Below are 66,896 nucleotides of genomic sequence, written 5' to 3' on the forward strand. Positions count from 1 at the left end.
CTCTCTGATACAATATTGGGTAGCATTACTGTAGTAGATCTCTTGTAATTCTTACGATTACATAAAATCACATCAAGCAAGGCCATGTATGTAATAGTCTCCAGTAGTATTGTAGTTATATCACCTTTTCTTGTTTTCCAGGTAATTACAAGTTTCATATCGTCGTGTAAAAAGAGCTGTGATAAACAAACGTATAAGGAAATAGTTACTAAAATGTAATTGATGACAGTTAGTTGTTGGTGTTTACATTGTTGTTCTGTGTAGAAATGTCCCTATATTTATATTTATATATAATAAAGTTAATTAATTAAAAAAAAAAGGTTGCTTTCATTTCAATAAAAATGCTTTTACCCTGTGATTTCTTTTTATTGAAAAGATTTCACATACGAAAATATGTAAAAATATACATTTCATCGTCGTTTTTTTTTTCCTACAGAATTTTCACACGGATACATTTGAATTAGGTACTAGATAGTATTATTTAAGACACATTATAAATGACCTTACTAGCTATTTATTATTATTATTTTACCTTGCATAGCTATTATTTCTGTAGACAATTTTGGTATTTAAGGAACAAAAAATCAATAATACACATTATGCTTTCGATTGCATTTTCGAATTTATACATATCACATAAAACATCGAAGTTATATTTTCGGAAATAAGACATCAAGTTAATCGAAAACCGATAAAATATTATAAAAAAAACAGTAAGTTTTAAAACTGACATGGTCACTAACAATATCATTAGAACTTGGGACGGGATATTTACCATGTTTATAGAGTTCATCCGTAATCATGGCGCTAGCAACAGTGCCGAAATATCGGAAACTCATAGACATTAATAAACATGGTAAATATCCAGTCTGAAGTTCTAATGACATTATTTTTTCTGAATAAAAATTTGGTATTTCGATCGATCGTTTGAAGGTATAATATTAAAAATGGCACAAAAGTCAAAACCATCAGATATGTTCGTTAAATACAAAAGTACTTTATTGTAAAAGTTTTCTAAAACCTATTTAAAGGTGACTGTGCCATAGCGTTTTAGGAAATTAAGTAATTTAGTTCCATAATCTCACTTTATATCTTTTTAAGGAACTAAAATGAAGGCTTTTTGACTGTTATAATGATAATTATGAAGTACATAACACATAATATGGCATAAAAGACTAACAAACAGACAATATTGTGTGACAAATAAATATATGTGTGGTGCTTGTTATTTTATAATGTATCTGATGTTAAGAGACAAACTTTTCTAATAGAAATAAATATTACATCAGGTATTTCTAAAAGTCCATGACATAAAAGCGGATGTATATACAATAAAATTACTATCAGTAGCACAATAATATAATACACATAATAGCATATATTATTTTATTTTATATGTAATGTAATTGCTGTACAAAAGTCAGCTCGTTGTTGTATGTTTCCGGCTAATTAATGTCATGTTTTTTTAATAATACATGATATATTTATATAGAGTTGTAACTCATATATAGTATGTGTGTTATAATGATGTCGATTTATATGTGGCAATGGCTGAATTGGTAAGTACAACTGCAGAACAGAATTTAACGGCTGAGATGGGTAAAGTATCGCCTTCACGCTATGAAATCTTCCCAAATATGGTGGCTGAGATTACTATGGGATTTTAACTATATGCAGCTTTATATCAGTACATATTTTATATGGAACGTGTGTTCTTTTCTACATAGGCATTAATAGGACCACTTCATTCACTAGGACAACCAATAGTGCCATTGTGATGTCCGTAAGCTACCTAACTAGACACCAGAGACCCTATACCACACTGCATCAGTACCAAGATGGATCTTTAAGTACTGGCGTTCGAATTGGTCACGTCGCCATATTGGTTGCTCAACCAAGGGGACACCAGATGAGTAACTTTCTATAGAACTGTATACATTTTGTTGGTTACGGCGACCAGTCGCGCCACCTTGGTCTAACGGTAAAATAGATGATATACTATGAATTGTTAGGGCTATATTTTATCGATTTCTATTATATGCTAAATGCATTAACAATATTTGTCTGTTTGTTAAATAACAACAAAGGAATATGACAAGCACTATAAAAATGTATAGGGCACTAAAAATATTAAGTTATACTAAATTATAATAAGTTTAAGGGCATTTCTGTTGATCATTAGAAGAGTAAATTGCCTAGGAATAAGCAGTTTAGATTTTGTTCGATATTTTTTGATATCATTAGTAATTTACAATGGCAGTAGCAACAAAAATCATAAGATTTAATATAGATGAGTGGCAAACGGTTTGGTTTCTAATTCGATTTTAGTTACATTATTTCAATTCGTTTGAAACAGATGATTTTTATTTATCTATGTTTGCAATAATTAATTTATAAGAACTTTTACAATACAGCGATAAAAGAGAACTTAAGAAACTTAACTTATGATTTTAGCGTTATACTCAAACACAATTTGTTAATGTTTAAGCTCCCAAAGTATGTTCTAAGTACTTTATACATACTCGTATGATTCTCAAAAACGTTTCATAGTCTCAAATGCTTCCATTTAAATTCATTATCTTCCCTTTAAGTTTTAATATATTCCGTATTACTGTTGTCATAAAGACTAGATTTAAAATACTTCATTTTTGACGTAGAATTGTGATGTAGTTTTAAAAGGTACAAGTCTATAGTAATACAAAGTAATTATGGTGAAAATAGCACTCATTTTAAGCACGTCTTGTAGTATTCATTTAAATGATGGTTGGGTAAATATTGTACAGAATTCCTTACAATTTTTTTGTCTATATTAACCTCTCTTGTCTGTCGGTATATGAGACAGAATAGAAAATACTTTCGTGAGACATTCTAATTTAATTATTATGTTATCGACTTACTGACGTAACTGTTAGACGTGGAACTCGACTAGTTTCAAGCCAAGCTGTACCACTGTACTAGTAACAGCGCGACAATCGCCGCGTCGTGTGTCGCGAAATACTGCTCATGGATAGTGTCTCTAGCATGGCTTGAAACTAGTCGAATTTCTCGTCAATGAGTAAGCCGATAACATAATAATCAATGTCTTGCGTAGATCTACGATACTACTGGTTGACATAACAGTGACGGTTTCTATATTTTATCAAACATTATCGTGATTGACAAATCTATTCAATTTTAACATCTAAATGAATACTCAAAACGCTGCATGACATAGCAACTAAACTAAAATTTTACACACATAATAAACATCAACTGATATCTAATTCAAAAGCATAATACAATTATACACAATAACTATCTAAAACAGTTTAACGCATTTTCAAAATGCGCTCTACTAAAGCTAACTTAAAATCGTATAATTAAAATCCATGTAATATTATGGGTTGCGATTAATATCGAATGGCATGTCAGAAGCGTTAAAATACATTAAAATATTGGATGAAAAGTTAGTCAATTCATATTAGGCAACGAGTAGAAACTTCAGTCTGAAATGTTATAGGAAAATAACCCTTATCTCCACACAGTAAGGTACATATTCATTCTAAAATTAATATATGACGTTGTATTTTCCATCTAGATAAAAACAAGAGACGCTCGACTGAGAAGGAAAATACTCATCTAACGCTAATTTTGATCTCAGAAGGAAAATGTGCCTTATACTGAGGAGATAAGAGTGAATTTCCTATGTCATTTCAGAATGAAACTTAAACTCAGCCCTAATATGAATTGATCTTAATATAACATAAGTTTTATTCCCCAAAGGGATAATTAGGTGCACCTTTATGACATATCACCCACTTTTCAGCCAGTTACAATTATAAAGTAAATTATTAAATTATAGCACAATGAAGGTTATATAGCATCTATTAATTGGCTAGGAAAAAAGGTTTATATTCAAATACTCAAACGCCACTAAATTTTAAAACACTCTCAAAAATAGTTCTGTCGCTACAAATTCTTTATAAAAGACAGATATTTAAGACAACTTAAAATTGAGTAGCGTTTCAGTATTTGGGCGTTAATCTCATTGTGTTATCCTAAATATTTAGCCTTCATGTGCTGTACATAGGTAGTGTTTAAAATTTAATATGGCATACATTTACATATAATAAGAATAATAATGCCATAACTAAACATATTGTTACATAATAGTTTATTAATAACGATAATAGGAGAGTAAATAATACAATATTGAGCTAATACATGTATAGTACTGAGATATTAGACATTTACTTTATAATGGTACTTATTAAGCTAAAGCTGATTATTTAATTGCCACTCTAGTGGTATGAAAATAAAGTTCAAATTGGAACTGAATTTTGATCTGATATAAGTTGATAAAAACTTGGATATATTTACCATTGAATAGATACATCAGTGTCCTAAGTACGAGTTTGTTTTTTGTTGAACAAGATTGAAACGAGACCGCGATCGGCGATCTGATTGGCCATTTCCAATGAATTCGTTTAACGTAAAACAAACTCGTACGAAGCCGAAGAAGGATTTTTTAATTGTAATATAATATTAAAATCTCCTTTTTGAAATGTTCACATATTCTTTATAAAATGCAATACTTTTTTGGACATTTAAAAATCTTTGGTTGCTAAAATACCAATAATGACTAATTGAAATTTAAAAAAATCCTAATTTTCTATTGAATATTGTATTTCGTGACGATTACATTTTTACGCCTACCTATAATATTATTTTTTCTGTTTTTGGCTGAGCAATTTATTCCAATTTATTTTGACACGACTAATTTCATTTTTTTTTATAAATATTAATAAATACTATTACTAATAAATCGTTATTATTATAAAAATATTATTATGAAATTCGAAATGTAGATTATATTTTCATAACTACATATTACATTAGTAGAATATAACAATTTACTCGTATATTTTTTATATCAAACATAATGTAGACGTTTTATCGAAAGTATATATGTATTCTACTACAAAAATAAAATAATACATGTTGCATGCGATCAGTAAAAATTAATGCATATATCAGTACCCTTAGTATGAGTGTGTAATTAAAAGTAATCGAAACGAAAGCGCGTTCGGCGCTCTTATTGGTTGGTTTATTTGAGCCGGCCAATCAAAGCTCTCGTTTCGATTACTTTAAACGTAAAGCAAACTCGTACTAAGGGTACAGTAGAATAAGTAAGTACAATGGGTCTAAAATAATATGGTCCCATTATATCTCGACAAAATGTAATTAGAAATAAGTTAGCGTAGGTTTAAATGGCACCGTAATTTTAATACACATTAATAATAAAAATATTCGAACGTTATCTATAGACAAAATGAGACGAAATTTGGTAACTTCACGTATTTAAATTCATATTTTTTCATAATCTACTTACTAAGAAGATTAATCGAGTATCTTGATGAGTTTTTAACGCGTTTTCTTTGACGAACAACTGTAGGAAAAGAATAATAATTGCAAATTTTATAGATTAGCCGTCGCATTTGGTTACATGGTGTTGTTGTTAGGTAATAAATTACTTTAGGGCGAGAAACTTTCCTTTACAAACTTTGTTTTTTTGGGAAACAGAATTGATTATAACGTGCATTGAATTTATATAACGTTGTTTGTGTAATTTATTACATGTTTGTTTAAGTGATTGTTCTAGAGGTCCTTAGTTATGCAAAGCACATAGAAATGACTTCACTTTTAGACGTTTCAATGACTAGAGAGTAAAAAGGTTTCATTGAGGAACGTAGCCTAAATAAATCTTAACTAAACGTTGGAGCGACTTTAGAATAACTATTAAGGCGCGATATTTGAATCTAAGCGATGCATACAATAAATAATACTGTAGATTATACTATGAAGCGTTTAGACTAAGACGTAGGGTACAATTATTGGTTTTTAAAGGTCGAAGTAAATTATGTAGCGTATGTCGACCTCTTTTTATAAAGGCTAGGTACACATTAGGTTTCTGTTATTAATATTTTATAAAGAACTTATACGTATACCACACGAATGGTTGGAATATGTAAACGATAAGTACTCACGGTGTTCACCTATAATAACATATTTATTTAAATATTCATAGATTTTCCACATACACGCCATTTTATTGTAGAATGGCACAAAATTATAGTTTCATTTAGAATTTTTAAATAGACACGGAAATTAATTAAAATTTTAAAATATTGCACCAAAATTGTTGACAATGATTTCATAAACGCATGCAATGCACAGTATGTTTAATAAAACATTGCATGCTGGTACATCCTACTGCTACGGACAATGAAATTCAATAATGTACATTGTGCGCTTTAATGTAAGGAAGAATTTTCAATAACAAGAAATTTGTCAACACAACACTACGGTAAGTATAACTATTAACTAAACATTAAAAAGCAGTTCACTAGTGGAACATTGTTCAAATACTGAAATGGTAATTGCTTCAGTCAAGTTAATGTGCGATGTTGCTTAACGAGTGATTAAAATTCCACACTGCACTGGTGCAGAAACAAACAGCTACAATGCAAGTGTGATGTGAATACAAAAAAAGGTCATCACTACAAATGATAGTCGCGGCGTGCCGCCTGTCGCAACTAAATCATCTGTAGAGTGCTAATTAACCGGTCTAATTGTTCCTTAACATTCTATAGTAACTACTTGATACATGTCTCCCTCCTAGCCTCGAGTCACCTTTACTGTAAAACATTATGACGCGCCCCGGCTCAGCACTTTATAAGCGTTCCAGCCAAAGTATACATAAGAAATATTGAACTAAATATACATTTTACAAAAATAATACTTCATACAAGTTCTATATAAATAAAATATTAACTACAATAGTGCTGATAGCAATTATGCGACTTGTTACGTTACCTTTTTACATGATATGCACTTTAGCAATATGAAAACAACTGCCAAATTGGACATCAAATAAAAATGTCGGTAATTCGTAAGGTAAAACACAATAGTGTGCCTTAAATATTATAGATTAATTATTAGACAAGTTATATAAATAAATCCCTAGTATAAAATCACAGAAATATCATATTTCTTGCGATTGGAATGCTCACTATAAAGTATAGTACAAACATTTCACGAGCCAACAATACTTGTTGACGTAAAAGCTTAATATTGATTAAATGTAATATTAGGTGGTACCGGTGGTGGCATGTTGCTTCAATCGGTCGCGAGCGGGTAGTTCGGCGGCAGGGAGCTCAGCACCTCCTTGGAGAGTTCTTTGTACGCCGCGTCCATGGAGTTGCGTACTTTGTTTATTAACGCCGGCACGTCCTCCATAGTAAGTCCCTCAGTCGGGACCGGGTCCAGACACTGGATGATCGCATGGCCTGTAACATACAAGCATTATAATTAACACTCTTTCTCCTGGCCTTTCCCCAACTGGGTCGAGGTCGCGTCTCCTTGATTAGACCCGTTGATTGACATCTTTGAATAAATAAATACAAACACCAGACGAAGTTGTCAAATGTCTTTTTAAAAGAATGATGTACGAGTAAATAATAGCTTTAGTTATTTATCTAGTGTTGATGGACGTCGGCCCGTAATGTCGACATTTCGTGACGGCACGAGTACAATGTATTAACTATTACTTCAGACTGTATTATTAGAGCGTGAGTTTTCTTCACCTTGCTTGTTTGCATTTGCTATAATTTATATGTACAAGTATATTATTGATTTATGTTCCGTTGCCATATTTTAACAACTTTACACATACCTTTGTTAAAGATATATTTCTTTCTGTTAATAAAATAATAGGGCGAGAACACAACAGGGATGATTGGCACTTGGGCAGCAACCGCTATGTTGAAGGCGCCCTTTTTGAACGGCAGCAGCTTTGTGAAGTCTTTGTTCCTTGTTCCCTCGGGGAACAGCCAAATCTTTGTCTGCAAGGAGAGAGAGGACAGTTATCAATACACAAATATTTGTCTACTGTTATCATTCATTACATGTACTTCATACTATCAAGCATTATTTGGTACAACAGAGGATTTTATGGCCCTGTACCCTCAGTATGAGTTTGCTTTAAGTTTTAAGTAATCGAAACGAGAGCGCGTTCGGCATTTTGATTGGCCGGCACGAATAATCCCACCAATCAGAGCGTCAAACGCACTCTCGTTTTGATCTCATTAAACATAAAATAAACTCGTACTAAGCCCTCTGTTTGGCCGGCTCGAATAAACCAACCGTTTCGATTACTTTAAACGTATAGCACACTCGTAGGTACTAAGGGTTCTGATTGATGTACACTGCTTTCGAAAGTTTTAAACTCAGTACCCACGTACTACCCATTTACATGGATTCGGAGATTGCAACCCAGATTGTACTCGGCATGTGATCAAAGTTCTGTTGTTACGACAGAGTAGAAAACATTTTGTCACTGATGTCCTACTCTACAAGCGAGTGTTTTAGAGCCAATGAAGGGATAGCAAGGATAGAGGCCGAAGAGCAGCATATTCTAATACACCTGAATCTTTAAAACTACCCAGTTTAGTGATTAGAGGCCCCATCAACGTAGATTCAATGGTGACGGTGGCTGGGCAACTATATGTTACAAGGCCCACTACATGTTACAAGGCAGCCAGTTGGCTGCCTTGTAACATGTAGTGGGTGCGATTCTCGCACGGAACAACTCTTTGTGCGATCCACAAATTGTTGTGTCTGGGTGTCATGTGTAAGTGAACTTGTATGATTGTAAACGAATCCACGAGACAGGAGAAAATCCTAGTGTGGGGCAAAGTTTTTAAACACTAAAGAGACTAGACTAAACACTTGTCCAGGAAAAAGTAATTCTTCTCATTAATAGATGAGGTAAATCCCGCAGTGGAAATATCACGGTATGTTGATGTATGTGAGCAAAGAAGTCTGTTAATCTTCTGACATTATTAACAAGTAGTTATTATGAGTGAAATCTAAAATCGGATTACCAGCATATACAACAAACGTTGCCAAGACGTCAATCAAAATTTTTCATTTGTCTGCCTTTTAAAATATTAATTCATCGAGGCATTAGCACTTTAGTAGTAACATAATGTATGTATTTGCGATTTGGTAACAAAATAAAATAAATTCTTTAACAATAATTTTTTACGCGAATTATTGAAATTCGTATGTATAAATATATATAAAATACCTAATACATAGAACATGAAACATAAAATGGAGTTAAAAGTTAGAATTGACAGTACCATGAAAGTACTTAGTCATGTTAAATAAAATAAATATTATCGAGATCTCGAGGGTCATTCAAACTAGACCGAGAAGTCCACTCCGTAGCAATACTTAGGACCTAATGGTCACTTTTCTAGATGATGGAATAGAACCAAACTGCAACGAGTTAAAAAAAAAACTCCATTTACAATGATACCTTTGCAGCTATACAAATGAATTTTTTAACTAACAACAGAAAACAGTTCAAAGAAAACCACAGATCAACAATAACCAATGCAGTGTTTAACATGTTAACCACTCACCTTATTTTTTATCATGACTTCAGATGTGATTTTCAATTGCTTGTAAGCATCTTTAGAGTTGTTCCTGTCAATGAAGACCACTCCAGCTAAATATGCGGCCAGGCCGAATGGCCACACATAGAATATTTCTTTTCTCGCTATAGCTGCCACTTTGTCAGCTACATGCCAGATATTGAACATACCTGGAATATTAGAAATTGTTTAAAGCTTAAGTTAGTGTTCATCTCTATATTATATAAAAATCAATTGCTGTTTGTTAGTCTCACTAAAAGTCGAGAATGGCTGGACCGATTTGGCAACTTTTGGTCTTGAATTTGTTGTGGAAGTACAAATAGCTTGAGGCGGTGCGAAATTTGCAATGCCTGTGTTTCATTGGGGTAGGCAGAGACAAATGAATGTTAAATAACATGCTTCTGGTATATTATCATTTTTGCTAGCTTTATCCATGATAGAATAAAACTATATACATTATCGTATCCTGTTGAATGCAGATTGCAGTAACTAAAGCCAATGTAAACAAACAGAAATACCTTATAGGTTTTGAATACATTAAGAAAAAATTAATCTTAAAATTTCTCTAGCCATTATTACATTTCTTTCTGTGAGTCATCTACCTTTTCAAGCAAGAATTGTGAGTCATCCACATTAGTTATATGAAAAATATATAGTTATGCTATTATAGAATATTATTAGTCTTTATAGACAATAGATAAATGGGCTCTAGTAGGTACATTATGTCAGTATGTCAGCAAGTTATACAATCAGCTTATCATTTTCTATATTTTTGATTATTGATTGTAACTGTTCCGCACGGAAATTCTTATCTTATTTAAAGTAAGGTGGTACGGAATGTCCTACTTTATTATCAAGGCTATTGAATTCAAACTCAACTGTTGATACAGATGTTTCAGATATTGCTAATAAGATTAAATTTGTCCACACCTCTATCGGAACATTTGCTCTCGGAATTATCTACAGAAAAATATGATAAGATCATTTAAGTGCAACCAGTTCATTTTTAAATGAATTTGCCTTAGAATTTATTATTAAATTTAACAATAGTAATTGTGTGTAATTGATATTTTTATATTGCTTTAAAACAATGCTGTCTACATTTAAACCATAAATTCTTTGAATATAAAAATGTCTACAGTTATTGTTATAATGAAAACAAAATGAATACTGCATTTTAAATTCTTGTACGCTACAATTGTTAATAGTGTATACAAGGCATTATAATATACATACTAGATTTTGTAAGCCCGACAATTGGCAATTGACCCTAAGATCATTAGATGACATCAGAGCAATATTACACGAGGATAGACATTGATAAACAGGTAGAACATACAAATAATAAATGCTACACATTTTTTTTGCAGCCAGTGTTATAGAAGACAGGTTACAACGAGTCTTACATAATAAAATTGTCTTTGGTCTATGTATTGCCACTTCCCACCCACACAGCTCGCCCAAAAATGCAAAGGAATTATTACCTCATTCTTTTTTAAATGGTAATATGTTCTAGACTCTAGACTTTAAGGTCAAAATGGTTTTTAATGAATAAAGGAACAAAGAAATATTGTTAGGTAATGAATAAAGATAAAAATTAAAATTTTTGTTTTACCCAGAATGTCAATAGAAGATTGGTGATTAGAAACAACAACAGCTCCACGGTCTTCAGCTAATACTTTCCCATTTCTTAATAGCCATTTCACTTCAATGACTTTGGTTACATGTTTCACTATTTGTGATCCAAATCTGTAAACAAATTTGAGTTACAGGTGAATACCAAAAGGATTGGGATTCAAATAGTCCTATCTATGTTTACATTAATATAATAGTGTTTGGAAAACCCCATTTAAATGCATCGATGAATCAACGTAACGTACAAAGCTATCAACAGAAGCGGTGACGAATCTTTCAGCATTCAGGGGGTTATTACATACGAAACAAACGATAATTATATGAATACTTACAGCGAATTTTTCACATTTTTCGGATTAAACACAAAAAACGGCAACAATATCACTGCTGTTACAGAAGTCCAGATATAAAACAAAAGGAATTTCGATTTAAATTTCACAAAATTCGGTGTTTCAGAAAACAATTGTTTTAAAATGTACGTAACTATGAGAATCACTATCATGTATATGATTTTGTCCCACATTTTCAATTGAACATGTAACTTATTATCAGTGAACAATAAAAACCGTCAAGCTTCTAAAAACAAAAATAAACACAAAACTGAAATAAATCCTATAGCGCGCAACCAATCATGAGAAACGAAATACTGTTGTTTGGAGAGTGCGTTCCAGTGACTTTAAAAGATTCGTCCAGTATTTGAGCGTAAGTTTGACGTCAAAAAGAAAGCGTTTCGGAACGTTCCAAACATCGACTTGTTGCAAAAAGGAAATAAAGAAAATCAATTTAAAAAACATTTTACTCTTACTTGTATTTACTTGTGATCTTGTAATGAATATACTTTAATTATTACCAATATTCTGTTAATAGGTACTTCATTCCGTTAATACTTGAATAATATAACTTAGTTGTAGATAGATACGTATAGAAACAAAACCTTTTGGCTTTAAATTCAAATGAATTTGAACATTTTGTAATGATTGAATTTAATAAAATCATATTAAGTTCAGTACTTTTCTTCTCATACACAGAAGTTCTGATATTTTATAAGTTCATTTAAACTAATTTAATAAAAGGATATAGATAATATCAATGACGTCAATCATTCGATTTGGATAACAATTAAACCGGTATTAGTCATAAAAGTCTTTATCTCATGTATATCATAAAGTTTAGGTACGTACATTAACAATAAATCTACAAACTAAAAATTATAGTCTCTAGCGCTTAACAACAGTAATAATTTATCACGGTCTTAACTAAGTTTCGCAAGTTTTCCCGTATCACTTGTCTCTTGAGTCAAACAGAACTTCTTTGGACAGTTGTTCGAAAGTCCGAGATATGATCTGGTGCAAGCGGTTGCTGAGGGCCGGCACGTCGTCCAGTGTAAGTCCTACTGTTGGCACTGGCTCTAGACATTGCAGTATGACGTGGCCTGGAATGGATTTTGTTTAGATTTTAGAACTTAGTAGATAGGACTTCTAAACCTATAAATAATAAACTTAGTGACGTTAGTCTAGATTGTAGACGTTATTAGTTCTAGTTATTAGTTCTGGAGTATTTTTTTTTGAGGGGGGAAAATCATCCAATGTCTTCTCCCGCCTTGGGCGAGGCGAAAGGAAGTGTCAGACTCTTACTGACTAAAAACCACCCCGTTCCTTCTCCTGCTTTTCGAGCTGGAGCCGGTAAACCCGCTAGATAGTCCGCAGCTCCGGATCAGGCATCAGCCCTACTGGGCCCTATCTGAGTTCTGGAGTCTAGAACATTGATGACTAATAATTAATAACTCGGCTGCTGTTAGTCAAGTCGCAATCACGAGTGCTGCTCGTCAAAGCCTCGGGTTTGATTCCATCATTGGCTTACTCCATGGGACTAATTTAATCTACTTTCTTTATGAGTTTTCTATTGGTTATAAAGGACTTACCTAATGAAACCTCTAAACCTAATAAAACTGGCCTTACTTAAATGTTGACGTACAAGACATACCTAATTTTTTTGTAGGGAAAAATCAGAAATCAGAAAAACGATTGTACCAACCAACCTTTATTGAAAATGTATTTATCCTTGTCAAAGAAATAGTATGGTGAAAATACAACAGGTATGATCGGCACTTGAGCAGTCACAGCCAAATTGAACGCACCCTTCTTGAATGGTAACAACTTGCCATCCCATTTCGTATTCCTCGTGCCTTCTGGAAATATCCATGTTTTGTACTAAAATGATATAAAAAGAATGAGTTATTAATAAATCGTGCCAGACGGTTTTACAGCAGTCGTGAGGCTTACGTAGTAACTATTAAAAGTGGAAAATTGAGCGAGGATTGAATACTTATCTAGACTTAGGTCATAATAGATAATACTAGTATTACTTATACATATTTCTTCGAAAACTGCGCTCGGTGAGTTTCCGGTGTAGATCGACAGTAGGTAAAGTAAATAAGAATAATCTCAACCGGTTAGTAAGTCATTATTTAATTTAACCTTGTTTAATTAATTAATACCAATTTGGTGATGATAATGTGACGCCGATTACTGTTTTGTAACTCTATGTTAGTCGAAAGTCGTGATGAAAGTCTTGACAGATTAAAGCCATAAATGAGCAAAACTATTAAGCAATAATAACAATAATTTATGTACATATTCTTTTTTTTTTGTATACGAGCACACGTATCACCCTATGGTAAGAAATTGCCGCTGCCCATGGACACCCGAAACGTCAGAGGCGTTACAAGTGTGTTGCTAGCTTTTTGGGGGTTAGGAATTTAAGGGTTAGTGGGGAATCGAGAATTGGGTCTCCGGTAACCTCACTTACACAACGCTAGTGTTGTTTCACGTCGGTTTTCTGTGAGGCTGTGGTAAGTGTGGTATCACTCCGGTCGAGCAGGCCCATTCGTGCTGAAGCGTGGCTCTCCCACACTTATTATGTAGGAACTTATGTTTACTTACATTTTCCTGAATCATGAACTGCTTCGCAATTTCTAATTTTTGATAGGCCTGTTTCTGGTTCTTTCTATCAATGAATATTGCACCACAAAGGTACATCGCCACGCCTAGTGGACCTGTGTGAAGTAGTTCTTTTTTCGCAATTAATAGTACTTTCTTTGCCACAACCCACACATGGTTGATTCCTGAAATTATTATAATTTTAATTACTAATTAAAGCACAAGAGTACTTTTCCACCAGAGATGTGCTATGCTACGATACTGTGGATGCGTTTGTCATAGCTACATAGCACATATCTGATGGAAAAGCACACGAAGACTGATTAATGATTTTATATAGGGATCCTAAAAACTACAGCGTCAAGGTTTATCTTAGGGGTGCCATATTTGCTTGGCAGGTGACTTGTGGATTGCAGTTGCATTTAAGTCATTTTAAAGTATGCTTCTTCGCAGTGCCGGCGTAAGGGTCACTGATACCCCGGGTGAAAATATTGTGGCGACCACTTGAGGGAAACAATATCAAGTGTTAGTTTTTGCTGAAAAATATGCATATGCACAGAGCGTAGAGATCAGTTCTGAGGATTTGCACCAGGAGAGGCAAGAGACACCAACTTGGCGCCCCCAGAATTTGTCGCCCTGGGCCATCGGCCCATCACGCCGGCACTGCAATTCTTCTATAAACTACAGTCCACCCCTTACTGATTGTTTGCATACCCGGGTTGAAAATAGATATCTGATAAGATAGATAACTGGTGAAAATTGGACCAATTGTAAAAGTGCGAAGTACCTACCTATTTAATACGTTTCTTACCAGATGAATCAAAAACAGACAGGTGGTTGCTAATAATGACGGCTCCTCTGTCCTCCATCAATATCTCCTTGTTACGTATATGCCATTTCCAACCGTATACGAAATCGACAAAATCTCTCATATATCTGGAGATAAACCTGCAAAACGTGGTTATTAATGTTTTGGGGATTACAGGGTAGGTATGTTTTAGGAGCAAAACACATACTACAAACAACATAAGACTTTTTTCAAAAGTTACAGAGCAAATCTCCTTTTTTAAGATGCGTATCTACTAAGACTGAAAAATACGAAACTGAAAACTGCATCAAAATCGATTCAATCAAATGCAAGATAATCGCGTACAAACATACACATACATACTTACAGGTCAAACTAAGAACTTTTTTTTTTCAGAGTCGTTTAAAAACAATGTATTATTCTACTGTTATTAAAATAAAGGATAGGTACTTCTACTTATCGGTAACTGGTCATTGTTATAGAAAGAAGAAAGAAAATACATTTATTTGGTACAGCATAAGGCACAAACACAATAGTATTTACACGTAAAAATAATAAAAATAACTATAGAGACACAAAAACAAAACACTTGTAGTCAAATTATTTGGAAAAAATGCAAGAAAAAAAGTTAATTAGGCAGCTACTTACGGTCCATTGGTGTGATGTTTCGGCTTAATCAACAATAGAGGTATAATTACAAAGGATACTGAACTAAGAGCGACGTAGTAGAAATAAAATTTGATATAAAACCGCACTTTTTTAAATTCACTTCTGAATATAACTAGTAGGGTTATCACTGTAAGGGTTATTAATATTGTCGTTAACATTTTTGTGCATTAAATGCAAGATAATCCAGAGTGCACTGTATCGAACGAGCACTGCCACGTCTTTAAAATATGTTTTGCCTTCAAATAAGTTTTTGCGCGGCTAATGAAAATAAAAAATATATAATTATTGTTATGAGGAGGAGAGTGGGGCATGTACTAACACATTTTTATTATAGTTTTTATCTTTAATCTATACTTATAATAAATCTGTAGAGAGGTCAATTCTGTACATGAAATATATTTCCAAAATAACTATCAGCGGGTGATTAGTGATTGATACTGACGCCAAAAATGCAATCAGAAAATTTTTTGTCTGTCTGTCTGTCTGTCTGTCTGTCTGTCTGTCTGTCTGTCTGTCTGTCTGTCTGTATGTTCTTTATAGAAACAAAAACCACTCGACAGATTTCAACGAAACTTGGTACAATTGTTCTTCATACTCCTGGGCAGGTTATAGTATACTTTTCATCACGCTACGATCAATAGGAGCAGAGCAGTGAAAGGAAATGTTGGGAAAACAGGAGAACTTACTCAATTTTTTAAGCTTCCGTCGCGTGTGCAGCCTTAATGGTTAAAGCTACACAAGAATCATGTATAACGGAAATGTTCTCCTTAAAATTGTTTAAAAAATATTCCACGACAGCAAATGTCTATCTCTTATGGTTGACTCTCAATAACACGTATAACTCCCGATAGCTTAGCAGTTTGCAGCTTTCTGATTATATCTATACATATAATAAAATACATATAATAAAATCGTAGAAAAGTGCTGTCTGTACATTGAAAATAAAAATAAAAAAAATAGCAGGGGTTATTGTTATGTCGATGTCGAACCCAAAAATGTAATTAACTTTTTTTTTGTCTGTTTGTCTGTTTGTCTGTTTGTCTGTTTGTCTGTTTGTCTGTTTGTCTGTTCGTCTGTGCGCGCTAATCTCAGAAACGGCTGATCCGAGTTGGATGCGGTTTTCACGAATATATTGTGGGATGCTTAAATTTACATTTAGTGTTTGTTTCATGTCAATCGGTTCATAAATAAAAAAGTTATGTTAAATTAAAGAATCACGTCGAACATTCTATGCTTATACCATTAATCTCCGCAACTATTTGACGGATTTGGTTGAAATTTGGTACAGATATAGTTTAGAACCTTAGAAAGGACATAGATATATTTTTATTTCAAAAATCAAAAAATAAAATAAAAATAAAATAAAAATAAAATAAAAATAAAATAAAAATAAAATAAAAATAAAATAAAAATAAAATAAAAATAAAATAAAAATAAAATAAAAATAAAATTAAAATAAAATAAAAATAAAAATAAAAATAAAAATAAAAATAAAAATAAAATAAAAATAAAATAAAAATAAAATAAAAATAAAATAAAAATAAAAATAAAAATAAAATAAAATAAAAATAAAAATAAAATAAAAATAAAAATAAAAATAAAAATAAAAATAAAAATAAAAATAAAAATAAAAATAAAAATAAAAATAAAATAAAAATAAAATAAAAATAAAATAAAAATAAAATAAAAATAAAATAAAAATAAAATAAAAATAAAATAAAATAAAAATAAAATAAAATAAAAATAAAATAAAATAAAAATAAAAATAAAATAAAATAAAATAAAATAAAATAAAAATAAAATAAAAATAAAAATAAAATAAAAATAAAATAAAAATAAAATAAACTAAAATAAAATAAAATAAAAATAAAATAAAAATAAAATAAAAATAAAATAAAAATAAAATAAAAATAAAATAAAATAAAAATAAAATAAAAATAAAATAAAATAAAAAATAAATTTATTCCGGACATACAGCGCCATCTATTTGTTCTGCTGTTCCTATACTCCGTAGATAGATGGCGTTGATCGCGCAATGGTGTAATTACAATTTGGTCAGTTCATGTTATTGTTTTAATTCATTGGAAATTTGTTTTTACAAAATAGTAAAAAGCAATGAAAAATATAACATAATACAACTTTTAGTACAAAGAAAACGCTCTAACGGAGTATAGATAATTCTATGTCGATCGTTACACGACTTCGGTTCATGTTATTGTTTTAATTCATCGAAAAAAAGTTAACAAATAGTAAAAAGCTATGAAAAAAATTATATCAATATAATTAAACTTTTAGTACAAAGAAAATGCCCGAACGGAGTATAAATAAATAATCCAAGTTGTCTTTATCCTCGATAGATGGCGTTGGGATCGAAATAGATTGCGCTATGGTTTTGTTACAATTATTTGGTTGGGTATCGGCCGAGCGCTTCGGTACTATTGTAGAAAATGTGTATTATCAGTCGTATGATTATTTGTCTGTAGTGGTCCTGCTGTTTCGTATATTCTAAATTGGTTTCGTTGTATTTGTCAATTAATAAGTTTATTTGTTGGGTTTTCCTGGTTTTCTGGTTAAACTTTTTAACGTAGGTTTAGTTTGATATCGATTATTAGTAGTTACTGTAGTTAGTTTTTTTTAATAAAATTGTAAGTCTAATTTATAAATTAATTAGATTAGATTTAAGTCGTTTCTTTTAAATTATTTAGTTTAAGCTTGGTTATTATAGCATAAAGGATAGGTTCTAATATAATTTCTTTTTTAATTGTTATAAATTCGTAATTCGTAGCTTTCTTTAGTTTTAAGTTAGTTTTCATCTTAAGTTCGGAAAGATTATAATATTTCTTTAGTTAAAGTCCGTTTTTAAACTATTTTTTCAATGCCCTAAGTGAGTATACATCTATTAAAATCAAACGCAGAGCTCATTATGTTGATTTTTGAAGAGTTCCCTGGAATATCTTCCACATCTCATTTTTGAAAAGATCCCGCGAGATCGGGAACTCATCATCATCATCATCATCAGCCTATAGCTATGGGAACTATGTGGTTAAAACCAAAAATTTGCCGGAAGTCACTATTCCACGCGAACGAAGTCGCGGGCAAAAGCTAGTTTGTCTACTCTTACATTTATAACACTTTCATTCATTCATTCATTGTTTCATTCGTTCATTCATTAATTCATTCATTCATTCATTTTGTATTTTCATATTATAATAAATCTGTAGAAGGGTCAATTCTGTACATTGAAAATATTGAAAGAATAAATAGCAGGGGGTGTTACTGGATCGAAACCAAACCCAAATATGTTTTTGTCTGTCTGTCTGTCTGTATGTTCAGGCATCACGTGAAAACTAACGGTTCGATATCGATGAAACTTGGTATAATTATACTACTACTTATTATCCTAAACATAAAATAGGATACATTTTATCCTGGAAAAATACGAAGAAAAAAAATCTTTATTTTTCAGTTTTATTCTACAGAACGCGCAACAGCAGTAGCTCAAAAGAGGGATCTCCTTAATTATTATGGGCCTCGCCGTATTTGGGTCCAATAGATATTTATAAGATGTCATTGTCAGAGTTACTCAAAATGGAGAAATAAAACTTCCACGCGAAGACCGACATCCGCGCGGACGGAGTCGCGGGCGAAAGCTAGTTTATAATATTATTATATTTGTTTTAACGTTCAAAAGTGCCTTCCTGGCCTATTTGAAATAAATAATTTTGAAGTGACTTGTGATATTGAAGACTTAACTTGACTTCAAGTCAATATCACAAGTCACTTGACTTGAAACATACTAATCAAAACTAAAAAAGATATTCATTAAAATCTATCTCGTATCTGTGGCAAATATTAACAGAGCTAGGGTAGGTATTAACGTAATTAACAGACTTTAATTCTATAAAATACGTAAATAAAATGTAATTTATACTAATAAAAATGTTTTATTGTACTTAAGCTTAAACAAATTAGTACTTTTTATGATAGGAATTGAAAAAATATAGTATGATGGTGCAAAGTCTCAGTCTTAATATTATCTTCATCCCACGGCCAAATGCCTTGCTTTTTTTAAATGACCATAGATAATGCAGAATATATTAAATAGTCATTGTTTTCCCAGGATGATTAATCATACAATTCGTTTACTGCCGGCTAATGTAATTCTTGAACATTCTATACACACCAATATGTAGCCCATAGTCATATGTACGATGATGGGAACAATATGGAGGGAATGATAAAAGTATGATTTGGTTGTTTTTGCCTTAGTGAGGACGTCCGCATTCAATTATGAGAATGACGATTATCGAACACCAATAAAACTGGATCATGTTCTGTACCCTTAGTACGAGTTTGCTTTATGTTGAACGAAAACGAAAAGAGTCATCTCACCAAACGTTCTCTTTTTATTTTCGTTGTGCAGTTGTGCATGTTTTATAAAGTGGTCAAATACTTGATGTATGTGGATCCCCTTATGCTCTTCCTTTTCTAATTTCTCACTCTGTAAAACACACTTGGTTAATACTTACCCCACTCAATTCGTTAATATTAGCCCCAAGGCTACTTTTCTACTTAATCAATTGTAGAAAATAATCTAGTCAAAATAATTACCAACAAATAATATAGTTTTCCTGTCTTTAAAATACAGTATGATTTACGATAAAAATTTCATATGATTACTTTAAATCAATTTAGGGAACAAACAAGTCTTAAATCAAAATAAATTTCACTAACAACTGCACGGTTAGTGCGGTGGCTGGGCAACCAACTGCCGCGTAACGTGTAGCGGGCTCGATTCCCGCACGGAGCAACTCTGTGTGATCCACAAATTGTTATATTGTTTTGGGCCTGGGTGTCACGTGTAGGTATTTGTCGTTAAAAAAAATTACAAGAGAAGTTTGTTTACCTGTCAATCCGTGGTCACTGCCTACAAAAAAAAAAGCCAGCCAGCATCTGATAAGCTACAGGACATATTCGGCTGCGTATATAAAATTTCTAAACGGAGTCTCACATTATCAACACTTCACGTTTGGCGGGAACAAGCTTGTTAATTCTTACCCCTGTTAATACTAGCCCCGCTCTCCCCTACTAGTCTACGCAAAGTCCAGAAGTTCATCAAATAATGTTTAATCAAGTTTATGGAATTATTGAGATTGATTTGAGTGTCTCATAGGTGTCTTCAAATGTGTACTTATTCATACGCAGTATTCAGGTAGTAATTTAGATACTATATATAAATTATTTTCTATTTATTTATTCATTTATTGCACAATGTACGTACATAGAGGCATTATAATATAAACTAGTACAGTACATGACCTTGTAAGTCCGTAGCAATTACCTGGTAACTAAATAATAATTTAATTTAGGTAATACATATTAAAGTAATTCTTAATTTACTAAATATAAACTTATTAAATATATTCTGCATTAAGTATCTAGATTTACTTAAGAAAAAATATACATATATTATTTTATTACCTCCATATTACAACATTTAAGGCAGATTCCATAGCACGGTTCTAAACCTTAGTGGTTTTTTGGTTGCTATTTGTTATTTATTGTATTATTGTTTTGTGTAAATAATAAATAAAGTAAAAAAAGTATTAATTTTAATGTTTATTACCTAAGTAAATATTACTACCAATAGGTATTGAAAGTTTTTAAAGGATATTTAATAAATATGTTACACATCTATACGAATTTAGCCTTCGACATGAAAGATAGACTTTCAAAGTTCCCAGAAAACACAAAATCAAATGATATATTTCGATATTCTGGAAAATTCGAATGTTCACAGAATCCAGGTGTCAAAGGATCGACAGTTTATTAAATTGAATACTTGGATAATATTGAACGGTATCAGATGAAAACGTTGCCACGCCACAGGCTAGTTGAAACTTATTTCATTTTACGTTTGAAAATATTACCGTGAAATTTTGCTGTGCAATATTTACGAGCAGTTTTTTTTTCGTACGTGACAAAATATATACTGCCTATTTCTGTTTTTTATCTATGTTATTTTATTACCTAGCAACCATGAAATCTAAAAAAATGTGATTAGAAGCATTGACATTTTGAAATAATGACTGCAAAGATTCTACCGAACTTTTAATACCCGCTTTCAAACTTTTTAACTTAATACTTAAGGAAAAATAGGAAATGCCTTGTTCTGGAAATTAAAGGCATTGTTTCTTTTAAAAGGGAATGTCCGAAGTACGGGCTAAGAATATTTAATTACTTATATAAAACACAAGGAAGATGGCTTATAATGAAGTCGGGATCACTTCAAATGCCAGAGGAGTAATAAAATGTTATTAACTGCTGTAATAAGAGCAGCCATGTTTCTATACAGGAATGTGGTAATTAAAACAAAACTATTTATCGTTAACAAATGTACTAGTAATGTTGTTTGCATATAAAACATATTTTTCTTATGTAGTGTAATTAGGGTAAGTACTTTAATCAGCTTTTTTTTTTTTTTTTTAGGGTGGAAAATCATCCAATGACTGACTTCTCCCGCCTTGGGCGAGGCGAGAGGGAGTGTCAGACTCTTACTGACTAAAAACCACCCCGTTCCTATTCCTGCCCGTCGAGCCGGAGCCCCGGTAAACCCGCTAGGTAGTCCGCAGCTCCGGATTAGGCATCAGCCCTACTGGGCCCCATCTGTGGTGGTCTGATGGCTCTTTGAGGCGCGCGCAGAACGCGACGCGCCGCACGCACGGGTCTGGTTCTGGTCGGGCGGCGAGCTACCCTTGCTCACCGTCCGCAGACCCGCACTTACGGTGGCCGGAGATCGTCGCGCGATCCCCGACGCCCGGAGTGTCTCTCGCGACGGCTGGGGCGTGAGGAAGTTCGTTCCCTCACGCGCCCCGCCTCCTCCTTAGCTAGCATGACTGCTTCGCAGAAGGAGGAGACGGCATCCCAGTCCCCCTCGCTCCGCACCATGGCTTGTATCAGTGCCGGACGCGAGAGGGCGCCGTCGCCGACCACATCCCTGAGGACACGGCGGTGCTCAGCCCACGCAGGGCAGACCGCAAGCGTATGTTCCACCGTGTCCTCCGGGCGGTCTTCGCAGTGATGACACCCGGGCGTTTCCTCCCGCCCAATCAGAAACAGGAACCTACCGAAGCTTCCATGTCCGGTAAGCACCTGCGTCAGGCGGTAGGTGAGGACGCCGTGGCGCCTCTCTAGCCACTCCTCAAAGAGGGGACTTACCGCTGCAATGACAGCGAGCCCAGCCCTTGGTTGCGACAGTCGCTGCTGCCATTCCGCCATGAGATCGCGCCGGAGCTCATCCCGCCACGCATTAATCTGGCGCGGCAGTGGAGTTTCGCCCCGGCGACGCGCGTCGGCGCGCAAACTAAAGACGCGCGCGAGCACCTTCGCCTCCAAATCCCACGGCGGGAGTCCGGCAAGGAGGTTGGCCGCCTCTCCGGAGATCGTGCGATATCCGCGGATCACTCGAATGGCCATGACCCTCTGGGACGTGAGCAGCGCCCGAGCTGGCCGCCGCATCAGGTTCGGCGCCCACACAGGGGCTCCGTAGAGGGCCATGGACCGCACGATCCCCACTTTAATCAGCTGGATTTTCTATGCAGACTACAATACAATTAGGAAAAGGCCTGCGAGACTTATAATGTATACATAGGTGCATAACTTACTGGATCGTTAGTACGAGTTTGCATTATGTTGAAGAAATATGAAACGAGAGCGCGTTTAGCGCTCTGATTGGTTGGTTTATTCGAGCCGGCCAATCAGAGCGCCGAACGGGCTCTTGTTTCGATTACTTTAAACGTAAAGAAAACTTATACTAAGGGTACTGGATGAGCTTGTCGTCTCGGAGAGTCATGTTTTTGCAGAAATGGACAGGCACTTTTTTTTTTTGAGGGGAGAAAATCATCCAATGTCTTTTCCCATCGTAGGTGAGGTGAGAGAGAGTGCCAGACTAACAAAAGAGCAGGCATTAGCCCAACTGGGTCCCATCTGTGGTTGTCTGATGGTTCTATGGGGCGCGCGCAGTACGCACGGGAGCGTTGGTCACTTCCCATCAGGTGAACTGTCTGCTTGTTTGTCATCTAAGTATCCAATTAAAAGTAATATCATACGACATAAAATCATACAATTAAAACTACTTATATAAAGAATGTTATACAACAAACGAATGAACTTGGAAACTCGAACTATTAAAAAGTTTCACATGCCACCGAAAATAACATGAATTCTTATTTAATTGCTCAACAAAATATCGATGGTAGCAATAAAGCGCCAAGAAAATATATTTTAAAAGTTTTCCCAAAAGTTTTTGAAGAAAATAAGACTGGGATGAGTTGGGACGGGTTCTAGTAAGTTGTTAGTTATTTATTGTATACGACACCTAAGTTTTGAACGTTTCACCACGGACGCCATTATGAGTCAGTGCCTTTGAAGATTCAAGGAGAACATTTTTGCCCGGGATTTGTAGAAAATGCGTTCGAATTGAAATGAAAATTGAGTAGCAAAGTAAACATTTTCATGTTCCTTTTTTAAATTTGAATGTTGTTCGCAGTTTTATTTTTATACTTTTTAGAAACAATTAAATTATTAACATGTTTTTTTTTTGTTTTAAAATTCTCTGAATTATTTGAATTAGTTATTTTTATCTTCCTTTTTCAATTTGAATTTTGTTATCGTATACAGTGTTATTAACTTTTTTGTAATTACCTAAGCAATTAGATTTTATGCTTTATAAAAACACAATTAAAAGAACATGATTTTTGGTTAAAGTTCTCTGAAATATTTGAATAACAATTAACAAAGAACAAATAAATTTGCAGTTTTACGTAGTTGCTTTCTCAGTGTAGATAATAATGGGCAATATAAATAGTTTGTGAACATTAATTGTTTTATCATTACATCTTACAATATTTTTTTTACTTGTTGGTGTATAAAATTATTACTGTACAACATTGGGACGTCAATGATCTTTAATATTATTTTTAGATGCTTTTAGCTTCTTTATTTATATGTCGGAAATGTCAAGAGTACGGGACATCCAATGACTTTTCCCGCCTTGGGCGAGACGAGAGGCAGTGTAAGACTCTTGCAACAGGTAACTCGCTAGGCAATCCGCAGCTCTGGGTCAGAAATAAGGACTTGTTCGTCAACTGGCGAGTGTCAAACTCGCGAGTGGTTATTATGGTCTAATATAACTGCAAAATTAAAAGAAACCTGCGCTATTGATGAACACGCGAGTTTGACACTCGCCAGTTGACGAAAAAGTCGAAATAAGTACCTACTGCGATGTTATTTATTAAACGGACTTTTTTTTTGTGGGGAGGGGGGAATCATCCAATGACGTCTCCCGCCTTGGGCGAGGCGAGAGGCAGAGTCAGACTCTTACTGAGTAAAAACCACCCTGTTCCTACGGCTACTTTTATTGCTGGAGCTCGGGTAAACCCGCTCGGTAGTCTGTAGCTCCGGATCAGTCCTACTAAGCCCCATCTGTGGTGCTCTGACGGCTTTTTAAGGCGCGCGTGGAACTCGACACGCCGTATGTACGCCGTGTTTGTTTGTTACTCAATCACATAAAAACGGCTGAAGGAACCGGGAAGGGAAGCCGCTGGCAGAAGCTAGTCTTCAATAAGTTTATTTGTTCTACTCAGGAATTGAACTCGAGGATCGACCCGACGAGCCCCTCCGACCTCTTAAACCAACGAAGCGAGGAATTATTAAACACAGTTTATTTAATATCTGTAGATTAATCTCTTAAATACGAGAGTTACATTGTTGAAGTGCAGTTTGCGAAGCACTTGACTGTTCTACTTTCCGCTGAGTTATCGCTTACTTTAATTGCTTGCTTATTGCTGATAAGGGTCTGTAAGGGTTTAGTTATTCATTGTAGAATATTCTAGTTGATAATTGTGTAGTTGATTTTCTTCTTACTTCCCTAGCTAGGTTTAGGCTCGCTGTCATTGCACCGCCAAGTCCCCTTTTGAGGACTAGCTTAAGCTTGAGAGACCACAATATGTTGCTGGCCTTGTCATTTTGGGTCTGACGTCATCGACGTGTCATTAGTTTTTATATTGCAACAGTGTTCTAAAGGCGACAAGGCGACAATTTCGAAAAAAAAACACAGTTTGTTTCTGGCATTGTCTTTTTGGGTCTGATTTCATTGATCTGTCATTTGTTACCCGACTGCGCCAGAAGGAGGGTTATGTTTTTTTATTTTGCTAACCCGGCGAAAAGTTTCATAATTAAATCACATGATTTGATTCATGCCACAACCTAATTTCATTATAATTTCTCAAATAGATAATATTCATTGATTAAAAAGTTAATAAATAGTAGTTTTATTACACTACTGGTGTTGCTGTTGCATTAGATCATATTTTCAGGGTAAAAAAAGAAAAAAGAATATGCTATTTTTATAGAGTCGGGTGAAAACCGAGCTGACGGTGACTACTGTCTAATCACTCGTATAATTGAAGGTTGTACCCAAATATACGACACGATAAAGGCAATGCTCAATAATCATCAGGAAAACAACAAAACATCAAGAGGACGCTCTCTTAAGGAACGCTGAAGGAGTAACTCTCAGTCCGGCTAAATCAGCGGAACTGCTGGCGAAAACTTTTTACCCTGATGATTCTGAAAATACCGATGATTGCCACCATGCTACCCTTCGAAAACTAGCGGATGGGAGGAACCTTGACGAAATAACGGAGCTTTCGGAGAATGATCCTCTCTTTTCTCAGGCTGAGGTGGATTTAGTGCTTAATGCACTAAACTGTAAAAAAGCCCCAGGAGCTGACGGCCTGACGGCTGACATTTGCACAGCGGCTATCCAGTGTGAAAGGGAGCTGTTCCTAGCCATAGCCAACACATGCTTGGAACGAGCACACTTCCCAACACAATGGAAATCTGCGCACGTCATAATACTCCGGAAGCCAGGCAAGGAAGACTACACCCATCCAAAGTCATACAGACCAATAGGACTCCTATCCGTATTTGGCAAAATAGTGGAGAAATTGATGATAGGGAGAATCCAGTGGCACATCTTTCCAACTCTGCATAAAAACCAGTATGGATTCCTTCCTCAACGAGGAACAGAAGATGCTCTCTATGATCTGGTGGAACGAGTTAAAACGGAGATCGATTCCAAAAACATCGTTATATTGGTATCGCTAGACATAGAGGGTGCATTTGATAACGCCTGGTGGCCTTCTTTAAAACAACAATTAATAGCCAGGAAGTGTCCTAGGAACCTGTACGCCCTGGTAGACTCCTACCTCAGTGAACGTAAGATCAAGGTTAATTATGCTGGAGCTAGTAGCGAAAAGGGGACGAACAAAGGTTGCGTCCAAGGGTCGGTAGGGGGACCAACCTTCTGGAATCTTATCCTTGATTCGTTGCTTCACAGACTCACCAGTGAGGGGGTTTATTGCCAAGCGTTCGCGGACGACGTGGTTCTCTTGTTCTCAAGCCATAAGGTAAGTGTCTTGGAGCAGTCTGTAAACAGTACCTTGGAAATAGTAACGACCTGGGGGCTAGTAACAAGCTTAAATTCGGGGCAAGCAAAACCAACGCGATGCTGCTGACAAGAAAGCTCGCTTTTAGCCCTCCAGACCTTTACATGTCGGGCACCAGGCTAAACTTAGTGGACCAGATAAAGCTCTTGGGCCTTACCATAGATAGAAAACTAACTTTTAAACCCCATATATCCGAAACGTGTAAAAAAGCTGCAGATATTTACAAACAGCTAGCACGCGCGGCAAAAGTGACATGGGGACTAAATGGCGAGATAACGAGAACAATCTACGTCGCGGTCATTGAGCCGATTGTGCTTTACGCTGCGAATGTATGGGCCCCAGTAACCGAGCTGGAGTTGATTAAAAAACAACTAAATGCTCTCCAGAGGGGATTCGCACAAAAGATCTGTAGAGCTTATCGCACAGTGTCGCTCACGTCAGCAACGGTATTGTCAGGTACAATCCCACTCGACTTAAGAGTTCAGGAGAGTGCTAGTTTGTATCGAACAAAAAGAGGTTTCTCTCATGACTACCTACCACCCGGGAAGGAGCTCGAGAGGGATGTCCCTTACCTGGACCAGCCACATCCCTCAAAACTAATCTCAATAAATTATGAGCTCCTGGAGAATGATGGCTCGGGATCCTCTCTCATCGGTGAAATTGCCGGCCCTCATATTTACACAGATGGCAGCAAAATTGATGGGGGTGTCGGGTCCGCCCTGACTTGGTGGGAGGGGGGGCGCGAGTCAGCGTTTTCCAAATTTAGTCTAGACTCTTCCTGCACAGTCTTTCAATCCGAACTGTATGCGCTGAATAGAGCCACCAAAATGGCAGAAGACAATAGAGAGAGTAGAGTAAATATTATGAGTGACTCTAGATCCTCACTCGATGTCTTAAAAAATCCCAAGGTGACCCATCAGTTGGCCAAAGGCATAAAACAGTGTATTGAAAACATCAGGGAGCAGGGGAGAGAGGTTCGATTTTACTGGTTAAGAGCCCATGTTGGAACGGCTGGAAACGAGAGAGCAGACGAACTAGCCAAAGCCGCTGCTAAAACAAAAGATAACACCACGGCAGACTACTGTAAAGTACCCATGTCCTATGTCAAAAAGAAAATAAGAGATGAGACCATCCGAAAGTGGCAGGACAGGTATACCACCTCCACTACTGGGCAGGTCACGAAGTCGTTTCTCCCGAATGTCAATGAGGCATATCGTTTAGTGAGATCGACAAAATTGACACCTGCCCAAGTACAAGCGTTGACTGGACATGGAGGGATCGCTGAGTACCTGCATCGGTTCAAATTGAAAGAAAGTGCAGGTTGCGAATGCGATTCAACTATCAGTGAGTCTGTATGGCACATTATTCTCGACTGTCCTCGTTTTCTGGCCGCCAGAACCAACCTAGAACATCAGATCGATACAAACCTGGATGCCTCTAAACTGAGCTTTATCCTAACTGACGACACTAAAAGACCGCACTTCCTGGAATACATAGATATCATCTTTCGCAGGGCGGCTGAAAGAAACAGCACGCTAAAAAACAGGAACCCAACAGTGACCAACTTGGACAGTCAAACAAGTTCCACTACAGCAGTATCCGGGATTCCCCGTACAACGATAACCGATCTGCCTACAATTGGTGAACGGCAAATTCTCCTTCATGGGGAACACGGTGCTAAGGGTATGCGGATTCGGGGAGTTGCCCTGTTTATGAGCACTGGTAGTGAAAGACTGGGGATCGCCTTCTGCAATACCACACATCAGAAATGGCTAACTATCTCGCCAGGCCTTGCCTCCCTACTGAACGGTAGCACTTCTAAAACAAGCATGAGACGCAGAGTTTTCGAAGCACTACCAGAAATAAAACTGGTGGGTCAAAGCTGTCGACTGTTGCGAATGCGAAACAAAACAATCGCAATGTTTTCCGGCGTTGACGCGATGACCTGCTTCGAACAGGCATGTAAGGTGTTGTCCGGTATAGGCAAGTGGGGTCAAGTAGAGGGCGTACAGTCAAGGGTTATCAGCGTGGATGCTGCAGTGGTGGCTTCCGAGAAGGGAAAGATAGCGGATCTCATGGGCTGTGTTCAGGCTTCCGAACATCATAAAGTCATCGTTTATGAGGACAGGGGTGAAGACCTTAGCTTCCTCAGAAAAACGGTCCAGGATCCGCCAAGCGTTGATTCCTTAAGTGGTTCGGAGCGTTTGCAGCAAAGGTATTTGGAGCAGAGCGCTCTGCAGCAACAGCAACGAAACGCTGAGGGGCAACGCAAGGAACGAACCTCGCGAAGTAACCTGTGGGCAATAACATCAGCCATTTGCACGGCTGCGGGTATTATTTCATCACCCTTCAGAAGGGGAGCGTCCGGATCCGCTCGCGGGGGAAGTAGCGTCGCTCAAGCACATCATACTCAATCCAGGTCACCACCAACAAGAGCTGCAATGGGTCATGTCCGTCCGCCGAAGCTTCGCCATGCCACCACACCTAGGGACCATATCATAAACGCTTTCCTCGAGTTTGTCGCAGTAATAGAAGCAACAAAGCAAGTCAATCAACGAACTTGCAAAACGATCCTGCAGGCTTACCTGCAGGGTAACGAGCTCATACTGAATGATAGACTCGAGGCAGCGGAAGCAGTCATATACGACAACAGTACGTCGAAAGTATTGAGAGGAGCTTCGATAAGTCGTAGTATGGCAGCTTACAACGCTACCGCAGGATTTGTGTCTCTAGACGAGAAGGAGTCGGATCAACGCGGAGTCGTGAAATTTAGGACTCCTCCCGAAGACTCCTTAGTGGTGGTTGCTAGGTGCACCAGGATAATGCTGGACGATGGGATTCTGAAAATGGCAAAATCCATTTCTGAATCTGGACCGGAAGGCGTTCTCTTTAGGGGTTGGGACACCCCAACGTTTCACTGGACAAATGGTGTACCAGGATGCGGCAAAACTACCTGGATAATCGACCAATTCGAAGCGGAAAGAGATTTAATCGTCACCACAACAACGGAAGCGGCAAATGACCTAAGAGACAAACTATCCTGCCGAATCGGGGGGATGGTCAAATCAAAGGTCCGAACAATGGCGTCCATTTTGGTGAATGGATTAAAAGAGCAAAAGAGCTGCCATCGAATGATGGTAGATGAGGCTCTCATGAATCACTTTGGGGCCATTGTGATGGCTGCAAGAATAACTCAGGCAAAAGAAGTCCTGCTGATTGGTGACGTGAATCAACTTCCCTTCATTGACCGCGACAACCTCTTCCCCCTCATTTACACCCGCCCTACGTACATCGCGGCTATAAGCCAAGAACTTCTCTGCACTCACAGAAACCCAATGGACGTGGCATATGCTCTTGGTGCTGTGTACTGTGGTATTTACTCGGCTAGGTCGAAGGTGAGATCTCTTGAGTTAAAAAGCTTCTCAGGAGCGCAGATCCCAATATCTTCACCGAACACGTTATACCTAGTACATACCCAGACAGAAAAGGAATCCCTAAAAAATCAGGGATACGGTTCAGGTGCGGGATCACGCGTACTCACGGTGCACGAGGCCCAGGGGCTATCGTGCGCGGCAGTGGTAGTTGTGAACACAGCGCAGAGGAAACAGCGGATACACGACAGTGTACCGCATGCCGTCGTAGCTATATCTCGTCACACTGACAGCTGTGTTTACTACACGGATGTCAGTGACGACGCGATCAGCAAAATCATCAGACGAGCGTTGGGTGAGAGTGAGCGGGGAATCCTGGACTATAACCTTAAAATGGCAATCAGGAATAGGGACGCAACGGTTATCGGCGCTCTTTTGGGCGGGGAGGGTTCGTTTTAGGCCTGAGCTGTGTTGCTGGGACGATGACATTATCGTGATTATTGAAACTGCCTAGATGTTGTGTTATTGTAGTCACTATGAGTGTAATAACATAAAATTAGGGTAAATACGAGTATATTTAACATAACTACTTTGTGTGTGTTTGTTGCAAATGTATATATGAGTAAAATCTGTAATAATAATTATTGTAGATGTAACTGTATTTATAAGATTGATGACAAATTGCGCTGGCACTGCTGGAATCGGCTCACTGCCGCGTGAGCGGAGACGTCATGCATTCCTAAATGCTCTACAGTCGGTGGCGCTGTGGGTTGGGTCGCTCCGTTCCCTACATAATGGTCGATCGGACCGATTGCTGGCCCACAAGTCATGCTCGTGAACGGGTGCCTTCTGCTGGAGCAGGTCGGCTCGCTCACTGTGCTGGTGGGTTGGTCCAGCAGGTCCAGTGTAATGCAAGTAATGTAATAGGATCCTATGTATTATATAAGAATACTTGTATAGTGATATTTGTGGTTGTAGTAGCATGCAATACTTTTCGTAATAAGTTCTAGTTTTTGTAAATTATAACTAATTGTATATTTGTATAATAAGGGCACGGACTCGAGTCCGTGGAGATTAATTTATATAATATAAAAAAAAAGGTAATGCTCACGAATACTAATAATAATATATTATCTTTATTAACTAATCACGACTACTTATCTAATTAGCAATTATCGCCTATGATAACGGCTGGAACTGACTGCAAGCGACCCGCAGTTGTAGGAACCAAGTATACCTATGCAGTATGGAGATCACACATAATATGATTTAAATGAAATAAATTTCAATGATTAAACTACAAGTAGTACAGTCAGTCGTCCACAGCAGCATAATACAACTAAATATTTCAACGAAAACCGAAAATAAATAATAAAACTAATCAAATATTAAATTCTGTGGGATCAGCTTCATGTTTATTTACCATTACATTTTTGGGTTCGACATCGACATACCAATAACCCCTGCTATTTTTTTTATTTTTATTTTCAATGTACAGACAGCACTTTTCTACAATTTTATTATATGTATAGATAGAAGAGCTACATATTGTAGGTTGTCTAGGAATGTTACGGATATGTGGATGCAATTATTGCAGCCGATAATTGCGTATTTGTAAAGAGTGTTCAAAATAGCTTAAAGAGAATAATGCACATTTTGGCTTAACTACTGGGCCTATAATTTCACTCATTAGTCGTATATTGTCAGCCAAGGTGATACCAAATATTATGTGGTTTAAATAAAGTCATAAGAGGTTTCCCCCTACGGTATACAGCGGTGAAAGTATGAATAAAACGCACACAAATATAATAAAAATAATAAATGTATTTATCGTAACATAACGTATAACTAATTAACTAATCCTAATAATAAACAGTCATGGTATTTAGCCTAGAAGAGTGAAGGGGTAGTCGACTGGGAGTGCACTGACGACCTCCTTCGATAATTCTTTGTATGCTATCGACATTTTCTCGTGGATTTTGTTGATGAGGTCCGGGACGTCATCCATTGTCAGTCCAGTTGTGGGCACTGGCTCTAGGCACTGGATTATCACGTGACCTGTAAAGATAATACAAAAATGTTAGTATTGTTAACATCAGGGTTAATGTACGACTTTTTTAAGGGAGAAAATCATCCAATTACTTCTCCTGCCTTGGGTGAGGTGAGAGGGAGCCTAAGACTTTTACTGACTAAAAATCACCCCGTTTCTACTCCTGCTTTTTGAGCCGGAGCCCCGGTAAACCCGCTAGGTAGTGCGCGGCTCGTTTATGTACTGTATAGATCGAGTTTTGAGTTCTTGTAATAGATAGAATATGGAACATGCATAAATAAATAGGTATTCGTGACACTTTTGCCATTGAAGTTAACCATTGAATTTGAACGCTTTACTGTAAGATAAATCGGACATAAAATACAATGAGAGGGAGTGTCAGAGTCTTACTGACTAAAAACCACCCCGTGCCCACTCCTGCTTTTCGAGCCGTAGCCCCAGTAGATTCGGTAGTCCGCAGCTTCGGAGGGTTAATGTACCATAGTTCAAGTTTTGGGTTCTTATAACGTGAAATAAATAAATATGTATTTATGACACTTTTGCTCATAATAATTATTAGTCCAAGTTCACCATTGAATTTGAACGCTTTACCATGAGATAAATCGGATATAAAGTACTATATGCGTGGAAAGGAAGAGGAGAGTTTACACTGATGCATTGTATGAAGAATTCATACTTTTTGTATGCTTATTATGTATCCACTTCATCATTATGAAGCTGAAAGTTGAAAACTAGTAACTTATTGCTGTAAATATTTTGTAGGAGACAATAACTAACATTTCTGTACACAATAAGTCTGAATTAAACGATTTGAATTGAATTGAATAACACATCGTTTCTTTTGAGGGGGGAAAAATGATTGAATGACTTCGCCTGCTTTGGGTGAGGCAAGAAGGAGTGTCAGGCTCTTACTGACTAAAAATCACCCAGTTCCTATTCTTGCTCTGCGAGCCGGAGCTCCGACAACCCGTTAGCTCCGTACATTACGGCCTAACATAATCTAACTTATTGTTAATTGTACATACAGTTTTTGAATAAATTATGATTATTCCAGTAATTATATTTTTTGGTATTGATTGATGATGACCTACTTCTTACACATATTATAAATGCGAAACCTTGTAACTTTAGATGTATGTTTGTTACTCAATCACATCAAAACGGCTGAACCGGCTCGGTATGAAATTTGCAACAGGGGTAGATTTTTATCCCACAGGAACGCAGGCGAAGTCGCTAGCAGAAGCTAGTATTGAATAAAATAACAATCACAACTGTCACAAGTCTGCGGCCGACCACATAAATCCAACCACAAAAATCCTTTTGTATAATAAATCAAAATTTGTTTCTGTGACGTCATTTCTCTAAATATTTTCCCTAACACAGGGGAAAGTTTTGTGTGGATTCTGTTGGAGATTTGACTGCTAAGAAGATTAAAGTCCAAATTAGAATATAGATAGGCTACTTTCTACCGAAGCGGAAGGGTCACGAATTTTAACCTTTTAGATTGAAATCGCAGGGAAAGCAGGATCGACTGTAAAAATCCCTTTTATTAAGGTTTAAAATATCAAGTACGTGGACAAACTGTATAGGTAATAGGTAGTTTAAGTGTGTGTTTAGTTTAAGTGTGGGAGAGTCATGCTTCGGCACGAATGAGCCAATTCGACCAAAGTGACACCACGGCCTCACAGAAAACTGACGTGAAACAAAGCTTGCGTTGTGTTTCGTTGTGTGAGTGCGGTTACCAGAGACCCAATTACCCCCTTTCCCAATCTTCGATTCCCCAACAACCTTTTAATTCGTAACCCCTTAAAGGCCGGCAACACACTTGGGCTAACACCTATGGATTGGCGATTGCTTACCATCAGGTGATCCGTCTGCTTATTCCATAAAAAAGGTAACTGAACATAACAAGTTTTCTTTTAACTTTAAGCTGTTTTAGACTTTAAATCTAAGTGCACAAAGAGCTCTTTTGATAAAACATTTCCTAAGCTAACGTTCATCAATTAGTAGGAAGGAGGTGCTTTAATAGTAAACACGTTATCTTTTATGGAAGAGCTTACCTTTATTGAAAATGTATTTCTCCTTATTAATGAAGTAATAGGGTGAGAACACGACGGGGATGATGGGGACCTGTGCTGCCACGGCTATGTTGAACGCACCCTTTTTGAAAGGCTGTAGCTTCGTATAATCTTTGTTCCGTGTTCCTTCGGGGAACAACCAAATCTTTGTCTGTAAAAAAAGTAAATTATTCGCTTTGGGGTGTGCCGTGGCTGGTTCAACGAAGAAGGCAGTAAAACTCGAGTGGACTGTATTTATAACTGTATTACGAATAAAAAGGGCTGTAGCAAATGTATTACTGGTACAAAGGTGTCGCGTCTACGGAACGAAATAATAAGAAAAAGGGGTTTAGGATGCGCGAGCGCGGATGATCGTCTGGTGAGTTAACAGCTGACTGGCGGGTGGCGGGCGCGCGGTGAGCCGGGCGGGCGGCCGTCGCCCCTTTCCCCGCTCCTCTCGTTCACTCCCGCCAGCGCGCGGCGATGTTGAAGACGGTGGTCTCAACATACTCCCCCCGTTGAAGGATCTTCAACTGCAGTGACTGGAAGAGGGCAGATGGTATTAAAGGCTCGCCGAATGACACCCTTACGTGTGCGGATGTCGGCGACTCTAGTGATTCCATCCCTGCCAGGTAGGACGTGGACGATTCGACCTAGTAACCACAGCAGAGGAGGTGACCCCTTATCCTTGACTACGACAAGTGTCCCTTCCTTAAGTTCCCCGGAAGAACGGCGCCACTTGGTTTTCTCTTGAAGCCACAAAATGTATTCGTGGGAAAACCGGTGCCAAAAGTGCTGCTTCAGGTATTCAATGCGACGGAACCGCTGCAAATTGGTGATGTTCTCGTTCTGGATCTGTGGATGTGGCAACATAATGAGTGATCGTCCAATGAGGAAGTGGGCCGGAGTAAGAGGGACGAGGTCTGTTGGATCGTTGGACAAGGGAGTTAAGGGTCTCGAGTTTAGGATGGCTTCAACTTGTATCAGGCATGTGGCCATCTCTTCGAAGGTTAAATTTGTTAAACCCAAGATACGTCTAAGGTGATGCTTGGTGGATTTGACTGCCGATTCCCACAACCCACCTATATGCGGTGTGTATGCAGGTATAAAGGAAAAGTTGATACCTGGGTCGATATCATTGAAATCTAGGTTTTGCGATAGAAGATTAGCCAGTTCATTGAATGCGCCAACGAATGTAGTGCCATTATCTGAAAAAACGTTACGAGGTTTCCCCCTGCGAGCAATAAACCGATTCATAGCAGCCAAGAAAGCGTCTTTCGTGAGGTCAGACACCAGCTCGAGGTGAACAGCTCTTGTTGCTAAACACACAAACACACATATAAAACACTTAATGAGTCTGCAGCCCCTACCCTTGCGATCAGCTATCATGATAGGACCAGCATAGTCCACCCCTGTATCTAAGAAAGGGAACTCTAAATGCACACGCTGCTCTGGAAGGTTACCCATGATAGGTTGAACAGTCATAGCCTTGATCCTACAGCATTTTACACATTGCTGTGAAACCTTTTTGGCTAGGTTTCTACCGCCTATAGGATAGTATCGGTGGCGAATCGTGGCAAGTAGAAGTTGCGGTCCAGCATGCAAAAGGCGCAGGTGATACATGTTAAATATTAAAATGCAAATTATATGTGAACTTGATAAAAGAATTGGATGTTTTACGTTAAAATCATAGAATGAATTAGCCAATCGCCCCCCTACTCGAATCAAACCATTTGATTTATCTAGGAATGGAGACAATGACAATAATTTATTTTTAGAAGGTAGTTGTTTATCGGAAATTAATAACTTGTATTCCTCAGGAAAGGAATCCTGTTGACTATGTCTAAGTAAGAAATGTAATGACATAGTCAACTCAGTGTTAGAAAGTGAGCCACACTTTGTAGAGTTTTTTCTACATTTATTTATGAAACGCATGAGATATGCAACCACACGCTGTAATTTAATAAAGCTAGAATACTGTTTACATAGTAAAGTAAACCAGTTGTCAACAGTACCCGTAGTATCAACATGATGAGATAATACTGTCTCTACTAGGTACGACTTATCCCCTGAATTTGACTCAGGAAATGAAGGCCATGAAGAAGATTCTTTGTGTAGAAACTGAGGACCTGACCACCACAAAGAAGAAGACACCAATTTGTCAGCTCTAAGTCCGCGCGAAGCTAGGTCTGCGGGGTTTTCAAGTGAAGGTACATACCGCCAAGTACTACCACCAACATAATCTTGAATCTCGGAAACGCGATGACGAACAAAGGCTTTAAGTTGAATTGGTGATGTAGATAGCCAACCCAGGACAATGGTTGAGTCACACCAAAATACTGCTTCATCAATATGCAAGGTCAGTGATTGACGAACCTTGAGATACAGCCGTGTGCCAAGTAATGCAGCGCATAGTTCGAGCCTAGGTATAGTCGTCGGCTTAATAGGAGCAACTCTACTCTTTGCAGTGAGAAGATGCACGCTGACCTCTCCATTCCTCGTTTGACTGCGCACATATACACAGGCACCATATGCCTTCTCAGATGCGTCAGTGAAAATATGAAGCTGAACAGAAGACGGCGACTCACATGAAATCCATCGGGGTATGTCAATGTTATTGAGAAGAGGGAGAGTGGTTTGAAACGCACTCCAAATAGTATAAATATCTTTAGGTATAGGTTCATCCCAAGAGCATTTAGAAAGCCAAAGCTGTTGTATAATTATTTTGGCTTCTACAATGCAAGGAACCACTAAGCCAATTGGATCAAAGATTTGGGCAATGACCGATAGGACTTGACGCTTTGTAGTTCTTTCAGTGGAAGACAAATTTATTGAAAAAGTGAATGTGTCAGTCGAACATCTCCAGTTAAGTCCCAACGTTTTGGACATATGACTATCGTCACTGAGGTTAACTAAATCTGAGCCAGTGGGATCATTGCAAAGAGCCTGCAACACTTCTCTTGAGTTGGACTGCCACTTGCGAAGGTTGTATTTTGCAGATTGCAAAATGTCCACGACTTGACGACACTTCTCTATCGTTTCTGGAACAGAAGAACCACCTGACAAATAGTCATCCACATAAAAGTCATGCGCTATGGTATAAACTATTGCTGGGTCAGAGCTCTCCTTAGACAATTCAATTAAACATCTAGTTGCCAAGAATGGCGCCGATGCAGTACCATACGTGACTGTATTCAGAGTGTAAGCTGTCAATATATGATCTGGTTCCGCTCGCCACAAAATTTGTTGTAACGGTCTATGCACTTCACTAACCATAGTCTGTCGGTACATCTTTTCGATGTCTGCACTGACGACGACTTTATGCTGACGAAATCGAAGCAGGATCGACAGGAGATCATCTTGCAAAGTTGGACCGACCATTTGGATAGCGTTGAGTGACTTGCCCGACGTGGTGACAGCCGAAGCATCAAATACTACTCGCAGTTTCGTAGTTGAGCTTGACTCTTTCAAAACGCCGTGATGAGGTAGAAAATGAGGCGGGCTACAGTTAGGTGTTTGACTATTGCTTACAGACATGTGACCCAATTGTATGTACTCATTCATAAAATCAACGTATAATTTTTTGAAATGAGGATCTCTGGCTAAACGTCTTTCCAGTGAAAGAAATCTACGCTTAGCCATTGCATATGAGTCACCTAAAACGTGAGGAGACTCTTTGAGAGGGATGTTTACCACAAACCGACCATCAGGGTTGCGGCCAGTGGTATCTACGAAAAGTTGCTCGCAAGCTCGTTCCTCTGAAGTAAACTTATGCTTTGTATCTACCGAATCTAATTCCCAAAAGCGTGATAAGTCTGACTGAAGGTTGTCAATATGCATACACACCTGAGAAGTGGAATTCGATTGAATTAAGGCGCCAGAAATAAGCCAGCCTAACTTTGATTCGAACAAAGAAGGCTTATCTTTACCTAATGTGACCCGATTCGCGCCTATGATCTTCCAAAATACCTCCGCGCCGACTAAGATGTCGATCGAAGACGGAATGTAGTATTGAGGGTCGGCAAGACGAATGGTAGAAGGTATGTGTATGTTGCTCGTATCAACAAATGTGTTCGGTATATACGATGATACTTTTGGTAAGACAAAACACTCGATATTGATTTTATAATCACTATTGAGTGACTTTAAAGCAATCGAACAACCTTGCGAGCAACTAGACGATTGATAATTTATACCCAACACCTTAGACTTGGCATTGTAGGTAGAAATTTGAAGCTTACGGACTAAGTCGCTGGACACGAAGTTGGCCGTGCTCCCGTTGTCCAGCAAGACTCGAGCAGTGTGACAGCTGCCCTTTGTGTCCGTCACCCGCACGAGCGCTGTGGAAAGTAGAATTATGCGAGATGAAGCAGAATGATTAGCCGACAAGACAACATTTTGAGTGTTTGAGAGCTCACTATCAGTATGAACGTGTAGCAATGTATTGTGCTTTTTATTGCAATATTTACAGTTTCCTAACTTACACTTATTAGCATCATGGCCTGGTCGCAAACAGTTAAGACATACATTAAAACCATGAACCCTTTTGTTACGAACCTCCACTGGAAGTGATTTGAATGTCTCACAAGTGAATACATGATGATCCTGTTTACACATTGGACACAATAAAGGCTTATATTTAGGTTTATCAGTAGTGGCCAGAAAACTTTTATTAGATTTATTGTTGTCGCTGTGACCCTCGCCTCTTGTTTTGATGGACTTCGACTCCTCAAGTGTTTCTAATAAATCTGATCTGTTGCTGAGGAAGTTAATAAAAATATTTAATGTTGGAGGTTCAGTCAGAGAGTTTCTATGCTCCTCCCACTCACGATTTGTCACCTGATCTAATTTACTAGCCATAATATAAATTATAAGCGTATCCCAGTGTTGAACTGGTTGCCCAAGTGTAGATAAGGCTCTAAGATTTTTGTTCGTTGTATCAATAATAAGGCGTAACGACTTACTTGACTCTTTAGAGATAGGGTTTACATTAAAGAGAGCTTGCACGTGATTATTGACAAGTAATCTCTTATTGTCATACCTGTCACAAAGTAACCTCCAGGCAGCATCGTAGTTCTCCGCACTGAAATCTAAATTGTCTACGACAAGAGAAGCACTATCTTTTAAAGAAGCGCGAAGATAATGTAATTTATTGATTTTACTTATGTTATTATTGCTATGGATTATTGAAATGAATGTGTCCCTAAACTCTAGCCAATCATGATAGCTGCCCGAAAACTTAGGTAGATCAATTTTTGGTAGACGTATAGAGTTATGTGTATGTGTGTGACTAGCACAAGACCCCACCTCGGACGACGAATCTCCTGCCTGCCTACTGCGGGTGGCGCTGATCAGCTGCCGGGCGGTAGCCACCAAGCTGTAATATTGCTTCTCAAACTCCTCCCGCTCCGCATATTGCTCGCTGGGATCGTCCGCGAGTGTCTCCAAGTCACACTGTAATGCATCGTATTTTTCGTATAAATTTTCAAATATGTTAAGACGGTATTCAACCTCAACTGTTTGCGTATCGCTAAGTTGCTTACAGGATTGAGATAGATTTAAAAAGGATGCAAATTGTGTAAGCTTAGCTTTAACTGAAGCTCGCTTCTTAATTAAGCTTTTAGCATCTGTCATTATGCAAAGATAATAAAATTATAAGAAAAGCAAAAGAAAAAATACAAAAATATTTTTTACAAAAATATGTAGGGTAAGATAAAAAGTTATAAGCAAGTTTATTAAGCTGCAGTTCGCCTGAAATCAATTTACAAGCAATTTCTATTTATGTGATAGGTTGCTAGGGATATCTCAGCAGGCGTTTAGCTGTGTGAAGTTTGCAAAAATATGCTTATAATTTAAGTTGCTGGAAATAAAAAAAACAATTAAATGAAATGAAATTTGATAATGGAAATGACTGCCTAAGCTACTTGTGAATGTATGAAGAGATGAACAGCACTAAATACAAGATGAATGACTAATCTATTGAGAATGACTTGCAGTTTTCGAATGACTTGCAATATTATAGAAATGAATAAATTTAAAATGAAGTTAATGAAATGATGGTTAGACAAGGTGATGAAGCGTATGGGATGATTATGGTGTTGAATGGATATGCAATGATAAATGAAGGAATAATTTGGAACGATCTCACGATTTTTGTTGCAAACCACTGATGATGATTGTGACGTGGAGTTTTTCAAGTATCCTCAAGACACGACGACAATTTATAGTTGTATGCTTGATATCGATGAAGATCTTCCTGTCCCGCAGTCCTGAGAGTTCTTCTCCTGGATCAGTCTTCGAATCTGGGCACCAATCAACAAGGACGGTACTTTGTTCCCGTGTGATTGGAGACGTCCCTAACGACGAAAGCTTCAAGAAATCCAAGCAAGCAGATAATCTCAGGTGAAGACGACTTGAACCCACTGTACAGCTCCTTTGTTCTTCGATCTTGTTTCTTCGTAAGACGGTAGAAGGACCATATGTTGGGGTGTGCCGTGGCTGGTTCAACGAAGAAGGCAGTAAAACTCGAGTGGACTGTATTTATAACTGTATTACGAATAAAAAGGGCTGTAGCAAATGTATTACTGGTACAAAGGTGTCGCGTCTACGGAACGAAATAATAAGAAAAAGGGGTTTAGGATGCGCGAGCGCGGATGATCGTCTGGTGAGTTAACAGCTGACTGGCGGGTGGCGGGCGCGCGGTGAGCCGGGCGGGCGGCCGTCGCCCCTTTCCCCGCTCCTCTCGTTCACTCCCGCCAGCGCCGGCGATGTTGAAGACGGTGGCATATACACACTGCGTCCACTCATGTTCACGTGCAACAAGGCAATTTTGTATCTGTGTTTTATCCTAGTTCGTTACTGGCGCATTAAGCTGAATTTATAAGTTTAATATTATCCAAGCCGGGAAGCTTCCTCTATTTAATAAATGAGACCTGTAAGTACGACGTACGAGGTTATAATGTTCACGCCACCATGCCAAGATAAAGGGAGTTAGATAATGTTCTATTCATCCCCTTTTTTGTAAGTAACTAAATTTTTGTTTGTTTTCCGAACGGCTTTAGTATGCTAAGTATTGTGACACTTCAGTGTAATCTATTTATTTACTATTTATAGTTCTTTACCAATTTTACAATTTACATTTGTTGGTTCTGTCTAGTTGGTTATTCGTAACTGTTGATTGTAAACCAGACGGGATAAAGATGATAGTATAATTTTGATTAAAGAACATATTAGACGCAGAAGAAACCATACATTTTCTGAACATCGTCTGAATGTACGACAAGAAGCTAACAGCCATTACCTGACATAACAACATTCGGGTGCTTTTCCACCAGGCAGAGATGTGATATGCTACGTTGCTGTGGATGCGTTTGGCTTCCACCAATTATATTTATTGGTACACATAGCTTAGAAATGGACTCTACTAACCTGTGTTTTTTATATGGAAAGATGCGTGCTATGGATGGCTTCCCCATTATCGATACTTCGCATAAAGCAACTTTGTGGTGGCGCATCTTCATAGCATATATTACTTGCACAGCTACACAGCTTAGTATCAGTGGAAACGGTCACATAGTTTCACAGTTTAGCTATTACATCTTCATAGCATTGTTATATAGCACATCTATGGTGGAAAAGCACCCTCACGGTTGGAATTGGAAATATGGATGTATACTCGCTTAGCCCCCGGCGGCCTCACGTATAGCGTGATGTTACGTTACTATGCAACACATTACCCTTAGAATATTTCCCGGTTTTCCTTGTTCAGGCCCTTTTACGGGGGTTTTCCAATAAAAATCCTTTAATATTCTATTATTTGAGAAAAGCGACAATTTCGCAAGGGCTCCAGCGACTGTCATGGCGGATATAATCGTGTGATATCCTCGTTATTGATGGTCTCAAGTGGTACCATCACGCGTCAGCCCTGTATTAGTTTATTTTCTATTTGTTTTTCCCTTTTGGTAAATAAAACTATACATCTTTGTTCTACATATACATCTGTGTACACTCTAGTACTACAGTGTGTTGTAAGGCTTTACGCTTTCTAAGGTTCTTCTAAGACCTACAAGAATCGTAAGGTATGCTTTCTAAGGTTCTTCTAAGACCTCCAAGAATTCAAATTCCTTTATTTTAGTTCGCCTGTTCGAGGAAACGAAGAAAGATTTTAATATCTTCGTAGATGCTTGCTGTTATAAGTAGGCACATATTCGATATCACCACTCATACTCCCATGCATATTACGTAGTTAAGTTGCCTATATGTGTAATGCAACGAGGACTGCTAATTGTTGTTAATAGAGCGCGATTATGAGACGTAGAAGCCGGTATCAGCTATCAGATATAATTAGCAAATTGCGCGGAACAGGAAAACGAGAAATACTCTTAGTTAGAAGAAAACAATTAGAAAAATATGTTCTCCGTTGCATGAGGGTGTGTTTTAATGGGATCTCCACTGTTGTTTTTCTCAGAAGATCGAGCAGACTGTATATTATCGTGTTATGTTCGCATAAGGGAGGGAGCGAACGATAAATTTTATTGCCCAATCCCCCAGTTCGCGTTATCGCAGCCGCAGGGAAGTACTTAGTACACTGTATAGATAACATAACATAATATAATACATGACACAAACCTTATTTTTTACCATGACTTCGGACGTCATTTTGAGTTGTTTGTAGGCTCCTTTCGCATTACTCCGGTCAATGAACACGACTCCGGCGAGGTAGGCCGACAGACCAAACGGCCAAATGTAGAACAATTCTTTCTTGGCAATAGCCGCTAACTTATCGACGACGTCCCATATATTGAACATTCCTGGAAATTGGAACATTCGAGAATATAAGTAGAAATACAAACAGTTGCAGATGTTATCAATACTTTAACGTATTGGCAATCAATAACTGAAGGTAAACGTACTTGTGGACTGTAGATACGTACAATGTATTGCAGTATCTATGCATGTATGTATGTATGTATGTATGATGTATGTATCTACTGCAATATGGAATTGAATGTTTAATTGCTTTTCCGTATCGGTTCGCACTCAGAAGATATTATATTTTTATTTATTGAAGTGAATGGTGCTGATGACCTTTGTTATTTGTGTTATGATTATGATATTAAGTTTATATTGTGTATCTATGTTTACCAATAATAGTATCAGTCAAACAATACATATATACTTATATTATATACAGTATAATATCATAAATGGTATATTTAGCTGAAACTGTCCCTAGCCATGCCGTGGCAACTTGTAAATGAAGCAGCACTCAGCACGTTATTTATTGTAAACATGATTGTCAAATTTTATAAGTGTATGTTTTGTTAGTTGTCTTAAATAAATATATGGTTGTTGCTTTAGAAAACGTTGTAGAGAAATCAGAAAAGGAGTTTTCATTTTAAGCCTAAGGAGCATTGTTTTAAAGTATATATTTTTTTTCTAATATTTACCTAATATATCAAGAGAGCTCTGGTGATTTGAGATGATGACGGCTCCTCGATCTTCGGCCAAGATCTCCCCGTCTCGGAGATGCCATTCTAAGTCATATAATTTGGTAACGTGCTTCAGCAATCGCACTGCTATTCTGAAAATTAAGAAAATACATAGTTATCAATCAATTATATGAATCAAGTGTGAAAGAGCCATGCTTCGGCACAGAAAGGGCTGGCTCGACCGGAGTGATATCACGGCCTCACAGAAAACGGACGTGACACAACGCTTGCGTTCGTGCGAGCGTTTTTTGACGTTAGATTTTTTATGGACGTTTCCACACTCCACTTTTCTTCTGAGCCATAGATGCGTTTACAAACATGCAACATCTGTTATCTACCTACACCTAGACCCGGAACAACAATTTGTGGCACAAATAAAACAATCTATTTTAGTTTTAAAGGCGCATTGCTTTTATCATGATTTACAATGGTTGTGATTAATAAATTATTCAAAGATTATACTAAAGTGTGTCGTTGTTGATAAATTGCTGCATATTAAGGTTAAAGTGACTGGACTAATATATCATAATAATAATTGAATATGTACCTAGTGCATAGCATGCAGATTAACTAAGTAGGTAATGTGGAATTCACAAAAGAGATTACTATGTATTTACGAAAGTATTTATTAAATGTAGATTAAAAGGATTATACACGCTGTGGACACTGGACAAAGGACTCTAAGTTTAGTTTTTGGTAGTGAGATATTAGGCACATCAAGTGATAACTAGCGCCTAAAGCCTATAAGTTCTACGTAATAACTTTATTCCGAACTTATACGCACTAATGAAATAATGTGGTCTGTTACATATAATATGCACATGTCTCTCTATCCAGTTGGGCATTAAATAAGGCATGTTTAAACTTTAAACCCTAAGGTTGACTGGTAGAGACTGCCATATGGTATTATGTTCGCCTTATACCACTATTTTATTGTTTTGTGTACATTAAAGATTAAATAAATAAAAACGTTAGCATACTTTGCATGGCCATTGGCTCTTCGGCCATCAAACACGTAGCTTCGTTAACCAATAAGGTATAAGGACAAGATTTGAAATATTGTACCTATTCTTAGACATCCTTCTATCTAAATTCCAAAGATTCCAGATTTCTAGATCACAAACATTTTTCCAAAAAGTTCGTAAACGATTGTCACATGGTACATCTGTTTTTATGATTGGCCCGTTTTTGTTCGTATTATATCGGGGCCCATGTTCGATGCGAAGGGCTAATATCAAGTGACAGTGAGACGGGTATGATAAGCATCTGTCAGTACACACCATGAAGGAAACTAGACGGGAAACTAAATTCACTTCGTAAGTTACTGGCTTTTGGGCAGGTAATGCTGTGATGTTGAATTTCTGTTGCTTCTGAGTCGAGTAAAAGTTTAAATTTTATTGTTGCTATATTTATAAACAAAGGTAAATAGTTCTTAAAAACTTTTGTGAGACATACTAAATTTATTATTATTATTATGTTTTTTTTCTTAATATCGTTCCTCGTCAAATAGTTACGTGAGTTAGCCGAAAAATATTATAATTAATTTAGTTCCTAAAATATTTACCGCCGTACTCAGAGTCATTTAATGATTACTTACTATTCCTTATTAACAATTTAGTTTTGATAACAATTGCTAAGACTAGGTTAAGTAACCATTAAATAACTCTGAGTGTGGCGGTTAATCTCCTGAGACTTTATGACATCTAGAGGACAGAGATACCGAGACATTCATATATTATTACTGTGCGATGTGCAACCGGCTGCCACGCAACGTGTAGCAGGTTCGATGCCCGCACGGAGCAACTCTTTGTGTGTTCCAAAAATTGTTGTTTCGGGTCTGGCAGTCATGTATAGTGATTGTGAACTTGTATTGAGTATACATGAGCGCGGTAATCTATACATATAATAAAATCGTAGAAAAGTGCTGTCTGTACATTGAAAATAAAAATAAAAAAAATAGCAGGGGTTATTGTTATGTCGATGTCGAACCCAAAAATGTAATTAACTTTTTTTTGTCTGTTTGTCTGTTTGTCTGTTTGTCTGTTTGTCTGTTCGTCTGTGCGCGCTAATCTCAGAAACGGCTGATCCGAGTTGGATGCGGTTTTCACGAATATATTGTGGGATGCTTAAATTTACATTTAGTGTTTGTTTCATGTCAATCGGTTCATAAATAAAAAAGTTATGTCAAATTAAAGAATCACGCCGAACATTCTATGCTTATACCATTAATCTCCGCAACTATTTGACGGATTTGGTTGAAATTTGGTACAGATATAGTTTAGAACCTTAGAAAGGACATAGATATATTTGTATTTCAAAAATCAAAAAATAAAAATAAGAAATAAATTATTTATAAATAATTCTATGTCGATCGTTCGACTTCGGTTCATGTTATTGTTTTAATTTATCGAAAAAAAGTAAATAAATAGTAAAAAGGTATGAAAAAAATAATATCAATATAATAAAACATTTAGTACAAAGAAAATGCTCTAACGGAGTATAGATAATTCTATGTCAATCGTTACACGACTTCGGTTCATGTTATTGTTTTAATTCATCGAAAAAAAAGTAAATAAATAGTAAAAAGGTATGAAAAAAATAATATCAATATAATTAAACTTTTAGTACAAAGAAAATGCCCGAACGGAGTATAAATAAATAATCCAAGTTGTCTTTATCCTCGATAGATGGCGTTGGGATCGAAATAGATCGCGCTATGGTTTCGTCACATTCATTTGGTTGGGTATCGGCCGAGCGCTTCGGTACTATCGTAGAAAAAGTGTATTATCAGTCGTATGATTATTTGTCTGTAGTGGTCCTGCTGTTTCGTATATTCTAAATTGGTTTCGTTGTATTTGTCAATTAATAAGTTTATTTGTTGGGTTTTCCTGGTTTTTTGGTTAAACTATTTAACGTAGGTTTAGTTTGATATCGATTATTAGTAGTTACTGTAGTTAGTTTTTTTAATAAAATTGTAAGTCTAATTTTTTTTTAATTAGATTAGATTTAAGTCGTTTCTTTTAAATTATTTAGTTTAAGCTTGGTTATTATAGCATAGAGGATAGGTTGTAATATAGTTTCTTTTTTAATTGTTATAAATTCGTAATTCGTAGCTTTCTTTAGTTTTAAGTTAGTTTAAGTCCGTTTTTAAACTATTTTTTCAATGCCCTAAGTGAGTATACATCTATTAAATTCAAACGCAGAGCTCATTATGTTGATTTTTGAAGAGTTCCCTGGAATATCTTCCACATCTCATTTTTGAAGAGATCCCGCGAGATCGGGAACTATGTGGTTAAAACCAAAAATTTGCCGGAAGTCACTATTCCACGCGAATGAAGTCGCGGGCAAAAGCTATATTAAAAAAAAATGTAGTAAGACATACACATACTGAATGACTATATTTTGGTACATAATAATTATAATATAATTGTATAATACATACAAATTATATTATGTTACTAGCTTTTGCCCGCGACTTCGTTCGCGTGGAATAGTGACTTCCGGCAAATTTTTGGTTTTAACCACATAGTTCCCGATCTCGCGGGATCTCTTCAAAAATGAGATGTGGAAGATATTCCAGGGAACTCTTCAAAAATCAACATAATGAGCTCTGCGTTTGAATTTAATAGATGTATACTCACTTAGGGCATTGAAAAAATAGTTTAAAAACGGACTTAAACTAACTTAAAACTAAAGAAAGCTACGAATTACGAATTTATAACAATTAAAAAAGAAACTATATTACAACCTATCCTCTATGCTATAATAACCAAGCTTAAACTAAATAATTTAAAAGAAACGACTTAAATCTAATCTAATTAAAAAAAATTAGACTTACAATTTTATTAAAAAAACTAACTACAGTAACTACTAATAATCGATATCAAACTAAACCTACGTTAAATAGTTTAACCAAAAAACCAGGAAAACCCAACAAATAAACTTATTAATTGACAAATACAACGAAACCAATTTAGAATATACGAAACAGCAGGACCACTACAGACAAATAATCATACGACTGATAATACACTTTTTCTACGATAGTACCGAAGCGCTCGGCCGATACCCAACCAAATGAATGTGACGAAACCATAGCGCGATCTATTTCGATCCCAACGCCATCTATCGAGGATAAAGACAACATGGATTATTTATTTATACTCCGTTCGGGCATTTTCTTTGTACTAAAAGTTTAATTATATTGATATTATTTTTTTCATACCTTTTTACTATTTATTTACTTTTTTTCGATGAATTAAAACAATAACATGAACCGAAGTCGTGTAACGATGACATAGAATTATCTATACTCCGTTAGAGCATTTTCTTTGTACTAAATGTTTTATTATATTGATATTATTTTTTTCATACCTTTTTACTATTTATTTACTTTTTTCGATAAATTAAAACAATAACATGAACCGAAGTCGAACGATCGACATAGAATTATTTATAAATAATTTATTTCTTATTTTTATTTTTTGATTTTTGAAATACAAATATATCTATGTCCTTTCTAAGGTTCTAAACTATATCTGTACCAAATTTCAACCAAATCCGTCAAATAGTTGCGGAGATTAATGGTATAAGCATAGAATGTTCGGCGTGATTCTTTAATTTGACATAACTTTTTTATTTATGAACCGATTGACATGAAACAAACACTAAATGTAAATTTAAGCATCCCACAATATATTCGTGAAAACCGCATCCAACTCGGATCAGCCGTTTCTGAGATTAGCGCGCACAGACGAACAGACAAACAGACAAACAGACAAACAGACAAAAAAAAAGTTAATTACATTTTTGGGTTCGACATCGACATAACAATAACCCCTGCTATTTTTTTTATTTTTATTTTCAATGTACAGACAGCACTTTTCTACGATTTTATTATATGTATAGATATAGATATACTTGAGATGTCGTGCCGGTACATAATTTTAAAGCAGGCACATTTACCGAGGTCACTGACCGAGGATTTAGTTTCTATTTGGAAACTTGAGACATTCGAATTTGATTGGTATGGACGTCACTCGGCATCATTCGTATCTTCTCTTATGTTAAATAATATAAATGATTAATGATATTTATTTTACCAATAGATTACAATGTAACTCTTTTAAACGTCAATCTCTTAAATAACTAGATGAGGCCGGTGGCATTTCCTATCGGACTACTCTGAGAAGAAATGCCATGCCGAAACGAGCTCAGAGGTCATAGTCTCTTTTAAGGTCCAGTCAAAATCAATTAAAGATGTCGGATAAGTAGTTAGTCATAGTAGCTTTTAAATATTTTTTTTTTCAAAGATAAACCTTAAATCTCTAAACTGAGTAGAGCCCAATCAACGTCACTAGACGTCGCGGTAGGCCCAGAAGGAGATGGTGGGACGAACTTGACACCTACGATAAGGATTGGTCGCAGAAAGCTCTGCACAGAAAGAAGTGGAAGGAGGGTATTGAAAATAACGTTGTAAACATATACAAATGTTTTTTTATACGTTGCCACACTTTAGGATTTTTTCCTGTGTCGTGGGTGCGTTTACAAATATATAAGTTCACATAAACATGACACCCAGAACCGAAACAACAATTGTGAATCACACAAAGAGTTGTTCCGTACGTGAATCGGACCCGCTACACGATGCGAGGCAGCTAATCATCCAACGCGCCAACCGTGCAGTTAATGTAGTGATGAACCTGTAGAAAGGCTATTTTAGCACCTGTATAATACGATAGTATGATTAAAAAACACGCAAATTATTTCTGTATCTAACCGGAGATAAACACGCTTTGGTCTCTTAGTGAAAGTTAATTATGATAGTCTATGCTATAACTCATTCACTTTTGCTTTCTGTTTCTCCAACTTGATGTTTCGAATGTAGGATTTAGAGATTCGCCGCTAGCGAATAAAATTCGGATAAGAATTTGTTTTGAACCTGTTCGTATAGGCGAGTTTTTGCGTGATTTTTTTTAGCCTACCTATAGCTAACGGTTCTGTGTCATTTATATCTTCAATAAAAAATGAAAATAAAAACAAAAAGCTATGACGTGGATAATGTATATGGGCACGTATCTTGAGAACTGCTGTGCCAAAAATGATAGTAATTATTTTTAAGTATAACATTCACAGGAAATTAATCTAGGAAAATCGGGAATGCGGACTACCTAGTGGGTTTACTGTGGCTCCGGCTCGAAAAGCAGGAGTAGGAACGGGGTGGTTTTTAGTCAGTAAGAGTCTGACACTCCCTTTCGCCTCGCCCAAGGCGGGAGAAGTAATTAGATGACTTTTCCCTCTCAAAAAAAGGAAAATCGGAGATTAGACGAGGGTTCATCTAAGCCAACTATATAGGTTAACTGGTTTGATATAACATAACAATTGTAACAAACATAGTTAATCTAAACTTAGCTCTAACATCACTTCAAAAGTAAAAGTAAAATAAAATACGTAAACACATATGAATTTTTATTTTACTAATGTTAGTAAACGAACAAAATGTAACACAAAATTTTAGTTACCGTTTCCGTACACCCAATTAACTTTACGGCACTATATGAGCACTGTATTGTTCGTGTTTTATTATTTGTGAATACAACATTTTAAAATATTTATACGAGTGGACCTTCCGGGCATAAAGCAACACTCGTCACTTTTTAATAAAATGCTTTTTAAATTGTTTGAAACTTGTATGTTAGTATTTTAAGTGAGGGAAAACTATGCTTCGGGACGAATGGGCCGGCTTGACCGGAGTGATACTACGGCCTCATAGAAAACCGACGTGAAAAGAAACGCTTGCGTTGTATGAGATAGGTTACAGGAGACCGGAGGCCCGTTACCCGCTTTCTCAATCATCCCAATCCTCGATTCCTCAATAACTCTTAAATTCCTAACCCCCAAAAGGCCGGCAACGCACTTGTAACGCCTTTGGGTGTCCATTGGCGACGGCGATTGCTTACCATCAGGTGATCCGTCTGCTCGTTTACCGGCTTATACCATATTTGTATGACTATAAATATATATTTGTATGACAACTTCCCTAGCTCCTGTAATTGCAAAGACAGTTGAGGTGTTTGATTCAATAATTTAATTGTTTTAATTAACTTAAGAGGGTTCGAGAGCCTTCGTCTCCGTCTTCGATGTCGGTACAAGTTGAGCTTGCACAAATATTAAATGTTTCTCTTTCCTCCTGCCTGCTGGAAAGTTTTCTCCAAGTTTTATTGTGTATGTAATAGGGATGATGACTGGGTCAAAAATAAATTATTACAACTTTTCAATACATAAAATTTTCAAAAATAATCACTCTCTCATTCATAAATTTTATGAACTATTTAATTTTCGAATTTTTTCTAGCAAAATTTCTAGAAATAAGTCTGCTATTTGAATTTCATACAAAGTTCATAGAAAAAATTGTTTTTGACATTTCGAAAAAAGTATTGAATTTGATTAGTACGAAACATGCCAATTGTAATTAAAATAGATAATAAATAATATACATATAGTACGAATTCCACAGCTAAAGTCCTCAATAATCTTACACGGAACTACTTATATACAAGTACGTTGTTTTTGTTGTGATTGTTATTCAGGTTATCACAAGTCATTGATAATTAGAATACCACTAATCCACGAGTTGCTTTTATCAAAACGATAATTATATAGAACCTATATTTCCTACAGTCTGCAGTCTGCTAAAACTGACGTATTCTACGCATTAGTCTAGTAAAATTGATTTATTTATCATTAACAACTCATATGAGTCCACTGCTGTACCCTTAGTATAAGTTTGCTTTACGTTTAAAGTAATCGATACGAGAGCATGTCAGGCGCTCTTATTGGCCGGTTCGAACCTATCAGAAAGCCGAACGCGCTCTCGTTTCGATTACTTTAAATTTAAAGCAAATTCACACTAAGGGTACTGGACTATGTGTCCTCATGCATGGCAAGCAGTTGCTACTCGGTCTTTTTTAAACAAGTAATCCCTTAGAAAAAACTCATGACGTGGGTGCCGTAAAAGTCAACTCTTACGACATCCGCGTAAAATCATCCAATGCCTTCTCCGGCCTTGGGCGAGGCGATAGGGAGTGTCAGACTCGTACTGACTAAAAACCACTCCGTTCCTACTCCTATTTGTCCAGCCAGAGCCCCGGAAACCCGCTGGGTAGGGTAGACTGGGTACGGTTGAAACACAGGACGGTTGAAACAAAACGAATATCTCGCAAACCGTTGGCGGGGCGGCTAGGGCTCCAAGGGGAGAACGAAGCGGACGATAGGTCTAAACACGAATCTTAGTGTTGCGTCACTCTCCGCGCGCTTTGACTGTTTCTAGGGGACCCTATTGTGTTTTGATAACCAAAAGTAAGTATTTTTGCTTGGAGATTTTTCCAATTATTGTCGTTTTTATTCATGTGACAACTTTGAGGGTGCGTTGTTGTTTGAAATGAAGCTCGCGGAATATGACATTGTGACTAGTTTTTGTGTATCATTATTGTTACAATGACTAATAACTGAATTTTACCTAAAGTAGGAGTTGGGGACGGTTGAAACGTTTTTTTGGGTACGGTTGAAACAGTGTACTTATTATTTTTTTCTTGTTTTTACACCAAATAATATTTTTTAATGTGGATGTGTGAAGAGTGATCTGATTGATCTTTAAATTTGGCTTATCCTTATTGGACTAATGAAAGCCAAAAATTGTTTAGTTTGCTATGTTTAAAAAACACACAGTTAATTTTGGTTTAATTTACGTAAACATATCAATGTTAAGTAATTTGTAGTTACTTAGTTTTTTGATGATTGATTATATATATTTTAAATAGTGTGCTTTAAAACATTAAAGGCTGATTAAAAATATCGTTTGAAGTATATAAATATTGAAGACTGATTACTAATGTCAAAGAGTTACTTAATTATTCTTAGATTTAAAATAAACAATTAATAAAACGTGTTTTAATATTATATTTTGTATTATTCGCATGTGTTTCAACTGACCCCATTCACTGTTTCAACCGCCCCTGGTATGGGGACGGTTGCAACAAATCCGATTTATTTTTTAATTTGATCTACTTTTAAAAATAACACACCTGGGACTAAAAACATATTGCCTATTAGTAGACAGAAACATGCTCTTTTATTTAACATATCTTCTTCATTGCTCGGGTTATAAAAAGCAGAACTATGGACGTTATAAGTGAAACTGTTTCAACCGTACCCAGTCTACCCTAATCCGCAGTTCCAGACCCGCGTCAAGAGTTTAAAGGTAGTGATATATATGTTAGTTTACGTACGGTACTGTACGACAAAATATTGATTGGTTTTCTACTGATGAGGGAACTAAATTACGTTCGCTTTTACTAAGTGGCTTTTACTCCAAAACTTTACCGTTCGTTATGTGAGGACACCATTTAAGTTGGCTTTATTTATCTAACTAAAGTTTCTTCACAAAAGTTCATTTGTGTTTAAAAGGAACTTTGATTCCATTTACAAGTTCAATGAGATTTTATTGGATATATTCTTGGTAGGTAGTTTTGTTAATTAGATTTTTAGTTCCTTTCTGTTTGATGTTAGCTTCTGTTGCTACTAATTATGTGTTCTTAATTTATAATTATGTCTTATTCTCGTTACTAAGTGGTTGCCAGATCTCAAGATCGAGCTCATTTGCGGTTTGATAGACATGTCTATATCCAAATCGATTTTGATGGTGTCAAATTAAATTAACTAGAGTTTTATAGATTATTGACGAATCGTGATAATAATCGGTTCTAAATATCTTCTTTAACCATAAAGATTTTGTTGTAGGACACTATTTTACTATGAAAATATCACAAAATACAATTGCTAACATAAATATTAATATTACATCATGTTGTTTGTCTACTGACAGATACATATGTGAGCCAATTTATCTATAGGATAAACAGACCCTTAAGATAAGCAGATAATAATGTTCCCTATGTTAAAATAATAGATCGTTGACTCATACAACTGGGGTTAAACCCATTATAGTTTCAATTTCCTAGCTCTTCGGGGAATATACATAACTGACAGTTAAATTATAAGGATGTTAAATTGACTTAGCGTATTTTTATCAAGATTTTATAAGATATAATTTTTCTTAAGGTTTTTATAGGCTTAGAAAATAGTTGGTGACATTTTTCATGCCACTCACACTCATGGTCACTGGTTGTTTTTTTTTGAGGGTGGAAAATCATCTCCCGCCTTAGATGAGGCGGGAGGGAGTGTCAGACTCTTACTGACTAAAAACTACCCCGTTCCTTCTCCTGCTTTGAGCCGGCGCCCCGGTAACCTATTACGTTGTCTGCAGCTCCGGAATGGTCACTGGTTGCGCCCCAGTTGTAAGTACAAAGAGGAGATGCCATAATGTGATTGTGCACTGTGACAAAACAAATGGGCGCTGCCCAATGATATTATAAGAAAAAAGGTGTAGATAAGTTATAAGCGCTCAGAAAGTGTGTATGTAGTATGGCACTGCATGTTAGAAAATAGAGAGGGGTGTGGTTTGTAACGTCTCTCGCTCCTTATCTATGTTAGTTTTCCAGAAGTGATAATCAGAAAAGACAATATTGAGCGTAATACCAAGTTTTCAGTTATATTTATAAGGATTGGGTGTAATAAAATAACTCTACCGAAACACACCACATTGGCACTAATATTTCAGCATCGCTTAGGGTTTTAACTATAATCCTATATTGTTACTTTAATAGGAATCTAGGTACGCTACTCGACATCACAAACGGACTAACCGATGCACATTCCCGTTTTGATATATCAAAGGATATGTGTGGTTATGTTGCATTTGAAATATGCTTTGTATTGAAAGGGGTCTGACTGAAGTTTAATATGCACGCTTCTCAACGATTTGAAACTTGGTAAGCAATAGTCACATTGGTTTTTCAAGTAATGATTTGAATCCGTAACATAATCACACTTCATAACATCTTCTGATCTATTTCGTTGCGGGATCCAAGACAGTCATTTGTCTCTAGGACGCGCCGGACTTCAGTGGTCCGGTGTTTTCATGGTTGTATCTACTATATTCGTGTATCGATCGTGGCTTACAGGAGTTGCAGCAGATTTTGAAGGTTGTGGCGGGTTTGACCCATTAAAAAATCGGTAATATAAAATTATTTCCAAAGAAAGGTGGTCAGAAGTTTTAGCATCTAGTTATCTACAACTTTTCTTTGCTAAATTGGGCTCATTCTCAGCCATTACGACGTAGTTTATTATTTTTGCAGAACGCTATTGTTTGTGTACATATGTATTAACGAAAGCTGTTTCTAACTTTCATCTTTGTAGTGATGATGTAAAGAAATGCTGTAGGCACCTAAAATTCTCATTTAATATAAAAAAAAAAACATAATAAAATACAAAAATCTAAACTCGCGTAATTATTTTTTGCGAGTCCAGTAGGTGCGTAGAGTTTCTCTAAAATTGCTCTGGATCGTTTTCCATAATCTTTTTGGCGATTTTGATCTGAGTAGTCCTCGGAGAGTCCTTTGGTTTAATTACATAATCTACTTATATTTATAATTAACTAGCTTCTGCCAACGGCTTTAACTGCCCTTCCCCGTGGGACAAAAATGTTATACCCTGCCTGTATACCAAATTTCATCAAAATTCGTCCATTAGTTTCAGCGTGATTGGCGGACAAACATCCAAACAAACAAACTTTCACATTTATAATATTGTATAGTGTGATACATGAATTAATTCATGTCTAAATGCTTAATTGCCTATCTTTATATATATAATTCTTCTGTAAGTGTGTATGTCACTGAACTCCTTTTAAACGACTGGACCGATTATGATGAAATTTTTTGTGTGTGTTCAAGGGGATCTGAGAATGGTTTAGATTCACAATTTTGTCTTCTGGAAAATGTTTTTTTAAATAATTTTTAATTTATTAGTAGATAGTTGTTGATTTTGGAATGTTTTACATTGGATCGGACAGACGGCGCTACCATCGCAGTGTCAAATATTAATGACGTTAGATATTGTCATAACATTTGAATAATAATTTTCATCAAAATGGTCCAGAATGTTTTAGCTTACGAGTATTAAAAAAAGTTTAAAATTTTCAAATTAAAGACGTGTAGACAGGACAACGTCTGTCGGGTCCGCTAGTGGAAATATAAAATAAAATACAGAAATTGACAAATTTCTTTGGTTAGCGTTTTATCTATTTGAGAAGTTTTCTTAACATAATTTTGATTTGGTAAATTAATATAAACAAATCATAGATCAAGGAACATTGAGAGAAAGAGATCGAGATTCTAGAAATTGTATATAAACAAACTGACCCCGAATTTCATAGCCAATGATATTTGTTTTAATAATACGTACATAATTATTACAATTAAATATGTATTGTGTCGAAATATTTAAAAGGTCAACTCATTACGTTGATACGAGTAGTATATTTTTTATCAACACAACCGGCATTGCTAATATATAATCACTTTTCGTAGATAATATATCTAATAAATATTTGTAAATCACTTGATAACATGCTAAATACATTTTTATATCTACATAATTATATATTTTTTAAAGGTACCTTTGGTAATTATAAAGGTGTGGCAATTAAATGGTTGAAATGCGTAATTTCATTCAATTGCAGTAAGCATGCAATAAGATAATAATTAATTTCGTAGCTTACTGAAGGAAACTATTGAAAATTACTGATGAATGAATTATAAGTAATTTTATTTTATTTATTTATCACTGATTTAAGGCTACACTATTATAAACTGAAGGTTTATGAACTTGCCAAACTTATGTATGATAGCGTGTTCCGGCGGAGCTTTTCATTTATTTATTAGTATGTACTTTATTGTACACCACATAAACACATAGGACAACATGAATAAGCAGAGTCTCATTATACAATTTAATTACATTAAAAAAATAATTAGGTACATATGCGAAAGTTTCTGCATCCCGTCAATATGGCTAAAGGGATCGGGATGAAATTTGGAACAGCGGTAGATTATAATCTACACATAATTAATCTACCATAATTATGGTCTGGAATAACACATAGGCTACTTTTGAGTAAAATAGGCTACTTTTGAATAAAATAGGCTACTTTTGAATAAGTTTTCGCTCTTTTACATCTTCTAGTAATATGTCTCGGAGATTTAATGTGAAATAAAATAAGTAGTGGCAAATTAGCGACTAAACATTAATTAAAACTTATTATTGCATTAATTAATTAACAAATTGTACCACAAGAAACCATTTCACAGGTGTATGAAAAATAATATTATAATCATGGATTGAATCATTCATTCATGGAATGGATTTAAATCCGTTCCATATTAAATATATCATAATTTCTTTTCTATTTAAATCCTAATTATATTAAAAATTAAAGTAATTTAAATGTGTAAACTGTTTTTAAAAACACTTTTCACGATGAGAAAGAGTTGCAAACAATTTTTTGCAACTTAGTTTTTAAAATGAAACTTTACATAATTTCTACAGAGTTCGATAAACTATCGTCATAAAAAAGGTGATAAAAAGACATCAACATAAATACAAAAGAAGTATAGTTATAGAGGAAATAAACACAACCAAAACAACAATACTAGAATTGTACTCACTTGGCATTTCTCACGTTTTTAGGGCTTAATAGAAAGTAGGGCCAAATCACAGCGGCTAACACGGACGTTAAGAAGTAAAATATACAGAAATTAAAATAAAACTTGAATTTATTTGGTCCAGTAGCGTGCAGTTTCTTTAGAACATAAGTGAACACACATACTGTTGTGAATAAAATTATTTGATACCACATTTTGACCGTTCTTGCGCACACCGACCACACATTCGAATCGCGTTATGTTTATATCCATACTGAATTAATTATTATATCTTGCCATTTATGTTTTATCGCGGTAGGATTCTGTGGCGCGAAGAAAAAGCCCGCCATCTTTTAATGAATGGTTTGGCATAGACAAGCAGCTGATCCATGACCGGTTGATCAAGTTTGTGAACAGCTACAGTTATTTATGCAAATTTCGCATAAAATAACTTGTGGTGTATCAATTTGAAGAATTTGCTCGTGGGACTGCTTTATAGATACTCGTCACGAAAGGGTCCGGTTCAGTGTAAGGTCTTGTCTCTTTTTTTTCCATATTTTTTATGGTATAAGCCGGTAAACGAGCAGACGGATCACCTGATGGTAAGCAATCGCCGCCGCCCATGGACCTCCGAAACACCAGAGGCGTTACAATCAAGTTGCCGAAGCGTAACCATAATTATTATTTTGTTTCTTTGAGGCTAGTCATAATGTATTTTGACAATGATCATCATCTAATCCCGAGATTATATTTGTATAGAAATATATATAAAACAGACTCAAACTCAAACTCAAAATATTTATTTGCACGTTAAGGTAGGTATTATATACAGGTCTTAATTTAAATTTAAAGTACATCTTAACTGCCTTTTTCAGGCGTTGCAAATTTGAGGGCTAACTTATCCTAGATTGCATTTACTTAACTTAGGACTTAATATAAACTTAATAGTAGTGTTAATTTCTTATGTGTATATATTGTACTATATTATGTAGTGAGCATGTATATATAAGTAGTATGTAGGTATATCTGATATGTAGTGAGTATATATATATATATATATACTATATATATATATATATATATATATATATATCGGTATGTAAATCTGTATAATAGGTAGGTAGTATTTATTTATAATTATAGGTGTAAGTGGTTATGTATGGGTGTATTATGTTGGCATTTAATTTTGGCATTTAATTTTGTTGTTCTGTTTTTCTTCGAAGAATTCTTTTATAGAGTAGAACCATTTTTGTATTAGGATTTTTTTTAATTTTCTGGTAATTATTGTTTCTTTTGTTTCATTTTGTAGATCTTTCGGTAATCTATTAAATATCTTGACTGCCATGTAGTAGTGACTTTGGTTGAGCATTTTGATTCTGGATGGTGGTAGGTACAGTCTGTTTTTATGTCGGGTATTTACATTGTGGGTGTCTTCTACTTTTGTGAAACTATTTTTGTTTTTAAATACAAATTTACATATGTCATAGATATATATGGATGGAAGTGTTAACAGATTATATTTGATGAAATAGGGCCTGCAGCTATCTTGGTTATTTATATGGGCTATGATTCGTACGCATTTTTTTTGTAATATAAATAGGTCGTGAATATTTACACTATCTCCCCATAACATAATGCCATGTAACAGTATATTAGAATTAGCAAATAAAGTTATTTGTCAATGGTGTTCTTAATGGCATGTGATTATAACAGATGAAGGTCTGTGATATAACCTTTTGCAATGTTAAAGTTCCGTGCTGTACCTTATAGCAAAAATATTTTGGTTGCTCCCAAGGGTGACCTTTGGATTTGAATGATTTTATAAAATGTATGTTTCTATATTTTTGTCAAATGTGTTGTACTAAGGTTAGGTTATTTTAATTATTTTGTTTTAAAGCTATGTTTTAGTAATCCTCCTAAGGGCGAACTTTGGATTTGAATGATTTTATGTGTCTCTGTCATTAAGGTTTTTATGTTACTATGATATATGTACATCATATAAATTATATGTCATAGTTATTTTAAAATATTTTCTGTTTTCTTTATAAAAGTATTTTTTAGTACAATAAAGGAATTAAAAAAAAAACAATGTTACAGAGTGGAGCTCGACAGAATTTTTTTTCAAACTCAATACACGAGAAAATCTACAAGTATTTCCAGAATTTCTGTACTATTTCAGTTCCATTTTTACGTTTTAAAACTTGAATACAATATTTTTTTCCAGGAAAAATTGCACCGTTTCTTTTTTATAATATTCTTTTCAAGTGTTTAGTTTTTTTTAGTAAATATATTATGTACTTGCAATAACATAGTTGCAGTATAAAATAAAATCTGATATGTATACCGATGACAGATGTACACAAAACTCACTGGGTCATAAATTCCATGAAGGTAAAATAATATTAAAATAGTTGATATAAAATTCTCATAAAAGAGACTTATAAAATGCGATTGAATTTCATTTCAAAATGAGGAATATTTTAGTTGAAAATGCAATGCAGACAAGACTATAAGGGATACAGTAAAACCATACCTATTTACGTAGTATATGTTATGGCATTTTTAAAATAATGTATCTATTTCTATTTTTTTAGCTCCAAATCTAGTAGTTTCACTTTTTTTATTACCTTTTAAGGTTTTTTTTATGAAATAGTTTATTCAAATTTATTTATTGCATCATATATCGTAGGTACATACAGTTCTTATAAGCACACATTTGTCCCATACAACAAACCCTTAATTGTAAATACTCGTCTTATGCTAAACATAAACCAATTGCCGTTCTTTCATATTTATCCCAGTTTACTGCACTTACTTCGATTACTTTTTCAATTCCTCAGTGGTTTTCTAAAAAAATATTATACTTAGTTCGCGAGAAATTTATCTGAAAAACTAGAAGAATATTTTTCTTACCTAACAACATACTGGTTTATAGTGCATTAGTATAACGAAGAAACTTTAATCATTCCTTTAACGTGAGTGTCTTACTAAAGAAAATAAAAGTCGAGCCTCCGAAAAAAATGTACGGAACAGTTGAAAGATTAGTGTGGATCGCGCCCCCGGGCCCTGCCCGATATCTAGCGAGGCTGTCGTCACACTAAGGCTAGTTACACACGTGGTGACATACTCAGTATTCTTTTCGGTTAGTTGGTTTGGTTTTTTATTGTCAATTGCATCTTTACTCTCTATTGTATTTCTACTGGTTTGTAAGAATAATACAGGTATTCATTTTACACAAAAATATTAGACTAGAAAAAACAAAACTATAGTTTTTCTAGCAATTTAGAGTCTAGTTTTGTTGAAAAAACAAAACTATAGCTGATATTGTAACTCTTTTGCAGACGAAATACCTACGGCATTCTTAAAAGCACTAAGGAAGGACCTTTTGATTAGTCACTGTTATTTATTTAACACAAAACTTACTGATTATGCATGTGATATTACAAAATAATTTGAAAACCGATTCCCATTTTTTTCAATATTATTCGCCGTCAGACGTGGTATGCAACCATCCTTACAAGAAATCAGTTTACAACTTTATATCCTCATCGCTTGATAAGTCCACTATCTGTTATCAGGCCGCTCACCTACATCAACTACACGACGATACAACGCCGCTGATTCATGATAACATATACATACACTCTGCTATTGACTTTTTTATACAGTATATAGCATATACTTACCTATAAGGATTTTCCAAGGGATGTGTGAAAGAGATAGAAAATCTTTGGTTTTCTTGCTAAAGGTACGCGTCCACAGGTCCGCATCGTACGCATCACACGCAACGGATTTTAGTTTGTCTTGTATAGAAACTCATACAACTGCGTCCAATAATCAGCATCGTATGGACCGCATCATCGGCAATGCGTACTGATGACGTCATACGAAATGCGTACGATGCGTGCGATGCGTATGATGCGGGCCTGTGGACGCTTACTTTAAGAGGTGAGATTTGTAGTAGCTAGGTAGGTAGGCGATTGTCTATTGTTTCTGCCATAGAATAAAAATGTGTTTTGTGAATGTGCGTTTGTTTTTATGTGATTTTGTTTGAGGTTTTCATAGATACGTTATCTCCATTAAGACGTATAACGTTTTGTTATACAATCAGTGAATATTGATACGAAGAGATTAGTAACAATGTCTAGTATTTAATATCTTTTTTTCTAAATATTAGAGTCTAAAATTATTATTCCTAATTAATAACGTCTTATTAACGCTGACGACTACTTCATTCGGTCCTTCAGTCCTTAATAAAATAAAATAAAATAAAAAAAACACGACGATGTTGACTGTGACGATTTTTAGAATAAATACAAGTGCAGCCTCGTGCGTGCTAAAAAATTAACAACAAGGATTTATGTCTAGGAAAACCTTGTCGAAGTATTTAGGATTAACCTTATGTTTTATTAACAGCTTTTTGTGTTACAATAATCAAAATATAAGCAAAGCTATGCATATAAACGTAATAAATGGCATCATTTAATAAAAACGAAGGTTAGCGTGACCTACAATTTGATAGTAAATAACATAGAGTTTGCTTCTAAGCGTGGCTAATGTCACAGAGTGTGGGTATAAAAGTTTTATGTATCGCGTCGCCTAGTCGTAAACCAGACGTTACGGTTACGTTAAAGTAACCTACTTTCGTGGCGCGAAAACCACACATTTCGACCGTTCTTCATAAGTATACTCATTTTACGAGTCATCAACAATTTCTGGCAACGACGCACGCAGAAAACAATGAATTGATTTCTTTATTAAATTTTTCGTAGAACTTAAAACGGGATATTTACCATGTTTATTAGTATTTTGTGAGTTTCCCGGATGAACTGTGCCGAAATATCGGAAACTCACAAAGACTAATAAACATGGTAAATATCCCGTTTTAAGTTCTAATGACATTACCAGTGACCGTGTCAGTTAAAAAAAAACAATTTTCCTAATTTAAAACTTCATTCCAGTAAAAACTTTATTGATCAATTAGAAAATTAATGAGAAAACACTAATTAGTTTTGTTAATTGAGCCCATAACACTCGATGTTTCTTATTAGCTCTCTTGAGTTTAGTAAAAATGCAAATGGCGTGTTGTAAAACGATAATTTTGTTTGCTGTGATCGGTGTTTCTGTATTATTGTGCGGTGCGAGGCCTGACCGTGGCATAATAAAAGTGACATCTAGGCCTTTGGATCCCGACTATCAATATCCAATATCTTATAAAGACCATATCTACACCTCTCTCAGCGAAAACGCCCGTGATTTGTTTTTCGCTGTAAATATACGTATGTAGCCGTTTATTTTACCTACGCATATACTATAAGCCCCACTTTATTAGCAGATTATGTTAGTGAAAAGGAATCATTTTGCTATATTAAGGTTGGGTTATTAGGCTTTCAATGGCTGTATGAGACGTATCACAGTCATATAATTTGTAATCAGAAATGAACGGAGTTATTATGTATGTAATTACTCATAGCCACTTTCTATACTTATTGCTATTGTCTATGAAGTTTTAATAGGCCAGTTTTCTACTAGTCAAATTCAATACTTTTTTCGAAACGTCAAAAACTATATTTTCTATGAATTTTGTATGAAATACTGCGTTATGACGTCATCAGATTTTTACGTCAAATTGCAAAGTTATTTTTAAAAAAATTGCTAGAGAAATCGCAAATTTAGTAGATCATCAAATCCATCAATGAAAGTGTGATTATTTTTTTAATTTTGTGTTTATTGAAAAATCGGAATAATTTAATTTGACTGAGGAAAACTAAATAGTATTAAGTTAAATTAAAGTTTTATCGAACTGGCTGATTTTAAACTTGTGTGATTAGACGTTCCAAATTCAAAATTTCATTTATACACACGACATCTAGCATAATTTGTTAATTTTCTACAATGGAATTTCAACATATCCATTGTCTATGAAGTTGGGAATCCAGTGAGGTACTACTAGTCAAATTCAAATTTTTTTTTGACATTTGATTTACTATTTTTTCCATGATCCTTTGTCGCTAAGAAAGGAGAATGTATACCGCGAGGGCGATGTATTGAGAAGCAAATGTTGTACATATCACGTATTTGTTATTCCCTGGATCGCGTCTGTTGTTTCACAGACCATGTGAAGGAACCACAAGTGGAACACATCACTAAGTATCCTCCGCCGACTGTAATACCCAAACTGATAAATTAAAGATTTATCGAACTGGCTGATTTTAAACAGTTTGTGTTAGACGTGAAAAAATAAATAAAGGCTTCTGATGAAGAGTAGACTTCTGGTTCACACGACAGCTACCTGTATTTGTTAATTCCTTCTTCGAATTGTAAGAATTTCAAAATCTTGGAGTCTAGAAATGTGAATATTAGAAATATGAAATAGATGTAGAGGTAACTTAGATTTACTAAAATTTTAAGTTTCTAAAAAAACATTAAAATAACTGTTACACAGATCAACAATATAATTATACCGCGTATATAAAGGAGAATGTATACAGTCGAATTGAGATCCGCCTTTTTAAGAAGTCGGTCAAAAATGAAAATAATTGTATTTTTATTAAAGTACCAAATATTATTTAACCAACCTTTTATTCTCCAAAGAATAAAAGGTGTATAAAATACAAAAAAATTGACATACGCGCTAATATTCTTGTTTTACGCCAACCCCTTTGCCGTGGTCTCACCTTTAGGTACATTTCATTACTATTATCATCAATTAGGTACTAAACTACAAACCATGAAATTATCATGATTTATTCGCACCCAATGTTCCTACAATAAACCTTTGCTATCTTAACAAATTCCTAGCCTAAGAGCTGTCAACATTAATTACCATCTTAGCGTCAAACATTAGTAATTCGAGGCTAGTATCTACGCGTAATGCCTAGAAATTCTACGGGGAAAAGGGCTTTAAAGCCTGGAGTATGAATGTAACAAGTGATTTCTTTGTATGGTTAAGATCTGTTGCTATTTTTTCTAAGGTATAAGGTGGTAAACGATTAAACGGATCACCTGATAGTAAAAAAGTCATGCTTTGGCACGAATAGGCCGGCTTGACCGGAGTGATACCACGGCCTCACAGAATACCGACGTGAAAAAACGCTTGCGTTGTGAGTGAGGTTACCAGAGGCCCAATTACCCCGCTTTCCATTCTTTCCAACCCCGATTCCCCAACAACCCTTAAATTCCTAACCCCCAAAAGGCCGACAACGTACTTGTAACGCCTCTGGTGTTTCGGGTGTCAATGAGCGGCGGCGATTGAATACTCAGGTGGTCCGTCTGCTCGTTTACCGGCTTATACCATCAAAAAGGTACTCCACACTTCTATACTCAATGTCTCAAAGAATTTTCTCGATAGGTAAGAGCAGTCCAATAAAATGCCTTCTATTTATCTTCTTCTAAAACGTAATTTGTGCCGTTAACTTAATTTCAGTTGGCCTTTTGTTGGATAACAGTTCCCTATTATAGTATTTGTCAGGGTTCGTGAGACCCGCGCGTGACCAAAATTTAGGTGTGGGGGAAAAATATCGCGTCGCCGCTTTCGTCACAACACCACCATAAATATCAGCCATTGGTGTTTACATCGAGCCCGGTTGTTTCCTAGTTTCTGTTGCTGTGTAGTGTAACAAAATAATACTTTATATTTTATTCAAATAAGTAGTTATTATTTTGACGGAGAATTTTATTTGATAAGTTTAATTTTGAATATGTACTGAAATAACACATACGGTATTCTCATACATGAACGTGGACAAAATATCAAAAGGACACTATATTATTAAATAGTAAAAAGCCTGAAGGGTCATTATGTACCTATAGCGTAAAGCGTTAATTTTTCATCAGTGTCTACATAGGTAGACAGTCATACATCAAGTCAGTCATACATTATTTATTAGCCATTCATAGTCATACATACATGTAAACTTATTTCAAAACTGTTCCGCTGTTAAAGAATTTTTCATTAACATTTTAATCTCCTAAAAGAGCATTTCTCTACATAATCTAGCTATGCTTGACCCGCAAACACAACGCAGGCCATTGTGCTCACTCGTGCTAGCGATTACTAAATCAACAAGATTAATTAATCAGGCGACAACTAGTGAAAGTGCTTACTAGCAGTCTAAACTGTCTCCAATCCAGCACGCGTCACTGATAAGCCTAATAAAACCTATTTATTAAGTGTAAAATCTACTAGGTCACTCATTTCTTTCCTTGTTTATAAAGGCAGATTTACACTGGTTCAGTAACTACAAAACGATACGAGTCAGCGTTGACCTAAAAAAAAAAAACAATTAGAAATTGATTTGAAGTCAGAAAATTTTTTTTGAGGAGGGAAAATCATTCATTGGTTTTCCTGCCTTGGGGAGGCGAGAGGGAGTATCAGACTCTTACTGACTAAACCCGTTCCTACTCCTGCTATCCGAGCCCCGGTCAATCCGTTATGTAGTCCGCAGCTCCAGATGATTTGAAATCAGTGCAGTGGCATGAAGTCAGCGAAAATTCCCACACGAATATTTTGGGTCAGCCCTGACTTGTATCGTTTCGGAGTCAGTTACTAATCCTATGTAGATCTGCCATTACAATTAATAAGACCAAAGTACGATGTTAAAAGCGTAATAAATATTTATGTTTACGATGACGTATGCATGCGATAGTGAAGGGGGCGTGGTTTGCTTGTTTATTTAATGATTGTAGATAATTAATTGTATAAATATAATTGTAAAGGGGTGACTGATATGTTTGGTTTTGAGGTGGTATTTGATCAGTGTTGCGATTTGTGGTCCATACTGAATATATCAAACAAATATACCAAATTAATTATTATGTTATCGGCTTACTCAACTAGTTTTAAGCCATACTAGAGGCTCATATTCATGAGCAGCATTCCGACACACGACGCGGCGATTGTCGCGCTTCTACCGCCAGTAGTAATAGAGCCTCTACCATGGCTTGAAACTAGTCGAGTTCCTCGTCAAAAAGTTACGTGAGTCAGCCGATAACATAATAATTAAATATACTGACAATTGACATGATCCGGAGCTGCGGACTGCCGGTTCCCGGGGCTCCGGCTCGAAATGCAGGATTAGGAACAGGGTGGTTTTTAGTCAATAAGAGTCTGACACTGTCACTCGCCTCGCCTCAATCGAGAGAAGTCATTGGATGATTTCATCCCTCAAAAAAGTTTTGACTGTTTGGTGTCTTAAATGTCAGGAATCTATAAATATTGTTACCATTCATACAAGGGTCTACAATTTCCATAAAAAGTCTTATGTAACGAGCTACTTCTTCT

The 66,896-nt window shown here is 35.9% G+C and overlaps 4 protein-coding genes across 10 annotated transcripts in view; 1 reads left to right on the plus strand and 3 right to left on the minus strand.

The window, feature by feature from the left end:
- Window positions 1–319, plus strand: part of LOC118262457 (1-acyl-sn-glycerol-3-phosphate acyltransferase beta) — a 23,331-nt gene extending 23,012 nt beyond the window's left edge. For both annotated transcript variants that reach the window (XM_050697340.1, XM_050697341.1), the window contains exon 8: window positions 142–319. The gene's annotated coding sequence lies outside the window, so the exon portion shown is untranslated. The remainder of the gene's footprint in view (window positions 1–141) is intronic.
- Window positions 320–345: 26 nt separating this feature from the next.
- Window positions 346–11,802, minus strand: LOC118262432 (1-acyl-sn-glycerol-3-phosphate acyltransferase alpha). Its single transcript, XM_035573770.2, has 5 exons — window positions 11,450–11,802; window positions 11,098–11,231; window positions 9,471–9,652; window positions 7,715–7,883; window positions 346–7,328 (listed from the first exon to the last, which is right to left on the minus strand). Exons 1-5 carry the CDS (start codon window positions 11,638–11,640, stop codon window positions 7,159–7,161), a joined length of 846 nt encoding a protein of 281 aa, XP_035429663.2. The 5' UTR covers window positions 11,641–11,802; the 3' UTR covers window positions 346–7,158.
- Window positions 11,803–12,247: 445 nt separating this feature from the next.
- Window positions 12,248–15,770, minus strand: LOC118262433 (1-acyl-sn-glycerol-3-phosphate acyltransferase beta). The gene is made up of 5 exons (XM_035573771.2): window positions 15,513–15,770; window positions 14,868–15,004; window positions 14,060–14,241; window positions 13,156–13,327; window positions 12,248–12,549 (listed from the first exon to the last, which is right to left on the minus strand). Exons 1-5 carry the CDS (start codon window positions 15,689–15,691, stop codon window positions 12,398–12,400), a joined length of 822 nt encoding a protein of 273 aa, XP_035429664.2. The 5' UTR covers window positions 15,692–15,770; the 3' UTR covers window positions 12,248–12,397.
- A 16,448-nt stretch (window positions 15,771–32,218) lies between these two features.
- LOC118262431 (1-acyl-sn-glycerol-3-phosphate acyltransferase beta) lies at window positions 32,219–57,908 on the minus strand. 6 transcript variants are annotated; one of them, XM_050697334.1, is made up of 6 exons: window positions 57,638–57,907; window positions 43,971–44,104; window positions 43,150–43,331; window positions 38,763–39,975; window positions 34,525–34,693; window positions 32,323–32,472 (listed from the first exon to the last, which is right to left on the minus strand). In XM_050697334.1, the coding sequence occupies exons 1-5, from the start codon at window positions 57,826–57,828 to the stop codon at window positions 34,551–34,553; spliced, it is 1,863 nt and encodes a 620-aa protein (XP_050553291.1). In that variant the 5' UTR covers window positions 57,829–57,907; the 3' UTR covers window positions 32,323–32,472; window positions 34,525–34,550. The 6 variants fall into 6 exon arrangements, with proteins under 6 accessions (XP_035429662.1, XP_050553291.1, XP_050553293.1 ...); XM_035573769.2 differs by lacking the exon at window positions 38,763–39,975 and having other exon boundaries at window positions 32,219–32,472; window positions 57,638–57,899; XM_050697336.1 differs by lacking the exons at window positions 32,323–32,472; window positions 34,525–34,693 and adding an exon at window positions 34,769–35,063 and having other exon boundaries at window positions 57,638–57,908.
- Between the last annotated feature and the right edge of the window lie 8,988 nt (window positions 57,909–66,896).

This window comes from Spodoptera frugiperda, chromosome 12 (genome assembly GCF_023101765.2).
Source record: "Spodoptera frugiperda isolate SF20-4 chromosome 12, AGI-APGP_CSIRO_Sfru_2.0, whole genome shotgun sequence".
NCBI lineage: Eukaryota > Metazoa > Arthropoda > Insecta > Lepidoptera > Noctuidae > Spodoptera > Spodoptera frugiperda.

Bases quoted from the DNA above. Each gene is read 5' to 3' on its own strand.
- LOC118262432 (XM_035573770.2), bottom strand. From the start codon at position 11,640: ATGTGGGACAAAATCATATACATGATAGTGATTCTCATAGTTACGTAC. The intron at 11,232-11,449 runs GTAAGTATTCAT...ATTTGTTTACAG, and splicing joins AAAAATGTGAAAAATTCGCT to ATTTGGATCACAAATAGTGA. The intron at 7,884-9,470 runs GTGAGTGGTTAA...CTCTCCTTGCAG, and splicing joins AAGTCATGATAAAAAATAAG to ACAAAGATTTGGCTGTTCCC.
- LOC118262433 (XM_035573771.2), bottom strand. From the start codon at position 15,691: ATGTTAACGACAATATTAATAACCCTTACAGTGATAACCCTACTAGTT. The intron at 15,005-15,512 runs GTAAGTAGCTGC...CACGTTTTGCAG, and splicing joins AAACATCACACCAATGGACC to GTTTATCTCCAGATATATGA. The intron at 12,550-13,155 runs GTTGGTTGGTAC...AATCCATTCCAG, and splicing joins TAAATACATTTTCAATAAAG to GCCACGTCATACTGCAATGT.
- LOC118262431 (XM_050697334.1), bottom strand. From the start codon at position 57,828: ATGTGGTATCAAATAATTTTATTCACAACAGTATGTGTGTTCACTTAT. The intron at 43,332-43,970 runs GTAAATATTAGA...TCCAATTTCCAG, and splicing joins GAGCTCTCTTGATATATTAG to GAATGTTCAATATATGGGAC. The intron at 39,976-43,149 runs GTTTGTGTCATG...GATGCATTACAG, and splicing joins AAGTCATGGTAAAAAATAAG to TGTGACTTGGAGACACTCGC.